General features: G+C 39.7%; 2 protein-coding genes and 1 non-coding gene across 3 annotated transcripts; 1 reads left to right on the top strand and 2 right to left on the bottom strand.

Moving 5' to 3' along the window:
* Nucleotides 1-8,377: 8,377 nt before the first annotated feature.
* On the bottom strand, nt 8,378-24,428 carry LOC139721323 (glutamate receptor 3-like). The gene is made up of 10 exons (XM_071632641.1): nt 24,353-24,428; nt 17,112-17,300; nt 15,931-16,179; nt 15,074-15,249; nt 14,259-14,312; nt 13,385-13,678; nt 12,309-12,428; nt 11,429-11,575; nt 10,144-10,344; nt 8,378-9,592 (listed from the first exon to the last, which is right to left on the bottom strand). The coding sequence occupies exons 1-10, from the start codon at nt 24,426-24,428 to the stop codon at nt 8,378-8,380; spliced, it is 2,721 nt and encodes a 906-aa protein (XP_071488742.1).
* Nucleotides 24,429-33,707: 9,279 nt separating this feature from the next.
* Trnaa-ugc (transfer RNA alanine (anticodon UGC)) lies at nt 33,708-33,780 on the top strand. Its single transcript has one exon. It is a non-coding gene; the product is annotated as a tRNA-Ala (tRNA).
* A 6,463-nt stretch (nt 33,781-40,243) lies between these two features.
* Nucleotides 40,244-67,823, bottom strand: LOC139721256 (uncharacterized). The gene is made up of 20 exons (XM_071632578.1): nt 66,969-67,823; nt 65,924-66,064; nt 65,194-65,416; nt 64,227-64,284; nt 63,195-63,633; nt 62,132-62,420; nt 59,847-60,006; nt 58,537-58,700; nt 57,683-57,877; nt 55,170-55,234; nt 53,195-53,290; nt 52,301-52,591; nt 51,591-51,673; nt 50,616-50,798; nt 47,833-47,944; nt 46,181-46,308; nt 45,656-45,775; nt 42,304-44,039; nt 41,309-42,234; nt 40,244-40,501 (listed from the first exon to the last, which is right to left on the bottom strand). Exons 1-20 carry the CDS (start codon nt 67,821-67,823, stop codon nt 40,244-40,246), a joined length of 6,522 nt encoding a protein of 2,173 aa, XP_071488679.1.
* Between the last annotated feature and the right edge of the window lie 4,266 nt (nt 67,824-72,089).

Genomic DNA, 72,089 nt, shown 5'->3' with positions numbered 1-72,089 from the left:
AGATCCCATTCATACCATATGTGAATTTCAAAATCTTTGGTTTAACTTCGAGGTCGATACATATTTTTTCTTCTCTCTCTCTGTACCTCACCATCATGACGCTCATAAATATGAGAGGAGATCTATTCATCAGATCGCCTTAATCCTTACCCCCTCGTCCATCGATGGACTATCCCTGACATCTATCATTTTGTGATAAGTAAGTGTACTCTGTTTCAATCCTCTTTCCAGAAAAGAAAAGAAACAACAGTTGGATCTCCTGTTGGCGCCACACAAAATTCCACATCCCTTGGTCCCTTTGATTACTGGCTATCCTATTTGTCCAATAATGTAGATTCTTTCATATCTCTCTTTGTGATCATAACTGTATTTGGGGGTTATATTTCCTCATAAACACCAAATATTCATTGTTCTATCCCCCCCCCCCCCCCGACATAACCTCACCAGCTGACTCTTTTGATATGCCACTTTGAAAAAGGGTAGAGGAGAATTGCACTTAGTGTTTACGAGACGCAGGATTTGATTGATAACGATGCATGGAGAGATATGGTCAATACTGTGGTATGCCCCCTGGATATGCCGGAACTACTTTCAGTAAAGTCTAAATACAGATATTGGTTCAGAATTTCAAAACGTTGCATTCATGTACCAATGATCTTCCAAATGAAGTAGGCCAATATGTTGTGAAGACTCTATATACAAACTGTAAAATTTCGTCATTTGAGTCGAGATTTTGCACAAACCTGTTTCTATCAAAGTTACAGTTCTTCGAGGGAACTTTTGGGAGGAGATGATTGTGTTCTGCATGGAACTACAAGATTAGACAGATTAGTTGATCGAAAATCTGCTTCACGTCAGTGGTTGAATCCTAAGTAAAACCATTGTTTGAATGTACTCTTCCTTCTCAAGCGACACAGTTCCTTGGAGAAAACAGAATTAGGTCTAAGAAGATATTCAAGAGATTAAGCTAAAGACACAAAATCTGATCAATTATCTTGATTCTAAAGGTGCTATTTGACATTTCGGTGTTTCAGTTTGTATCATTATGTTCAAATATAAGAAGAAAATCAAGCACACATAATATGCTTCAAATCATACTTTCACTACCTTTATGTGTGTGGCATAATGTCATATCATAACTTCCATTTATCACCGACAGTTCATATTTCGTCGTTACTTGGTGTTTTTGTTTCTTTTCTTCTTCTTTTTTAATCTTCTCTACGCCACGTCGCTTGCAACGTCACATCCAGGCCCTTGCAGCTCAGGTGTTTTTGGGTTTTTTTCCGAACTCGCGACAGTGATCACCAGTATCTTGGGATATTTTCAGCTCTCAATCAAATCAACCATTCATTTTAGATCTTTCGATTATTCTTCTCACTTTGGGTGGCGAAATCGGTGAACAATCATAAGGTCACGTCTTGTCTCTTTCACACAACAAAACGGGCTGAAAAAAAAAAAAAGTCGTGAAAGAAAGAAACAGGACTCATATAAGTCCACACCGACTGGGAAGGATGAAAAAAAAAGGGGGTGCGCTCGAAAAGAATATCACAGACAGGGGATGAATATAACCTCGCTCAGTAGCCAAGAAATGAATTACCGAGACCGTCGTGTCAATGTATAAGCAGCGCTTGGTTAGCTCTTTTTACAGAGTGCTCGGCAGCAAATTGTGTCCTTTCAACACCTGATTAGACGAAGGTATTCTGTATTATTGCTGTGATATACAGTTGCAAACTTCGTCTTTCCTGTAGGTCAATATATATACATATAGTTCTTTTCGGTTCACTGGTTTATATATATTTGACAACTATGAGCGCACTGGAAGTAGGCAACTATATGATACTCATTCCTAAGTATAACTCGTAATCATCAAGTTGTATCCGTGCTGCTGACATGTTTCAAATGTTGTTTAGTGTAATTTTCTGTTGATAAAGAAATGTTTTTCTCATTTCATTGAATTTATCATAGGGCATGATATAAAGTTCGTCGCAGACAACAAATGCCATTTGAAAATCCGGGGATCAGAAAAACCAACGGCCTGCACACACACACACACACATCGCACACACGCACACACAACCAACCGACAAACCAACCAACCAAACAAACAAAACAAGAATACATACTCAAACTAATTTTCGTACCTTGTCTTTTGTCGATGAGCTTAAATGTTTCTTCCGTCATCATATCTATATTCTATTGTAGGCCTACTCTGCGTATCGTTTTTTTTTTTTTGTAATCTGATGAAGATATAAAGTGAAATGAAATGAAATTTCAACATGAATTTGTGCATTCAGAAGTTTGCTTTGAATGAAGGGCAAGACACCTCAGATGACATCAATGCAATTCTGAGCTTCAATTGTCATCAGTTTGCTACTAGGCTAGAAAAATAAGATTTTGATTTATCTAGATTTTGTCCCCATTTTTCACTATAAAATAGAATTGTAAAATCAGATATTGATAACATTGAAAAGATTTATAAAGAAATTGAAGTTTGATGAAATCAATTATAATGAATGCTGAGTGAAGACGAAAGGACAATTTCCACAAGATATGATGTAAGTGATAAAAGATTGAATTTACTGAACTTACACGCTAATGGTAGCAAAGTGGAACATTAAACCATATTCCCAATGACGGGAGTGAAAACAAACAAGTTGTATGACGTTGGAAAATATCGAGCATATTAAATCCCTTGTAACGAAAGTTTATAACACAGTTAAAAAGGGCAGGCATATAGCCCAGATATGAGTCTGACACATAATCAAATTGACATAGAATATGTATGAAATTCCATTTAAATGTAAAGAAATGTAATCGGTTGCCAAAATCGAGGTAAAGTGAAGTCAGACAGGTATTCAATAAATGACAGGCAAGTTTTGGAGAGAAAGGAGGAAAATTGTTCACCCAAATCTTAGAGATGCTAAATTGTTGAAAGAGAATAGAGAGACGAGGGTGGGGAAGTGGCAAATCTGTGTGCGGTTCTCCACGAGCGAGGTCATGCGCGCACGATATACTTTGGGACTTGGGCTGAGTGTGTTTGTTGAAAGCAGACTGGAACTATTGAACCCGTGTTCATTGAGCTGTTTGTCGCCGTGCGAGAGTTATCAAAGTCTGGTTTCAACGATCTTTTAAAAAAGATTTAGGGCCTCTTTGTAGAAACAATTTTGAGCTACTGTATTTCTTTAGAAGCAGTCGTTTTGCCTCTACTGTATCATTCACGGACAGAATGTTTAAAGCGATTTAATTACAATTAGTGTTAGAGAGAACACTAATCTTTACAGATCGCAATTGCTTCTAACAAAACTTCTCTCATAGATCTTAATGACACATTGGCATTCGAGCACACGTCATTAAAAGTCCGCGACCATCTAAATTATTCATTCTGTTATTCTCATCTCAGGATAAGGTGAGAATTCTTATACTCCGTCATCATTTGCTGTTACACCTTGCTTCGACTCCCATTTTGACAGCGATCTTCCGTCTATCTAGATGACTTCTGGTCTCCAGTGGTGGTTCTCCTGGAGGAGTGACCGTAAAGATGAGATGTGAATGACAGATTTGGAGTTGCGTCCACGTTAGGTAAGTTTGAAAAGAATATTTCAATTCGGGATTTTAACATTATCTCAATAGTTCAGTACAGGAAGATCATTGTCCTTGATTTGATTGATGATTGATTGATTGATTGATTGACTGATTGATTAATTGATTAATTGATTGATTGATTGATGATTGATGATTGATTGATTGATTTTATTTCTGCACTTCTTTTTAATGCATAAATGCAACACACAGTCAATTTGAAATCATATCTAAACTGCTGTAGATTATATCACATAATTCAGTAGTCTCAGTTTGCGTGGTTTTTATGGTTTGGTAATCAAGGTTCTCTGTAATGCATGTTTATGCATTTCTCTCTGCATCATTCACATTACTGCTGCTACAGAAAATCCTCATCCATACTTGAAAGCCTGTTATGTGTGTAGAAATGCCGAAGTCGAGTAATCTCAATCACAGTGGCATTGCTTGTTTCTCCCTTGCCACTTCAGTAAAAGTATATTTCTGAATTAAATTCTATTCAAGTCTAAAACGACTTAATAATCCATCTTGTATTTATCTGGTAAGTGATGACGATGTTTTCGAATACTCGCTGAAGTGAATTAGGAATTGATGGTCAGTGGTCGTCATGTTTCGACATAAGTTCAAGAGGGGTTATGAACTTTGTGTTGTGTTAGATATTGCTATTCGTTGTGTTCTGACGTAGACCTAAATGTGCAAGAACAAACCGCGATATAGTAGTGGGGCAGATATGTGAAAAAGATGCTCACATCCGGCGGAAAATATGAAATTTTGCATGTAGGGGTATTTTGGGGCGCTGATTTCAAAAATTGCCGGATCCAAGAGATCTGACCACGGGGTCGGCCGCCATTTTGAATTCCAATATGGCCGCCGTCAAAGATCCCTATCTTCAGTTCTGAATGACATAAGCCATTGAAATTTGATACATAAAAGCGTGGTGATATGATGACTTCAATAACAGACTTATTCGATTCGTCTGACAAGCTGCACGGCAGTCAATTTGAATTTTCCTACGTAGTTTCCATGTTGGAGTGTTGAAAATCTCTTTCTCGGGTTTGTGAATTAGGCTACCCGATTGAGCGCGCTTCTGTAACTGATTGAGTGCGCGCTGCTGTATTTAAATTGTGACGTCAGTGAAAGGTGCGTTATGCTTCATTTTTGCTGCACTTTTTGGCATGCCCGTGAATGTTATGGCCACCGCACACTATACGATCAGACTGGTCTTAAAGTCTTAAGCCAAGCTGGGTCTTAAGACCAGTCGTACGACCGGACACCGCACACTATACGACCCGACTGTAAAGCGCGCGCAGTGCGCACTGCGTGCGCTTGCATTTTACTGCATTGTGAATGGCTGAAAGCCTACGACCAGTCGTAGAAATTCAACATGTCAAATCTCTACGACTGGCGCTAAGACCCAGTCGTACGACTAGAAAAGGGCAAGACTGTGACGTCACACTTCTAGTCTTAAGGTCTTAAGACCGGTGAATCGGGGCAAAATCGTGTAGTGTGCGGCGGGCTTTAGTCGTGATGTTTGTCTTCGCAGCCATATTGGAATTCAAAATAGCGGGCATTACATTTGTCAGACACATCGCATTAGTCCATTTTGTGACTAAGTATGTTAAAATACTTCTTTGCACGTAATTTCAGCGTCACTCACCACTTAGAACTCGAGATAGGGATTTTGAAAATTTCGTCGAGGCGGCCATATTGGAATTCAAAATGGCGGCCATTCGATGCTTGCCAGACACCTCAAATGAATATTTTTTTCACATTCAATATGTCAAAACGCTCTTGTGAGCAAAATTTGGTGCCACAAGTCATTCAAAACTCAAGATAGGGATCTTTATATTTGTTTTGTGATGGCGGCCATATTGGAATACAAAATGGCGGCCGACCCCGTGGTCAGATCTCTTGGATCCGGCAATTTTTGAAATCAGCGCCCCAAAATACCCCTATCTGCAAAATTTCATACTTTCCCGCCGGATGTGAGCATTTCGACCAATTTTGCTACATATCTGCCCTATGGGCAGTATACACTGTCCAGTTTTCTCATGTTTCTAGCTTCTATTGTGAATGGTAATATAAGGTAAATGATCTGCTTCGAGAGTATCAAAGAGTGCCGAAAAGACTCCAAACTTCAATTAACACCGAATACTCTTTTAGAAGGCAGCAGAACCATTTGTCTTTGCGTGAAAATCGCTAATGAGTTATTATATACATGCATTCACTTTTGGCACTTATTCATGTCACTATGTAGCATTCGGGTGATATGAAAGGCTTTTTGCACAAAAGCATAGAGAGACGATGTGTGTGTGTGTGTGTGTGTGTGTGTGTGTGTGTGTGTGTGTTGTTTGTGTTGGCAGATAGCCATCTCCATCACAGTTTGTGCAAGAAATCTCAAAAACGCTTTGAAAAGCTAGAAAAAGTTAGTTGTCACAGGAAAGAAAGAAAATTTTATGCACCATAAAAAACCAAAACAACAAAGAACTGTAAATGCTGGAGTATTAAAGCAAGACATACACTTACACTATTTGGTCCGTGTTCGTATATATCTCTGCTACTGAATGTGTGATGGAATAATTTTATTCGACGCTGTTACATCTGCTGTTACCTCTAAGGATAACAGACTGCACTTGCGGTCATTTTGGGTGACGTTTTTTTTTTTCATTCGGGCCTCAATATAAGCCTATTTCTTTTTCATCAGCGTGAGAAGGCTAAACAATTTTGGTGGCATTCGGGACTGAAATGCATGTTGTATTGGGTTTAGAAAAAAACAAAAGAGAAAATACCACTTGAGGGATTCACTTTAAGGGGAACGCGGTACAATGTATCATAACCTTTCCTAGAAGAACTGCCTAATACCTGTATAAGAGGAAAGATTAGTACGAGGTGGTGGCTTGTTTCATGGTTTAAGATGTTACCTTCCGAGATGGTTTCTATTCAGGCTAACCTCACTGGGTTATTCACCCTCTCTAATCTGATCAGTTGCTGTAGGACGCTATCAAGCGTGGCAATGACTATGCTTCTTTAATTAACGATCCGTGGTCCGTGGCGGTAAGAGAAACCTGACCGCCAAGTAAACCCAGAAGCCACTCAGTCGATAATTTTTAACCTTGCACATAAAGTGCAGGTTCTCCGGTTGGTTGGAGTCAAAAGAATTACCCCCAAGTGACTCCTCATTGCGTGCTGTGCTCAACCACTCATGTCTTGGAAAAACAAATATGCGTATATATCGATATATATATATATATATATATACACTTTATTGTTGTTGTTGTTCTATATTCTTATATATTATATATATATTGTTGTTGTTGTTCTATATTCTTATATTTCCATAGATATACAGACCCGAACATTATAAACATCTGTTTTTATCTCACGCTACATATCATGTGAAATTTTAGACATCTTGAAATTTTCCACGAGCTTGTCTTCGGGTCGTTTTATTAGAAGAAGGAGTATCGAGACCACAATACATAACATAGGCCCTTGTGTGTGTGTTTATGAACGTGTATGTATACGTGTTGTATGCACTGACATGATTGAGGTGTAAATTTTCTTCAATTTGTCTCCCTCTAACAAATGGAAATTTGTAAGATCGCATAATATACCAATGTCGGAATTTCAGAGTTTGGATATTGGTTCCAAGTTCTTCATGTCACTGCCGGCAACCAGGGATAGCCTTGTGGTAGTGTCGCTGCCCGGCAAGCAGTACCACAGGTTCGAGTCCCGTGGTTCATTTTCCCCGACATGTTTTTTAAATTACAGATCAGCAGTTGCGATCTTACAAATTTCATTTGTTATAGGGGAGACAAATTGTAAAAAATTCAAACCTCAACCTTCATCCCTCTACTTGATATTCTCTTGCTTTCACAAACATGATTACAGTGAATTTTGGTTCACAAAATCTTTGTTGAAAGTCGCTGAAACTAACACGCAACCATCCTTCTATTCTTCGCTTGCTCTATTTTCTCGCACACAACTTTTTTTTTTTTATACAGGAGCTCTAATACGTGGGTACTTTCATAGTCACGGTCATTATAACTTCTTTCACAAAGAAAATCTCTGAAAATCTACATTTCTCTCTCCCTCCCTCTCTTCATAGTTTTATGTCTTAAGGTATATCATCCACTCCAAGTTTGCACCCGTCATCAGTAGTCATAGCTCCTTCATACTTTCTTCTCTTTTCATAGATAAGTATACGTGTCAATAAACACATTAAGAAAACACTGTGCGCTCAAAGTTTACAGATAAAATGACTGACACATTTAATGACTTTTTCACAAAGTAGAAAACAGGAAGGATACACCAATAAGACATTTTTAGAGCAATGATATTATCAGGACAGATAATACATCAGAAATGCAAATAGATAATGTTTCTCACAATGTTATTTTTCTTTTACAAAAAATGCTCGTAAACATTTTAATAAAATATGAATGCAAGAATTCACAAACTCAACAAGTGACTTTCTTGATTACAAAAATTGTAGAAAGTGGAATCTTCAAGAGAAACAGAAGACCCATGACATATCGTTTGCATTGAATGGAATACCCTGCATCTCATATCATTGACACTGCAATGCAAACTCATATGTTATCGATCAACGAAGTACATGTATGTGTACATATTAACGTGCTAAATTACTCAGTACTGAAAAGATTTCCTTCCATTCACACGTATTCATGGTGAAAATGTGAAAGATGTGCAGCGACAGAACACTTGGTGTCTAGAAGTGGAAAAGAAAATAGAATGACAGGAAGAGAGAAATAAACTATGGGGAACTTTAAGAGGGGGGCTAGATCCACATTTTCTGGTCGTTACCACCTCCCCCTCCACCACCAGAGGAAACGCCACCACCACCTGTGCCGGTTAATGGTTGAGCTCGACGCATCTCGTGCTGGTCGTTTCGGTTGACCCTTGGTGCATTGGTGCCGATGCCGAGCTGGAAGGCGAGCACTTCGAGCGCGAAGATGATGACGGCTGACCCCATGCCAATGATCATCAGGTAGTACATACCTTGGAGATCCACAGCCGTCAGTGAGTAAAGTGCTTGTCTCTCCCAGTAACTCATCTTGTGGTTCCTACAAGGCCCTCGTCGCTGCGGGTCAACCCAGGTATCGTTATCCCACATCTCCTCCAGAATGCCGCGCTCTTCCAGACGCTCGATGGCCCAGGAGAGCTGGTCTCGTAGAGGAGAACCTGAAGCCACGCCCAAGCCGTACTCGACCGTGGCAAAGCTACCGCCGGTGATCACCAGGTTGCAAGGCCATTGACGTGAGCCGTGCTCCAGGACACGCCTGTCGTGGATAAAGGCGTATTTCCCGTTAGAGTGCCTTGCTCGCAGAACGCCGTCCTCCACCTCCAGAACGATACCACTGTCATCGCGGTACATGGACACAGCAGACTGTACAGTCTCCCACAGGCGACGGTACTCAGGGATGCGGTTGTCACGGAAAAAGTCGTAGGCAGAGCTATCCTTAACAAAGCCGACATCGACAGTGGTCTGGTCGAAGAGATCCCCGACGTCACGAACCAGAATGATGCCCTTGGACGCTTTGAGGAAGGGTGTGAGGTTAACGAGGTACAGGAACACCATGACCAGCATAAAGAGGTACCAGAAGGCACTGAGGATGCGGCCCGCAACGGAACGGGGCGACACGTCATAACTCTGGAGGTACATAGTGGTAATCATATACCACGCCGTGTTGGTGAAATTGAAACTCTCCCCTTGCTCAGGAGTAATCTCGCCTCGCTGGGCCTTGGCGCGGTATTCGTAGGGACTGAAGTAGCATACCAAGAAGAGGAAGATGCCGGTGACGAAGAGAGCGGCGAAGTTGCAGATCCAGACATTCCAGTCGTAGGGGAAGACGGGCACGAAGGGATACTCCCACACAAAGCTTGGATGCTCGATGAGGATGCCGAGATCGCTCCTCATGAAGGGAACGGTGTAGTCGATGAACTTGTCGCGTTCGCTGGTGATTGCCATCGGTGCGGCTGCGATATCAGCATACTGCAAGAAAGAGATCAGAAAAGAAGAAGATTGTAAGCTTTTGAAACTTAGCAGATTAACTCCTGTCCACATTGATCACTAATAACATATTTGCAACTGGAACCCAAAACTCTCTGTCTTTACCTCCATAATATGTCTACATAAACATTACATCTCCCTGTAAAGATGTTGTTTGTGAATTTTTTCTCTTGAAAATTACCTTAGAACAACAAATTTGTTGTGGTTATTCACTCTCAGGTGGTTACATTGTGAGTTCGATTTTGAATAAATTTCAATAACGATGAATTTCTTAAAGATATGTATTCATAAGAATACTAGTAATTTTCGGAGTTATATTACAAATTTGATATCAAATATATACTCTGTAGATTTCGAAATATTAACATTTTCGTCATTATTCTCAAGTGGCAAAGTCTTACAAAAGAGACATTCAATGCCAAAATGTCAGGAAACATAAATCGTTGTATGTCACAAACTTTTGGTTTTAAGCTATCTTTTGAACATTATATCATTTTATATATCTAAAAACGAAAGGTATTTGAGCGTCCTACCCCTTCGACAAGTTTCTCCATGAGACCGCTCCATCGTCCAGTCGTGTAGTCGAGTCGTCCATACTCGCCCTCTCCAACCAGTTCGATAGTGTACTCAAAGTCGAGTCCAAGTTCGTTCTCCATCACCATCTTGATGTTGCGCAGGAGCTCGGGAATGTAGCCAATGAAACCTTGTCCACTGTCGATCAGATATGGTGCTTCCTGAAATTGTGATTTATACAAAAAGTAATAATGTTAGTATTGTCCATTACCATCCATTACTTAATAATCATAGCAGTTAAGGAAAGAACAGAAAAACATGCCCACACGAATGATATTATGACCCTAACTATTCTTCCTTATAAACTCACTGAACAGTTTATTCACGTATATGTAATGACTTTTCACTCAGTTACAAAGGCAGTCTCCTGTTTCTCAAATTTTGAAAACATCCACATAATCATACATTTACGGAAACAGAAGATGCCAACATTATGAATAGCATTGCATTATATATATATATTGAGTGGAAAACATTTTTTTTTTGCCAAGAATGTACAGAATAATGCAATAGAGTAACAGTGGACACCTTTATAACAGCGATTTTCACTTCACAGAAAGAAAGCGGAGCTCGTAGTTTTAAATTACTATGAAGATGTATATCATAAGAGCTTTTAATGCAGTAATAGCATCGCAGAGCTGTTTGACAACAGTTCTCTTTTTCTACTGAAAACTTTTCTGGTATAAAATCTTAGTGTGGGATATTTCTTTACAGCTCAATTCTTCGTTCAACTGAGCATAAACTTACAAAGTGTTCTTATTCTGAAACAATGTCCTACATTGGCGTTTGCAACATGAAATATGTATGAAATGGGTTATGAAATAGGTATATCACTTCTTGGTCATTGCCAACACTGGGGTCTTTTTGTGAGTAGAGACAACGCAACCCACTGCTGATTATGCATTTTCATGTTATTCTGAATCCTAATGTTGAGCTAGAGGTTTTCGTTTTCCATTTAGGATCATCAGTTTGATTGCACATGTGAATTAAGGTAATATTCACAGTGAAACTTCGATCTGTGCATAAGTTGACATTTTCAAAGGAAATATCTTAGTTCTGGAATATTACCATTTCAGGGTTTGTAAGGCAGTGACCACATCTCTCCGTACAACTTACGAATGTGGGCGTGAACGCCGTCACTGCCTAGTAAAAATTGAGGAACTTTAGATTCCATGATTTCATTGTTTTCCTACATCCCCAATGCAAAGACGCCCTGACAGAATAAAATAGCGAACCCCCGCTTACCTCCAGCGAGGTGACGATAATGCTCTTGAGTTCGGCATTCCTGAAGGGGAACATGTTAAGACGTGAGCCAGGTTTGGGCCAATTCAGGCCTCGGTTGTCTCGCCGCCATTGGTTGACGTTCTGTATCCATTCCCCAGACTCGTACACCTGAGGGATAGACAGATATGTGAATAGACACAGTTACTAATTAAAACCTACAGGTGCTTCTATCACAAGATGATAAAACAGGCATCCTTATTAGCCCTGCCTGGGGTATATGACATACTTTCAACTCATCTTTCCATATTTTCTTTCTTTTAGTTGATTACTGTCTTGCATTGCATACATCACAAAGTCTCATTGAATGACATGTGCTGACATGAAGAATGTGTGTGTATGTGGATGTGTGTTCAGATTAACCATGATATGCAAGAAGAACCACGACTGTCACGTGAAACTTGAAATAGCAGCAGCTATCACATCCACGACTACAACAATAGTGTCCATATACTGACAGGTGGTTGCCATATTATTTGCAATTATAGAACATTTCTGTCATAGCAAGTCTTTCACGCAAGCTCCACATAACCCAAATTTCTTCCGTCTTACGAGTTACAGTATAACTTTCCGTTCTGTATGGGTAGGGGCCTATCAATCCATTTCATTCATTGATTTTCATGCAACTGTATACACATCCAGAAAAAAAATGCTATATAGGCCTATCTCACATATCAAATGAAGTTCTATGGGCGTAATAATGTCGAAAGTTGTACGTATATTACTGCAATATTTTAGTTATACATCCTGCCTAACACGCCTAACAACTTCGGCTCGTTCATATCCATATTTCCGATCATAAAGTTTTCTACGGGCCTAGCCAAAGCTTTATCTTCCCACGTACCTGGTTATCAGTGTAGAAGAAGACTGTTTGTCCTTTTCCTTGATGGACGGTGATGGAGTAGTTCGACCTCTGGTAATTATTGTCAAAGGCCACGTGTCCACTCAGTCCTTCAAAACTGACCTTGAATCAAGATAAAGTAAACTCACTCGTTTAATTAATTCTTATTCTCTTGAATCATTCCTATTTGTTTCGTCTCACAGACTAGAACTGATTAACGTGTACTGGGCTTCACGTAGATGAACCTTACCTTGAATCAAGATAAAAGTAAACTCACTTGTTTAATTAATTTTGATTCTCTTGAATCATTCCTATTTGTTTCATCTCACACAGACTAGAACTGAATAACGTGTACTGGGCTTCACGTAGATGAACCTTACCTTGAATCAAGATAAAAGTAAACTCACTTGTTTAATCAATTTTGATTCTCTTGAATCATTCCTATTTGCTTGTCTCACACAGACTAGAACTGAATAACGTGAACTGGGCTTCACGTAGAGAAGTCTTCAACAAGATGCAGAGCAGGTTGGAAGGTAAAAGGTCTAAATTGTTGCTAAAACTGTTTGAATATTGGACAGCTCGTCTTATTTCGTCTTAGTTCGACCTAACGATGAACCTGACAATCAATGTGCATTAGTAATCATTAAAGACTAGTGGGAATCTGTCATATACTAATCCTGAACGATTGTACAGTCATTGCTAACATTGTAAATAAATGGTCCATGCCATGACCAAGGTTAAAATTCAAGATGTGTGATAAATCGTCAACAACGTTAAAAAATAGCATTTATGCTTTTCCCATCAATGTAAAGTGAACATTCACCATCAAGACTTTTAATTAATTTTAGTCACCATACAAACCCAAGACCTTGAACAACTATCGATTCAAATAATGCACAAAAATGGTAAATTAAAAACAATGTATGAGTGATACCATGTTTAGATTCAATATCTGGTATTCTCAGTCATTAATAGAACAATCAGTAGCATGATCTGTGTACTACAAAGCTAGACTTGATTACGCAATATATTAATCTTGAAGTGAGTCAGGTGGTTAATCACGTGACATATCCTCTCACCTCCTTGATATCCTGCATAACGGGGGAGAGCGTGAAGTCTTCAGACGTGGCCTTGCACTGCGCCACGGCTGACGGGAAGGAGCCGGTGCGGCGCAGGTGGTTGTCGAAGGCCTCACCCATCAGCACCACGGCATCGTAGGCCACCTTGAGGCGGTAAGGCCATTCCTCCTGGTTCTCGGCTCTGGTGGTCGTGTATCGCACGTTGACGTTGGCCTGCTTGTTCATTATCAGCCGAGTGATGTAAGCCCCGTCCTGCCGGATCTGCTGGACTTCTTCCCAGGTCAGGGGTAAGTCCTGCAAATGTACACAAAAGCATCGCAAACTAATCAAGACGACCGCAATGAGAGTTACGATGTTACAAAGTGGTGGCAATAGTGGTGATGTTAATGTGATGGTATTGATGATGGTACTGATGATGGTACTGCTGGTGGTGGTGATGATGATGATGAGAAGATAAAGCTGATGTTGATGATCAGTCCTGACTGAAATAATGACTTTAATGAAAACCTCACATCCATTATTTGGACTATATTGGTTATACAAGTAACATACTAGTATCCTATCTTTGCACTCTTTGTTTTCCAAATAAGGCCGTCTGATATTGTAGAGCATAAACGACGTCAAAATATTTACATGTCATTGAATGTACTTTATGATTGGCAGCACTGGTGGTGTTTTAAACTAAGAATATGAATCTCTCCTGTATTATTTGATAACCGAGACTTTCATAAAAGTATATAGTCTGAGGATTTTAGACCTAAATATTTAGACCTAATGCATCCTTTTCTGAATTGTGCGACACAGATTTGCTACGAAAGAGAAATAAAATGGTAAGAAACACAATACAATCTGAAATTTTGAAACAAAGACTTACAATGTTACCAAGCAACCAATGGTACCCGTCGCTCATGAGGCCTTCTTCGATTCCCTGAGACAGAAAGAAAACAAATTTTTAAAAAAATGAATGAAAGATAAGAAAGCTACTTTATTTTGCACATATACTTTAAAAAAATCAGTTCAATCATACACGTTATGCATAACGATTTCATATATTGCTGTGTCCGCATAATATAAAAGCATCTGAACATATTTAAGTTGCACCAAAGTGTAACACTGGTTTGGGACAATCACAAAATAAATACACCCACCCTCACTTTAATCAAAAAGTTTGATTGCAAGTGGTGTGGAACGTTTAACAGCTTAAATAGATGATTTCATTTCTTGCTTTGTTTCAAGATCTAAACTCACAGGTACATTGTGATTAACGGGTCGTAAGAGTCGATATCATGTAGGTAGGTTAGGAGAAGGTAGACGAGCTTAAGCTATGTCACTCACAACAGACTGTTAATCAACGTTTTAGTATATGTTCGATATTCAGTTTGTGAAGGAGATTTCAATTTCGATGGGTATACGTGCCTACTATATCTCTCTGATTTTATATAAGAACATCAGCATTTAATGCAGCGCGCGCTTTACAAGAACGTTATCACTGTCACCATTTTAACAACAATTATTTCCACAGAGCTAAAATTGTTCTGCTTGTGCAAATGACTTTATTTTTCATGAGAAATTTGATTGGACTTATTCAGAATATGAGAAGTGATTATAAAGTGCACATAGTTGCACAATTTGGTGCATCAGTATGAACGGCGCGTGATACGTTTTCATGGAAACACTCTACGCTCGTACCATTTTCACTAGTTTGAGGCAGATTTCCTCGTACTGGCAAAAGAGTAGAATATTCTTGACAGTGCTCTCTGCGATGGTGCGCCGTACTTCCGTCATCTCCTCGTCGATGGGTAGAAGCTGGACCGTCTGGTTGTTCTCGATGGCGAGAGAAGACATGGATTCTACGATACTTTGGGCTAAACAAAAAGAAATAGAACATTGTATGACTTCTGGTGTGACTGGTGAAAGTGAAGTCTGTAGTTTTCTTGTTTGTAAGTGTGTGCGGTTATCATAATAGTGTGTGTTGCATATTTTGTATGTCCTCAGTTTTTATGAACTGAAGAGAATACCTTGTAAATAAAACATAACAAAATATCAAATAGATATTATACCTTTTAAATAATTCGCATTCATTATCCTGTGGTGCCGGAGGTCACATAACTGTCTTTCAATCGAATCTACACGCTGAAATAGAATCCCATGCTGCACTGCGCTCAAAGCAATGATTAGAGAGAAACAAGTACGGCCTATCCTTAGTGCATAATATCAGAGAGGTGGAATGAATTTCCACCTCCCTGATCATATCAAGATGTATAACAGAGGTATCAGGACTGTGTGTACAGAACACTTTTCTGATCGACAGTCAGTCCAGTCAGTTGGTTTTGCATTAACAATCTACCTACAATAATGATATTTGCCCTGTAGAGGAAGTGTGTCTCTTTAAATTCTCCTAGCATCATCTCTATTTTGTTTTCAAACAATATCAACTGCATATTGAGCTGGTGCTGAGAGGGTTAATCTTGTAAGCAATATCAAGTCTGCGTGAAAATCAGTCACAAGGGAAAGACTCGTCTTGAGATTTTGAAAAAAAAAAATACCGTTGTCGCCGTCGTAGACGAGGAGGTAGTCGCGCCACTTGGTGTAGTTAATGATCTCGGCGTAGAGATCGACAAGGTCATCGACGGCTGGGTACAGCTTGATGGAGTACTGGCCTCCACAGAGGTCGAGCGTTGCCGTCGGGTTGATGGCGTCGCCGATCACGCCGCTGATGTCATTGCAATCCGGACAGATGTCATTGGGCAGGATGATGCCACGGAGACTGCTACTCCTTGCGTGGGCGCACACCTCTGTGAAGATAGAAAACCGATGTTTTGTGATTGTCAGTTCTATCATTATCCCCTTTAATTATATGACAGAGATAATGGAACTAGTACATGTAATGATCATTATTATGTTGATATTGTTATATGTTTTTAATGACAGCGAACACAATTACGATTATTTTTCTCTCTTTCTTTTTTGTTGGCTGGACTATCTATTTTATAATGCAATTATATAAAGTCATACCGCGAAGATGTAGGAAAAACATAGGTTCAAGGTCTAAAGCTATCTAAGAGTACAGGAAGAAGGCTGAACACTAAGACTTTGCTTATATCTTAAAAGCATTGCCTTCGATTTGGGAGTTCTGTGCTTATCTTCAAAAGTTGCGAGTTATATCAGCTTATATGTTAACATTTCAAGGCCATGAGATCCCGGATGACATGCCTTGATGACATGACAATATTTTAAAGCTAGAATTAGACCTCCACTACTGTTTCTGAATTTCCGTATTGAGATTCATCAATAGCTATTTTGTAAGATCTACTACCATCATGCTCGGTTTGTATAAAAACAGAAATGCAGTTTAGTTGCAAAATGTCATGTTCAATTTTATGAACATTTCGTGACATCCTCGTTTTGTGTTGGCTTTGACTTGGAGGGGGAAGGTTAGAGGTTACAATGTGTTTCACTAAGTCATCTTCGTTTTGACTTGGAAGGGAACAGTTAAAGGTGAAAATGTGTTGTATTTAGTCATCTTCGTTTTGACTTGGAGGGGAAAGGTTGAAGGTTACAATGTGTTGTATTTGGTCATCTTCGTTTTGTGTTGGCTTGACTTGGAGGGGAAAGGTTAAAGGTTACAATGTGTAGTATTTGGTCATCTTCGTTTTGTGTTGGCTTGACTTGGAGGGGAAAGGTTGAAGGTTACAATGTATTGTATTTAGTCATTTAGTCGGTTTACCGATTTGGAGGGCCTGAAAGATGTTGCTGCTGATCTGTTGCTGTCCATTGGGCAGAGTGTCAGGCTGGAAGTGGGTCACTCGGAGTGTGTTTCCATTGTTCCATCCGTATGACGTCACCCAGAAGGTAGCGTCGTCGATGATCCGTTTGTAGTCATCATTCTTGTCCGTCTCGGCGCCGTAGAAGGAACCTAGGAAGATTTTCAATATGGCAGATAAGTTTCAGCTGCTTTACAAACTCATCTCCGTGCTACGATGCTCAGCAAAAGACAAAGGGAATCCAAAGATGTTGGGCAAATGAAAATATCATAATCGACAGTTTATCATATCTTCCTTGATAATAAGTCAAAGAAAGAAATCTTTAAGCACACCACAAAGTGTATTACATAACTAGTCACATTAAATAAGTTTTTGAGCATCATATACGTTTTGATGTTGCAAGTTTTAAATTAGGCAAAACGAGCCTAAATCCTTCGTTTCAATCATCAGGTAAAACAAAATATCATTTATATACTGTTGCATTTGCTGTAAAGTCGAATGTAATTTTCATGTATCACAAAATCAAATCGAGACAGGAAATTGGAGAAGGTCTGTTAATTTTCTTAATCAATGTTTAAAAAAAAAAGATGCTGTACATCTATGCCCAAACATGTCACTTTAAAAGTAGAACATACAGATATACATATTCGATGATATTTCAGTTGGGAGAAAGAGGGCGGGATCAGCTTGGACCCTTCGCAAGCGTATATAGTTAAAGCTTAAGGGAGCATTTGAGGATCGTCATTTCGTACTCAAAAACATGACACCATGACACCAACATTGGCAGAATATTCATGCATCGCGAAGGGGTACACACACTGCATTTTAACGTAGACTGTCCTATGCCCCGTAACTGCGTTCTCTGTGTGTTCTGATTAGCGCCACAGCTGACTGAGTGCGTCAGTTGGAAATGGCGGCCATCATGATCGATACAATGGCCGCGTCATTTTAACCACTGTATGGATTCAATAATGTATCTAAACCTATGTCTAATAAATGCTCTGAACGCTCGAAACAAAAATGAGAATAGGTGATAGACATGCAATACATGCATATTGTAGTATGATTAATTTTTTTTTTTTTTTTTAATACGGCATCAGCTTATTATTGATGTTTTGTGTGGCAAACGTTGGCAGCAATAAATTGTGTACAGAACAACTCGGAAAACGTGGATATCATACATCTACTCATGTCAGCCGCTTGTACATGCCTCATGAGTTCTGCATACTGAATTATAGGCCACTGGTAAGCCGATCAATAGATAATTGGGAACCGCAAAAGCGAGAACCTAGCTCTCAGTCCATTCAACAAATTCTTGGTAATAAATCCTCTGGGTGTTATTTTCAAGGCACCGAGTGATTGGGACACATTAGTGTATTATATCGCAAAGAGCTGTTGGTTCGTTTGAATATTCGACGGTTGGTATTTTCGTCGAATGGGCCGTTAATGTCTCCAAAACCTACAAAAGTGTTTTCTTTCCCGCCAAACCCAGGGGCGTTGTCTATTTCAAACGTGTTCTTTTTTTCCTCGTGATAAAAGTCATAGTCCGCGTCCTCTAGAATCAGCTTTTCCTTCGCGAGCAGCTGATGGTACGATAATCCAAAATGGCGGCTTAGTTTTGTAAGGACATAATGCATTCTTTGTGTCGTTTATTGTGTCTCATGGGGGACGAACCGAGTGGCCTGCTTTGAAATAACCTTTGCGATTACCCGCTGTAAATATCTTTTCGCTCCTGGAAAGTCTTTGTCTACTCGACACGAAGGGGAAAAAACCGATTTCAATGGGTCTTTTCATGATTGTTCGTTAGTTTTCAAATTGTCAAAGGACGAACGTTGAAAGCACGTCTTGGTTGGGTGACTGCAGACAACAGCTTGTTTTCGAAATTCCGCGTTCCTGTGCGGGTTAGTCATTTCTATAGAAATCGACATGAATAGAGTCGAGGGCGTGGGCTGACTACGAATGGCTTCCAATGAACGACAGATGGCGTCGTCCGTATTTTCACCATGGCTCTGCTCTCGTCAACGAGCTGATTACGGGTGAGAACCCATGATCTATTCGAATTGCATGATCTCACGCCTTTTATCTTTGCTGAAGTAACATCTCGTGATGTACAATTATATAGAATCTATATACACGTATTATATTGCTAGATCCAACTGTTGCTGTCGCTGCTGATGGATATACAGTAGACCATGGCAATGTCAAATTATCCTCCAGCCCAGGCCGTCCCCTTCGATTTGGTCACAATGTTTCTCGCAGTAGAACATCTAGCGTATTTTGAACGCGAATGATATCTCCCATAGAAAATAATTGTCGTTTTGGGAACTACGTAGTCGGAATAATCATAATCTGGATATCGATTTTCCTTTTCCGCATTCCTGAGTGTGATTTATGTTGCCTGACGCATCGTTATATGAATCTATGGCCTGTATGAGTCATGTGAGACCCCCAGCGAGAACCGTACCACACAGTACCTGTATGGCGTAACGATCAAAAAATGTATCATTTTATTTCATCCGGGTAGAGCTGCAATGATGCATCGTTTTTCATGATACAAAAATCTTTCCGTTCCACCCTGCGCTGGCGCCTTGCGCTTCATTGTAATACTCCCTTTGTAATTCAAAAACGTGTGGTTTTGCTTCACCGATGTCGTTGGGGACACAGCCAACTGTTAAGAGTTGTCCCAAAGTGGACGTCAGATGGCGGCATTTCTACTTAGTGTGCTGGTCGAGAATTGAAAAGAAACTACGACTCACAGGGGCGCATACATGTCCTGTTATGAACGATGCAATATACTGATAATAATACACTGCATATGTAGAAAAGCGTCAATTGGACTACAACCTTCACTGGAATGACCAGTGACTTGCTTTCTCAATGTCTTTTTGTACGCGATTATGGAAGAGATAGGCCCTATGTCTTCATAGAATATACACACAGCTGACGTAGGGATTAATTTGTGGTCTGATCGAATTTCCAACTCTGGCAATCATGAATTACCAATTTGCATCACATGAGAAATTTCAAGAAAATGCGAAACGCTAAGCAATGGGAATTATTTTCCTGGAGTATAATACGAAATAGAAACACGACCGTTAACTGTGAAGCCCGACACCAGAAATTAGCGCAGCTACGTCGAGAGATGGCGACATTCCGTTTTCTACCTGGTCGCTGATGTTCGCCTGCTGCGCCGTCAATAATTATTCCTAAGGCTGCCCCCTTTCATAATTCCAGTTATGCCGTCATAATTTGTCTACTGTCATTATACATGTTCATTAGCCTGTACATCCTAGTCATGCAATATACGTGTGATTAGATTCTATATCAGTCGAGGCTATTTTCAAAGAATCATTTCCTCCTAGTCACTTGCTCTTTGCTCATTCTAAAAGCCCAGCTTTGAGCATTACTCTGTGTGCGAAATTTCTAGTATGTTCACTGTGTGCGATTACCGTACAGGCAACCATCCCACGGGCCTTTGTTATGCTGAAGGCTGTCCTTGGTTGAATAGCTACCATTGAAGTCAGCATAATACGTAGCTTTATTCTTCACACAACTGTGTTCGGTTTGTGTTGATTTAAAAGACGACGAAATAGTTTACAGGCGGGAAATGCAGCAAAAGGTAGTACATGAAATGAGCAATACCCTAGTGAATGTGAAGGTATGGTAGCTACGCTTACAACCGGGATAGAGTGGTTGTTGAATTTTGTGTTATCATTAATGACCCTTTTTTTAACTGACAAAATTTCCCCCTATTCAATAGAAAACATCTTGAAAATCACTCGCATCTTGTACATCAACTTAAAAATGTAACACTTTGATTAAGTCGTCTCCTACCTACAAGCTTTCTCGGTTTCATGCTCTTATAACTATTTGTTCACAAAGTGTCAATTCATTTATCTGTCCCTCTGTATATTATCACTCACTTTTTCTGCTCATCGTCCCTGTATCCTTTTAAGTTACAAATCATGAGCTGAACATTCGGAACGTAGTTTAGTGTTCCACAAAGGGACCCCACCTCCTTCTAAACCAGACAAAATACTAGTAGATTGGGATTTAGCTACCGAAGTATGACCCCACCCCAAACAAAGTTTCCCCCAAGATAAGGCACGATCTCTGATTTCGTCAGGCCTTTTAGGAAGAAATAAATTTCCTTCGGGAGCCCCTGAGTAGCGCCCTGCTATACACTCCTGACAGATTTATTTCTTTCGATATATCAGTCAGCCATTCCTCTCTCTTATTCTGTTTTCCTCTAGTATCAAACCAGAGAAGAGTCCTCTTTTAATCTCAAGGCTATGGAAACAGATTTCATGATGACGTGCTCAGTTTTACGACATGGCGGTCTGTGCCAAAGGTAAATCTTCTTCGATGATATGAGGGGAAGCATAACATGCCTTGAGTAAACTCTCTTGTAATGAGGTCAAGTATACAGGGACCCAGTAACCCCGTCCAACTTCAGTCGCGTAGTTTTTCGCGTAGTTTTTACTATGATGAGTATCTTTGATTCCCCCCCCCCCTCCCCCTCCTTTTTGTCCATTCAGGTTGAATGAATTTGTCAGTATTCATTCATTCAACCAATCGACCACCACTGAGTAAGACAAAGCATTACCCATCTCCTTCACACGCATGTGTCGAGTATTACAACTGAAACATCATCAACATGATGTATCCGTCTGCCATGTGTGAGAATGACTGGCTGCCCCAATGTGCATCTCACAAATGTATAATTATGTGTGATGGCGTGAGATGGCGTGTAGTGAATTGTAAAGGCTAAACTTTTATCACATTAATGTGTAATTTATTCCATCCATACACAATTTCATAATGGCTACCTGGAAATGATTACTGTTGTCTTTTTCATGTCCATGTTATCATGTAAAATTGCTATTATTCATGATCGTATGATTACTAGGTGAAACTAGAGCTGGTTTAAGGTCATAGAACCAATTCATCAGCGACAAGGCGGTACCATCTGAGGTAAAACTTTGGATTATTTTCATTTTTCAGATACAATTTATAGTCAGCGTAAGTTTGAATAAACCCCAGGGCAAGGCGCAAAGGAGTCTCAAGTTCTTCGATGGTACATGTAGTTAATTTCTGCACCCCGAGTCTCTAGGCTGGTGGACAAGATATGTTCCTAACAAAATCCCCTCCGTTCCTTCTTGATCTGCTTAGTTGATCAAGTGTGAACTTGGCATTTCTAAGAATCAATTCAAAGTCATTGTGGATTATAACAAAAGCACTAGCTCCCCGCTGAAGAGACTAGAGAGCGTGTGGCAAAACGAGGTTTGAGCTGTCTGGAGGTGATTTACGTAGTAATTAGCGCTGTTTAACACGACTCTAGAAGCAAGCAAAGTTGAGGCTGTGATTTACGCTTGACTTGAGTCCAAAGATTCAGTGCAAAGAATATGACATGGGTTCCTAACTGAACAATGAATGCGATTTGTTGTGTTCATGGTAGAGAGGGGATTTTAAATGTGTCTGAACTAGCAATACGGTAATTTTGATTAGAAAATGCTGCGGCGGGTATAGCACTCAGTGTCCATATGGCCACGACCACTTGCTAGAATGAAACATGATCAGATTGAAGTAAATGAATGGACCCAGAAATCAGAGATTTTAGACTTGGTCACATCCCAGATTGCTACCTGGCTGCCATCGTGTCCAAGCTCATGACTGTATCTCAAATCAACTCCTTGCTCAAACTTGGAATGACAACCGAGTGAAACTGATCTATATAGTGATAAGCAGAAGCTCCTGATATCTGAAAATAGGAAAGTACACAAGCATAATCTGCTTGAGCTCATGCCTACAACTTTCATCTTATTATGATACATCTTATTATGATAATAGGTCAGATATTGCCAGTCCGTCTTTCATTCGGTTTTGGATTTCGAGTGACGTGTTGAAATACTTAGTTAGATAATGCTTTGGTTATCGTCTCTCCCTGATTCGGTAAATAACATTTAAAAAGGCTGTTACATAATGTCATCGAAGGAAAAGCAGGTACCGCAGAGCATCTATGAGCTGTACATTAGCCTTTGCAGGATTTTGCTTCTTTATCCCCGAGTTCCCTTTATTTGTGATGGTGAATATGTTTTCGTTACTGGGTGCATGGTGATCCATTCAGAGTTATTTATCCCGTGATTACATAATTTCTGTCACAAAATACAACGTGGGCGCTATGTGCTAAACCATGGCACTACATTGTACATTATTCAAGTGGAATTTTGCCAAAAGAACAACTCTCATTGTACTGTATCAACCAGAACCTTGCTTGTGACAAATAATACACAGCTTGTAAGTGCAATATTTCACTGGCTAGTAAGGGGCTGGATTGTTCTGTAGGGATTTTTTCTTTTCTCGTGTGAGAGCAGCTTGGTGTTTGGTTTCTGGCTTGTTATTTCCACCCATCACCCCTTTTTTCTATTCATTGTAATCGTTGGCTCTGAGTCGTACCGTGAATTTTAAAGCCGAGTTCGTGGTTATACCCAGCGGGTTTCCCGCTGGTTTTCAACGGAGGAGTTCTGGCCACAAATTTAGTCGGTATTTCGCTACAGACTAACGAGGGCATACTGCCTCACTGTTGTGTTTTTACCGTGCTCTCCTATATCCCACACACTCGCTGCAGCATTCAGTATGCAAATAAACAACACCCTAGCACGATATTATCTGCCGACTACTGAATGTAGAGCCTAATGCATTACACGTACACAAGATGCAGATGTAAGGGCCTCAGAATGGCAGTACAAAAAGCCATCGATATATATGGCGGAGTGTTTTCATACCCGCTAGTAAAATCATTGCGGCGTGATAACCACGATATCACTGGCTTTTCTGCTTGTGCAGCTAGGTCACAAATATTTCTTGTAGGCAAATGTTCAATGCTCACAACAAAGCTTTTTGTAAAATTCCAATGATTCAATGATCATTACATTGTAATCTTATTTTTCCTCTTCGAATCAGATTCTGTTTGTTTGTTTTTTTCAAGATCAGACGGCTATATGGATGGAGCCCTAATGACGAAAACAAAAAGAGGTCGTGACTTCCTCCCAGACGACTGTCTCAAGATGAAAGATTTGGCAACCGTCTCCATGGAAATGGAGGATGAGGGATTGATATCAATACCCCATATGATTTTGTTGTTGTGAAATAAGTTGTCTTTTTGACAATGTTTAGATAAATTCGAGATTTCTCTTCAACTTACCGATTGAAATTTCGGCGGCAAATGTCTGCTGCTGTACCATCAGCATGCAGAAGGCTAGAAGCACCGTCCTCGCCATCATGATGTTGAGGTGGCACCCTCGCTTTCACCTCCAATTCTCGATTGTCTTCCTGGAAGAGAAATTCTGCAGGTGATGTTGGGAAATTCGAGATCTAGCATCAGTTCTAAGAGCCACTAACTCCGGCCAGTGGAGGGGTATGTTCGTCGGAAAAGCCTGTAGCTACGCTATACGTTTTTAGCGAAAGCGATTAGATCGCAGCGGAGAACAAAACTACCTCATTACGCATTCATGTCCATGCTAATGAGCAATGATTGACAGAGTGTCAATCAAATTCATCGACCCCGCCCAGGGACTGGTCAGTTCCATTTGCACAGATGGGTGCATATTGCATCAAGTAGTGAGGGACCGGTGAGTGAGGGCGTTCCGCTCAGGTGACCTCATCTCTACAGTACGCCGAATGACTCGTATCCCATATTGAAGTCTTTGTAGTGGGCATGGTAGTGAGTGGGGGTACCGAAAATACAAAATTCGTAGACATAGCCTAACACGGGATTCAGTATGTCCACCCTTGTTACATCCATTACAGTTTTTATTTAGACCTACTTGAAGAACAGGCAAGATGTCGACTGTAGTGAATGATCAAAAAGAGTCATCGTTGTATCGTCACCCGTTTTGCTGTGTCTTCATCTTCTTCTTCTTCTTCTCTTTCTTCTTCCTCCTCCTCTTTTTCTTCCTTTTCCAGCTAGGTTACTTGAGCTCTTTATTTTCTCCCCGAGGCCGATGATTCATTTCGGTTGAACCACAGTTTTGTGAAAATGCTGATTTTGGTATTTTTACCGGTCTAATATCATGGCAAATACATCAAGTGATGACGAAAGAATATTTCTTTTCCAAGCACAAGGATGTAATAATATGCAGTTATTATCGTGGAAATCACGCAATTACCCGTGATGTGCCGGGTGTTGGACTGAGTCGAGAAAGAATACTTAGTACATGAATTCAATACGCGTATAAGTGCAAATTCATTTGATGTTGCCTGTCAAAACAATGATACACGAGTGAGCTGCTATATGCCATTGACATTCACAGATGGAATGACCATTTTCTGCTTTAAATACTGTCTGAACCCTAAACTGCAGAGGACGCATATTGAATCCGTTCCGCCATGACTGCACCATCTTTAATCAATATTTGAATTTTATCATTGTTCAAACTAACATTACAACTGACAAATCACTGAAAATATGAAACATAGCAATTTTGAATAGGCTCTCAACCCACAGGAGGAAACTGTAAAATCATTTAGTCATTCCATTATTTCCCGTGCAATCCCCTCCAGACAGAATCATACACATCTTGAGGTTGTACGAGATCGATGGAAAGAAGGAAGGTGAAGGTTTAACATTCATTTACAACAACAACAACAACACCACCACCACCAACAACAACAACAACAACAGCAGCAGCAGCAGCAGCAGCAGCAACAACAACAACAACAACAACAACAATGCTCACAGATGATAAGAGCAGGATTGGGCCTGCTTGAGTTGTCGAGATTAGGTCGTCACCTCCCTGCATGGATTGAATGTAACGTCTTGAGATATCAGCTCAGTGACCCTGCTCTTTCTTTCCTTTCTTTTCTTTTACAACCAAAATCTATTACTTTCAAGAGGTAGCTTGTTGCAAAGCAGTCAGACCATGTCATTCATCGATACCAGTCAGAATGATGGATGGAGGAATGACCAATGACAGATTACCATTAATTCCATGACTATGATGCTCAGTTACATACTTGAATTGTATTGATGAATCATACTGAACTCGAACACTTATTTGTATTTAGAGAGCTGACGAGGGAATGCTGATTATTGAGGCAGCTAAGGAGTATTTACATTCAGTCTTCTTTCGTGGAAATGCCCTTATATTATGCTGTAATTGAGCATTGCATTCGATACAATCAAGTGTTTCATCAAGCAGCTTATTCGCAAATTTGTTTTGATTTTCTTCTTGTTTGAGTTATTTTCAGTCTTGTGCCAATCCCCAAATCCCCAGAGTCTCTGAATGTTATCCAGTATCTCACTGTCTGTCAAACTAAATGTTAGGGGTCAATTTGAATCGCCTTGTTGCCTCGTAACTTCGCCACCTGTAGATCTATCCTGTCAGTCTCTATAAAGATTTGATGTTACCGATCCGACTCCTCTTTCCTGGCTGCTTGTTTCGGATTCCCCTCCAGAGGTTTGCATGAGCTTTGATTCATTTCTAGTTCTTTCAAATATCTAAACAAGAGATAAGAATTCAAAACAATATAATACTATCCTCAGAATTGGGTCAGTTTGACTTAAAGCAATATATTTTGTTCAGCAAACAATAGTCATGTGACGGAGGTAACGTATTTTTTCACATAGGTGAACCAACAAGTAAAGGACCTCTATCTGTCAAATAGAGAAAAAAGTCCGATATTCCGATGATACAAATGACGAGTATACGATGATGATGGTTATGACAACGGCAATGATAACGACTATGACGACGACGACGACGACGATGATGGTGATTACTTGGCTATGATGCCATTTCTGTACGGTCATCACTATCATCTGGATGTATTGACAGAAAATAATCACGCAGTATTTAAATAGCTCTTATTAAAAAATGTTATTGAAAAAAAATGACAAGATCAGTCAAGTGACAAAATAACCGCTTCTTTCAACCGATAATCCTGCTGAGATCAGATGATCTTATGATATTTGAGAGTGAAGATATTATTATTATCCGATATCTGAGTTTATCAAACTCCAATTCGCTCCGATTTCTTGCTTTTATTTTCATTCATATTATCATAACATCTTTCTTATAATCATACGAGATGATTCGCCATAAAACTTCCCGTCCATCTTTGTGCAGCATGCTTCTTCTTGTTGGCTCATTTCGGGATACTAGTAAGCCTTTTTTGTCCTACTATTAGATTGACATTGTTTATTGACGTATTGTTTGTTGTTGATGATATCTCTATTCTCTGATTGCCCAGTTAATACAATGATAGGTCGATCGTGATGACGTCACTATTTACTATCCTTAATAGCTCGTGTGTAATGAACAAATAGTACTTTAGTTTAAGTCTCAACTTTTTGCCTCCCCCCCCCTCTCTCTCTCTCTCTTTGGTTGTTTACAGCTAGTTTAAGTTTTCATTCACGTTACGTTGTTTGTCTCTCTCTCTCTCCCATAGTTAAATTATGTATATCTTTTCGCATTGAACGCACTGATCGGGGACAACATCATGATCATGCATTGAAGGAGAACATTACATGTATTTAAATTTAGAATATGTAAAAAGAAACCAGGTCGTGTATAGGAAATGTACTAACCAATAACTGAAAAGAAGTGCCGTTGGAGACGATTTAATTCGATTTGTCATTTCCATTCCACATTCAAATGCTGTTGCAACAACAATGGAAAAACATCAGAACAGGTGACCAACCAAGTCTCATAATATATCCAGAGTATCACGTGACATAATTATTTGGGCTGTTTAGTGGAGTCATGTCTTAGGTCCTTGTTTCCCACTATAGCATCAGCAGATCGAGAGCATGAGATGAAACTTTTCGAATTTCTCCCCCATCCTTCCTTCTCAAGTGTAACGGTGCAAATTAGTGCTACTCGAGATCCCATATGAACATGTTGTTGAATGTTGAGTGTTTCTCGTTTGTTACATTCATGATTGTAAATCGATACGGTACAATGGCATGGTAGCATGACGTATACGTGAAATCCACACTACAGGCTACATTCTCACCTGTCATTTTCAATATTCCATGACATGACTTTTGAGACACGTTATCAAAGAACGCTCGATCTTGTTCTTGGTCTTTTCATTAATTCAGTTTACTTCTTTGGAAAGGATTTCTGTAGAGAAACTACATGTAACTCCCAAGTATAGTTTCAAGATGACGTTGTTTTATATTGTGACAAAAATAAATCTGTGTTATTTGATACGTTTGATGAAGGTGCTACTTGATTAATTCATTAGACTTAAAAACGCACGGGTAATGATAAAATGTATGTTATCACCTCATAAAAACCCCGCTAATGAGGACATTTTATATGTAATATATCAATGCAGATTCCTTTGTGTCTCAAAAGGTTCCATGACATTTGCTCCTGCGACAATTGCTCCCATGATATATCTGCATGCTAAGCCAAACGTAAATTCAACCCATAAACATAACCCTAACCCTAATCCTAATTCTCACATCAAACTAAACCTAAAACCCTATCACAACCCTAACCCTAACCCTAAGTCCTTTTATATAGAGAAAATAAGACCGGAGCAATTGTCGCAGGAGCAAATGTCGTGTCACCGTCTCAAAATCACCTCCCCTAACGCATTCTACTGACAGTCGGCTACATGTTTAAAGAACGCCTCCTTTCATAGAATATAAACATTATCTAAGCCCTAATCTCTTTATGTCTATAAAAGTCACCTCCAAACAATATTGGTTTTATCGCAATTTATGTTAGATTCCTATGAGGTGTTGTGTAGGCCTATTCTGTGCCTGTTCCCCTGTAACCAGTAACTGTGCCTGGTCCCCCTGTATACACAGTGTCATACCATTACTACACAGAATAGATCTCGGTGCGAGAGAACGTAATTAGGCATGTACCTGGTGTAGTATGATTCATGGTAATTGTGATTTAAAGGTCCTTACGATGAAATCATATTGATCGAATCATTTTGATTGTAATTCATCCAGCCACATGCCAACACAGACCATGAAGTCCAACAAGAGAGAGAAAGAAAAAATCTCCCTGTGCTCGCTTTGTTGCATTCGAGTGTGTTGAATAGAGCCAGTAGTCGTAAAGGCAGGAACAGGAATGAATACGGACAAAGCTTTTTGAAGGCCCCCGACAAAAATACACTGTATTGTCCTGAAACTGCACCATATACAGCAGCCCAAGGACCTGAGTAATGGTATAATAGGCGTTCAAACCGCTCAAAACGCCACGAGAATCTGCTTTTAGCTTTATGTAAAATTAGATGAATGTGTGACAAATGCTGATTGATGAATAAGGAATGATTGTCGGCTTTCTTCTTTCCATTATTCAATAATCGTGAAGGGAATTGATAACGATTGTCACACAAACTGCCAATTTTGCATGGAGCTATGGCTTTGTTACGTATGTAAGCACCGGTGTTTTCACTTCAGTTACTGTAAGGTAGAACGTATGCTTAGTTTAGTAAGTGTTTGATACATACATGACCAGTATGATAAGTGATAATCGATGAAATTAATGTTTGCTGTTCGGCAAGAGTTGAATAGATAAGAGTGTACATATCATTGCGTGGTACAGACATGTAGGGGGCTACGGTGATGTAGATTATTTACAGTTGGTTTACTTCTTGCTCTTAATGTAAGGACAAGACTTTCACATTGGGGACGTGAAAAAAAAATCTTCATCAGGTATCTTGTGCAATACACTTTTATTGTCTACTATACCATGCAGTAGTCAATGGTGCTGCGTGCTGTTTTTTTTTTTCTTGTTTTAAAGCGCCAAGTCACTATTTTTCGTTTCTGTTTTTTTTTTCTCTAGCAAAATTTGTTTCGTGTATTAAGATTAAGAGTTTTATGAGTACATATATAATTGGTGTTGTATTATATTGGTATCACATATTCAGATAGGGCCTCATCCACGTCAAGCTCTGCTTATGATGACGGTCCCCTGTATCAATTTCTCCTTTGCTCATAGATACAGTATGCCTTAATATGTTATTTTGATTCATATGTCACTTCAGATTGATGTTGTTACGCAAATGATATTTTTTTTGTATTGATTTGTATGTATCTGTATCATTTTGTTTTCATTTGCAATTGTATTCGGAGAAAGAAAATGTAGAAATAAACCAACCAAACAAACAAACAAACAATATCGTCTCGTGCGGTACAATGTATAGTATAAGGCCCTTATAGTGTATGATAGTTGTACGTGTAGTATGGTAACGGTAGGCCCATAGTTTGGTACATCATTTGCATTGTGTCGTACATACATTAGACCTTCAGAAGAAAACACTATATACTGTATTTCAGAGGTAAACCGTCAACAACAAAAAAAAAAAATATTTTGCGTCCTTGAAAGTTACAGCTATACAGTTTAAGTAGGCCCTTAAATATATGTAACATAAAGCGATAAGTATACATGATGTATGTTTTGCCCATTTTCTTTTTTTTTTCTTCTCTTTCAAGGCTGTCGTATCTTCATATGCTTATTTGACGTCAGTCTTCTGCATTCACACTCCCAATACATGCACCACAATCCAGTCAGATCATTTGATTCGCTTTATACCGAGTGGCTTCCAATTGACGTATTCTCCTATTCTTTTCTTTAATCTGTATACGTATGTCTCAGTTATGTTCGGATATACAGACTGTATGTTTTATTGTCTTGAAAACAAAAAGAAATGACTGTATTTCATTTGTGATATAATATTCAATGCAGAAAATTCCCATTAAATTCAAAAATTCAAATTCACTTAAAGGGAACAATTGATGATGCCCTATATGCTTCGAACAGCACTCTTAGAGAAAGGCAAATGGCGCGAAGGGTTGACTACAGTTAGCAACATTTTCATGATTTTGTACTTCGTAGCCTACAGGACGCTATACTTGTATGGTGCACATTGTGAATTAGTTATTGTCATCAACGATCTGACGATACGACTTACTACGGTTTCAAGTTGCTCCGTCAACTGTAAAAATAGGTCTGAGACCACAAAAGCGATAACCTCAACACACACGGTATGCGTGTATGTTTGTTTGTTGTGTTTCATTTGTCACTACAAGGCAAAAGGCCTACTATTCACCACTTCCCAAGAATAAAACCAACAAACAGTCAATGCATTTGGATATGCAGAGTATCCGAGTCTGATTTGTATTACAAACAGGCCTACATACAAAATTGCCGTTCAACACACTACGCGAAAATTCGATGGGATTGGTGTCGGGTTGTACAATGATATTGTATGTCTTAATAGGCCCCTACATGGGGTATCAAAATTTGGGTAAAAAACCTGACTTCGATGCGTGGGAAAGATGTGTATCCTGTGACATTATGACAATAATGTTGAAGGAAGTTTGAGAGAAAGAGCTGCAAAATCTCTGCCAATGTTACAATGTAACCTAGCTATGTCAGCAGTGTTTGTGTATTTAAAACACGGTGCTGCGTCTCTTGACACTGCAGCCAACCTCTCACTTAAAGGCATAATCTACCATTTGCAGATGAAACAAAAACCCAGCATTAGTGCTTTAAAGTAGTTTTAAAATGTGAGTTAGGGATAGAAACAACCACTGTAAAAATTGAATCCCTATAATCGATGTCAAGTATTGTTAGATACACAAATTGTGAAGAATAATTATGATAAAGATGTTTCCAGACTAAACCTTCTACAGTTATTATGGTTTATTGAGAAAAATATTGATATCTCCATATATTTAAGGCTTTATTGCGAAAATGTTCTATGGTAGGATGTTTTGTGATACAACAGACCTGCACATATGCATTAAATTTGATATCTTGATTTTTTTTTAAAGCACTGCTCCCAAAGGTAACCTGGACCTTTAAATCGTTGAAGAATTTCAGGAAGTTTTCAGGCATAATCCAAGTAAACTATATCCCATAGAAATACAAACTGAGGAAGCTTTTTGAACATCAAGTACAATGTACCACAATTGGAATTGTATGACTCATATCTAGACAAACGTTATTTTAAAGGGATCGAATACTTTCGGTTGAGACCTAACTTGATGTTTTTAGCATTTTTGGTGAGATAATGAGAAAACTCTTATGAAATGTAAAAGAACATGCCATTCCGAGAGGGATTCAACGTTTATTTGATGAAAGTTGGCTTTGAAATGGCCGAAATTTCGAAAAAAGAGCAATCCTAATAAAATGTGGGACCCACCTGTTATTACGATCGCTTTGTTTTACTTTGTTTTTTGATGTCTCAGCTATTCCAAAACTGATTTTTCAGTCAATAAAACGTTACTTTGAATTCCTCTTAGAATGGTATGCCGTGTATTACTTCATTAGTGGTTTCTTGGAATCTCGCACAAAGTTAAAAGCCCAATCCTCATCAGATTCTCCACCAATACGATACCATCCCTTTAACGACTCCTTATCTTCACCTTATTTATAGACGGTAACCGTTTTCTATCAGTAACAACTTTTCCACATGAATACATTACGTGACTTTTATGATGCACTTCGACATTTAATTGAAATTAAGTACAATTACATGCGAGGTTGAGAAACTTGTGATTCATCTGTTCTTAAAAGAGACCGTGATAGGTAGGCCTAATCTCGGCGTTGTTTTTTTAATCTATATTCGTTTATCCTCCAACTATACACTCTTTGTATAATGTATGATGAAAATATGTGACATAAATATAATTCATATTAAATTATCATGTTTTCCGTCCAAACGTCTGCCCTATAAACAGCAGAAAGAAAGTTTGTTCTCTGCAAATTGAGAGAACTCGTAATTGGGATCCACCAATTAGACTATAGTAATTTGCTATAGTTCCATTAACGTTTCGCACTTGCAACCTATAAAGCAACAGGACCCCTCTCATCTCCTAAAAAGAATAATAAAACAACAACAACCAACCAATTAAAGAAACAAACAAATCTATGGCAGCATTGTTGACACAGCGTATACTATCATTTTCATGTGAGCAATTGAACTGAGAGTTTGGACACAACATGGTGCACTGCATCATAATTTCTAAACTCTTGGTCAGGCTTTGATCTTACATGTTGGTGTGCATGCACTAGAAGTTGGCGTGGGCTATAATTATAACCCTACTTTGCAAATAAATGGATCAAGAGTATTTCTTCTGTGAATACAGTTTGTCGGAATCTCTAACGAGAATTTGCTGACCCATTCACACCAGTCATATGACGTTCTCACCCTACTGTCAATTGATCGTGACTAACAAGCTGGAATGCGTACTGACCAATGTGTATTACGGTCCAATAATTTGCATACAAACTGTAGACCTGTTTGACGTCTCGGCTCATTTATTTATTTTCTTTTTATTACATATCAAAACCATCGCGACTGAAAATTAGTTCATGCAGTTATTCATTGTATGCTTAAAGGGCACTGTGCAGAACCCATGTGCATATTGATACTGTTCTTTTAATTGTTTCTGAACATTTCCCCTTATTACTTGTGCTGCAGTGAAGTATTTCAGTAGCGTCAAGCTGTATTACCAATCGGTTTGTTTCGTGTACACTTTATATGAAAAATAATTTCCTCCGAGTTAATCAATGTCGAAGCCAGTCCCTGTGGTCAAATGGTCAAGACGCTTGATTTGCACATCAAGAAATCTGGGTTCGAATCCCAGTGGGGACAGACCATGACAACGACAAGACTCGTTGAAACAATAAGGGCATGAAAATAGCTTCTTGGTATTTTATGGTATTTTTTTTTTATTGCTTCTTAGGTCTAATGATTAAACCACAATAATTGCCTACAGTTTCTTTTCCTGTTGTCACGGCAGAGCAATTCAACGTCGTTTCTACTTCCGTTTTGCATTCTACTGCTCACTGGGACCTAATTTTCTGGTGTGCCCAATACCTTACTCTATTGACTTTGTTACTGGGCCTACTGTCACCTGGTGCTGTACGCGACTCGCAATCATCAAAGTCCGTATGCCCGTTCTGGGCATAGGCCCACTCTTTCAGTGTCACAGTTTGTACTCCTTGAAATGCATGCAATAGGCCTATAAGCCTTACAGTTCATTTTCTTTGGCATTTCAATTGTATTTTAGGTTTTTGTTGTTGTTCGTTAATTGTTCTATCAACGATGAGCATGTTCATGATGGCTTGTTTACGTTTATTTGCTTAAATGTTTGTTTTCATAACGCCTACCAGATTCTTGCTGTCAAATTCTGCAGTACATTTTGTGAAGCTGTTATTCTGCTTCAAAAAAAGAAAAAAGAAATCACCATACTTTGATACGGATATCGTCAACATAACTGGAATTCTTAATACCTTTGTCATCGCACTGATTACAAAGCGCTGCCATGAACACAAATGGTACAAAATCAGGCTGGGGATGATTCTTGCAGAAGTTTATTTACTTTTCATTTCTTCATATGACTGCGCACTGAAGTCAACATATTACTGCAAACAGTATAGAAGCTCGAGGCGGCACGTTTTCACGTTGGCGTGCATGCCTGTGACAGCCTTTTGCTTTAGATCGAATTGTTTGGTTGTGCTAAACAAAGTTTGACACGCCATACGGCATAAGATGTCTCAAATTTGTTCAGTTTTCTATTCTGTTTACGCTTACTAAACACAGCCGTGCTTCTTACTGCACCCATCGATGTATTCATGGACGATGTATCAATTCAATGTATGTAATATCAACATCTGATTAACAAGGCAAATACATGTCGTCATACTAATATGAAGTTACTGCCCATATCTAGGTCTAAGCCAATAAGTATACATCAGATCGAACTTGGATTGCACTTTTTTTTTCCTGAAGTTTCCCCTACGGTCGCATTGGAGCTATTGGAGACTGAATTAATGACAAAAGCCAATTTTTTAATACTATTCTTTAATCTACCCACTCCATTCTCGCTCTTCCTCTGTCTGCCTGTGCCTAATTCATACATTGTATTTCCACATTTGTCGTGTGCGTGCATGTGTGTGTGTGTGTTCGTCCGAGATCCAGACTAGGAAGAATTTAAAATTGTGTGAATTTTATGATTAAAGTTCGTAGGAAAAACACATGATGCCATGTAAATAGAAAATCTGATAAAAATTGAATTTTTAAGGTACTGTATGTAATATGACTAGTCACCACTGATCTCTCCAAGACGTCACTCACAAGATTCGTGTGACGAATAAACAGCGCTTGAGGGCGCTATACCATATCCACAGACGGTACAGCCATAAAAATGACTTTACCCCCTTCTCAAGCGCACAAAGGGTTACCAAATTGTACATGTATTATACATGTACTGTACTGTACACTCTGGGTCGTGCAAATTCATGACATTCTTTTAATGATACCTCGGGTAACCATTAAAATAAACTTAAAAATGCCACCCTGTCTGCTAAAATCGTGACGGAACAGACCTTTGTGATCACCATCTAGTGGTAATTTTTGGCTTGTTTTCAATTGTTTAGTTTGTAACTTACTATCATATTCAATGCAAGCCCACCGCTTTTTGCAGTCACTGACGATATGACAATAAAAGTGGGCCTGTAGATCACAGTAGGCCCTACACATGACATGTTAGGCTCCATACTCAATGGATAGTTTATCATTGTCATCAGATTTTTGTTGCTCATACAAGGGGTGAGAATCTAAAGAGAGAAGAGATAGACAGATGGATAAATACAGTGCATAAATATCGATGGAAAGATGAGATATATAAAGTAGATAGATAGATAGATAGATAGATATACAGTAGGTAGATAGATAGATGGAATTGACAGATAGATAAATACACGTGTAGGTACAGTAGACACACAAATAGGTAGGTAGATAGATAACACACAATGTACCGTGCTTTCCCAATGGACAGACATGGGGGAGGTGTTGATGGATTGCTACCTACTGCAAGAACCATGATTACAATGTATTTCCAATGTTTTGAACATGTGTGTAGTGACAGGCTGAATTTGCACTGCGTCAGTCATCATAATATGACATAGTAAATGTGCAAGTACGTACATGGTAACTACATGTAGTGCACTACTGCAATGTTAGTATGATATTCTCGCACTGGGGAGATGTTTCACACAAGAACGATGCACTTTCTGTCCTGCATTATGCTACACTACACACACTTCAAATCCGAATTACATGTACTGTGAAAAGTGGAAATTTCCACATGTGCAATTTTTCAAGCTCAGTCGGGTGGGATGACTTTCATGTCTTTAAGTCCATGGAAAGAAATCATAAAATGATGTTTCATATAAAAAGCAATAAATATTGTGTGTTTTCATTTTCACGCTGGTTGATTGTTGTGCAAAATTTCTACACTGCAAAAATCTCCACATTACTTAGTAAGCCCTCAAGCTATTCTACTTTGCCTTAGCCATCTGCCTTAGTGAGACAAACTTCACTTACAAAAACATATGTATTGTTGTGCATAGTTAAAGGGGAAGGCTAGTAACTGATCAGTGGGAATGACTGGAAATGCCGGGAGATGATTGTTCCAACCCTTATGGGATTCATCCAAGAGTACATTATATATCTATTGTTGTGTGAAAATTATTTGCTTCAGAATGGTCTCATATTCAAGTAATTTGCAGTTTAATGTTTCCAGGTTAGCATGCCTGGTCAGTGATGGGGCATTAAGCTGCACATTACATGAATATGAGACCGTTTTGAAGCAAATAATTTTCACACAATAGATATATAATGTACTCTTAAATGAATCCCACAAGAATTGGAACAATCATCCCCCAGCATTCGCACCGATTCCCACTGATCAGTTACTAGCCTTCCCCTTTAAACAGACATTGTACATTATTCATAAAACATGCAGCACACACCAAAGCATTGTCACAACACCCCCTTCCTTACTTTCCAATATCTCATAAACTCATATCAGGGCACATGTTACAAAATGTATTGACAATTGTATTAAGACATTTCTGAAAAATTCTCACAAAATCAAAGAAAATGACACAATACAAACAAAATTACATGACGCAAATCTCTCGTTTGAAGAGGCTACACCCCAGTAAATAATGCCAGTGCATATCTTGGCAATCAATGACTTAAAGTCAAAGATATAAAACACCTGTTTCTTGACCCTGGCCTAATCTAAGCATCAGTCATCGCCACAGCGCCACAGGAGGGGGGGGGGGGGGGGCACCGCGAGAGGAGGAGATTGTTTTGGTTTTGGCATGGGCCATGTAGCTCCATGGTGCGTGTGTGTGTGTACGTGTGTGTGTGAGTGTAGACATTCAGCGTATGCAGACAGAGCATGCCTGTACTGTAGTGACCGGAACTATTGTCATTCCATTTTGCTCTCCCCTTCTCCCTCCCTCATCTCTCCCCCCTCTCCCTCCCTCTCTCCCCCTCGCTCTCCCTCTCTCTCTCTCTCTCTCTCTCTCTCTCTCTCTCTCTCCCCCTCTCTCTCTTTCTCAATGATCCAGTCAGCAGGCTGATTGTAACCAGGGAGGTAGTCTCACCTCCCCGTTGTAACTCACTGCCAAATAGCACATTGTCAGCACCGGCAAACTGGCAATGCTCTCCTTCTTATTCCTGTATTTTCGTTATTTACGGGTCAATTTTTTTCGTTCGAAATGTAAAATGGATGACCATAGAATTTCTCAATAGAATATAAAATTGAAAACTTTAGAAAGGATAGAGAAAATTGAGTTCACTTTGAATGGTCTGCCACAGGCAGATATCCTTATCATGCTCTTACGTAATACGACAGCTGCTTTCTCAATGATCCAGTCAGCAGGCTGATTGTAACCAGGGAGGTAGTCTCACCTCCCCGTTGTAACTCACTGCCAAATAGCACATTGTCAGCACCGGCAAACTGGCAATGCTCTCCTTCTTATTCCTGTATTTTCGTTATTTACGGGTCAATTTTTTTCGTTCGAAATGTAAAATGGATGACCATAGAATTTCTCAATAGAATATAAAATTGAAAACTTTAGAAAGGATAGAGAAAATTGAGTTCACTTTGAATGGTCTGCCACAGGCAGATATCCTTATCATGCTCTTACGTAATACGACAGCTGCTTTCTCAATGATCCAGTCAGCAGGCTGATTGTAACCAGGGAGGTAGTCTCACCTCCCCGTTGTAACTCACTGCCAAATAGCACATTGTCAGCACCGGCGAACTGGCAATGCTCTCCTTCTTATTCCTGTATTTTCGTTATTTACGGGTCAATTTTTTTCGTTCGAAATGTAAAATGGATGACCATAGAATTTCTCAATAGAATATAAAATTGAAAACTTTAGAAAGGATAGAGAAAATTGAGTTCACTTTGAATGGTCTGCCACAGGCAGATATCCTTATCATGCTCTTACGTAATACGACAGCTGCTTTCTCAATGATCCAGTCAGCAGGCTGATTGTAACCAGGGAGTAGTCTCACCTCCCCGTTGTAACTCACTGCCAAATAGCACCGGCAAACTGGCAATGCTCTCCTTCTTATTCCTGTATTTTCGTTATTTACGGGTCAATTTTTTTCGTTCGAAATGTAAAATGGATGACCATAGAATTTCTCAATAGAATATAAAATTGAAAACTTTAAAAAGGATAGAGAAAATTGAGTTCACTTTGAATGGTCTGCCACAGGCAGATATCCTTATCATGCTCTTACGTAATACGACAGCTGCTGGAGTCATCAAACCCTGGCTTGGCCTCCAGGTTTGTCACGCCTGAGCAGAAAGCTTATTTGCAATGGACAAGTACTTCGACTCCCAGCTCCCAAACGACAAATATACGCACCCCACTTTGGGTATTCCCCAGTTGGGGACTCGCCTCAAACGAGGGATTGACGGCATGAATACAAAATAGATTGTGTTTGTTTTTTTCAGGGCTTGCTTGGTATCATTCATTTCATTTCTCTTCTTATCACACAGTCAACTTTTACTCACTTTCACTTTACAATTTCTCTGCCACTACATAGCTTTGAAGAATATAATCTGCTTACAGTTATCAGTGAAATTTACATTGGCACGTGGTAAATAGAATGTGAAAAAAAAAAACACACACACACAATGTATGCAAATGTTTCAAACATGAAATTTGTAAATCAATGCACCCCCATCCCGCAAAGAAAACCCAACAATACTGTACTTGTACAATACATGTATAACAAATAATCCTCACAACATCATCCAGAGTGGGTACATGTTTGTTATCACTTCTTGGTATTCTGAATACGCTTAGAAACGTCAGTATGAAGCGCCATATAAATGCAATTATTATTATTATTATTAAGGGAGAGGATTTATTTATAATGAATAGATAAAATGAAATGAAATGATATCATTTTGGCATGGCAGACCAAGAGACCAAGGAACTACCACAGAATATCAACATATTATTGAAATGGTCGGTACATTGTACATTAGCTGCCCGGTGTCAAAAGTAAGAAGTGGTACATGTACAAGTTTACAGATTGCAGTCATGATTCAAAGTCCTCCCATTGCCTACAGAATGAAAATGGTCAATATAAAATCCTTAGTACTTCCTATTCGTAAACCATGACAATCAATACTTTGCCTCACATTACCTTGTACTCCTAACACAGATTGAGGTGAATTTTCTCCACAAGCCACTTTTTTTTTTCCTTAGTGAAGAAGACAACCAGACCCCGTACTGCCCCAGCCCTCCCCCAAGAAACAAAGAAAAAAAAGGAGAGAGAGAGAGAAAAGAATCAGCATTCCATAAGAAGTACGTCACGTAATCCAATATCATGTAATCAGCACTAGACTTAAGTACAATTTAAGCCCTAAATATAATTTCGGCTAAATCTCTTAGAGTTGAGAAATTACACAAATGTACATGGCTTCATATCACACATCATACATTGTATTCAGTTCACTCGACATGAGCCGAAAATATACATTGAAGGAAAAGAAAGGTTACAAATCATAATCTGCCATGTACAATTTTAAAGCAAATTCATATATATCTCATAGTTACATCTGGAAGAAGTTTCAATCTTCATCAAACTTGATCAAGATTTAATCTCATGCCACCTAAAATATAAGCTGGATTGACAAGATGAGATATACTGTCTATCAGAGGCTGCAAACTTTACGCGGCTGAGCAAGTAGCCAGAGAGTCTGGGTTAGAGGCAGCATGCAACCAGGGTAATCTACTGCAGCGGAAGGTTTCTCCTTGAAGTCCTGCTGCTCCGGCTCGTCTTCAGTGAGCCAGGCGCCGATTTGCGCCTGGCAGAGTCCACTATTGGTGAGTTCATGAGGCTGTAGAGCCCTGAGGCAGACAGGGGTGTGGTTACAAAGTTGGGCTTTCCGGACTGTGTGGGTGGGGTTGAGGCCACACCCACAGGGGAGGTGTATGATGATGACCCCTCCTCAAAGACGTCATCATCTGCCGAGGATAGACTGGATTCCTAGTAGTAAAGGGATAACACACCACAAATTGTAAGTTTTAATACACATGACTACTACATGTACTTAAACAGCAAATTAACAACATTACATTTATCATTAGGCATATTTATTAGGCTAACAATAACATTAACTTTCGTAAGAATCAGCACACACTAAAATAATATTTCTCTCTTTTTTATTAAGTAAGATTTAATTCACTGTGTATTCTCAGGCTTGAACGACTAGATATTTCATCAATTACATAAAATATTATGATGACTTCATTTCAAGCAGCATTGATCTAGTGCATCAAATTATGTATGCTCTTGCCCATTCAAAACATTCAAGGCAAACATGCTCATAACTTCAGATCATCTCAAAATGGGTAAAACAAAATAAGTAATACATGGGGTACTGATGTATGAAACAAGCTCAACATCTGAACAATGCTAAGCCTTGCATTACCATCTTGGCAGAATGACTGTTTTCGTTGATTCACATCAACCACTGCCGTGTATTTCGAGAGGACATCTTTCCTTTTGAAACAAAGTGCTTATACAGACTCCGCATAAAACTTTGAATTACGGAAGAATAATTGCCACTTGAAACACCTATTAAATGCATTAATCTACTGATTGCCAATGGCCAATTGACACCAAATGTACACAAAATGAAAAAGAAAAAGAATACACTGTATTCCATGAAACTAGGGATGAAAACTACACTTCAAGCTCCAATTCCATATACTGTGCTACCTGCATTTAAATCTGATTAGGGCCTAAACTGATGATATCTTAAAAGAAAAAATAACAAAATGGCACATTTACCAGTGATGAGAAATCTCTAGAAACAGTGCCATGTAGTGTTGCAGGCTCAGGTGAATCAGTTACTGTCCAGTCCTTGCCAGTGCTGGACCGTTTCAGGCTCACTGAGAGTCTGGAAGGAGTAGACTTGCGTTCAAGAGACTGTGGCAATCGGCTAGAGATTGTAACCTTCTTCTTCTGCTTGGAGATGTTCTTGGGTCTCTTGTTCTCTTCATCTCCAATGTTATCAGCCTTTGCATCTTTGGCAGATGGCTGAACCACCACAGACATAAATTGTGCCTCAGCAGCTTCTTTATTTTCATTCACATTGTCTCCACCATCACCTTTCAAATCCTCTTGACGATATTTCTCTGAAGACCTCTTTTTCCTCAACACCCTTCTTGGACTGACAGCATCACCATCTCCCTTGTTTTCCCTCTGGCTCTGTTTCTGTTGCACATCTTTGCTCTCTGTTGACTCCCTGGACATGGTTTGGTTATCATGGTCCTTTGGTTGAATGGATGAAGCTTTGACTGAATTAGATCTCTGTAAGCTCCTAGAGCCTGATGAAACATCCTTTGACATGTCCCTGGATCTCTGGGATGGTTTTCTCTCCTCCCTTGTCATGTCAGCAACCATTTGGCCATCACTGCTGAACATCATGACAGCATCCCAGTCTGAGAGCTGACCATCAGAACCTGTACTGGAGTGTGACTTCAACTTGGGAAAGTCCACCTCAGGATCTGATTCTGTATCACAGTCCAGTCCCTGGTCAGTTATTGTCATGGCAACCCTCCCGGCAAGTTCTCCAGCAACACTGGATTCACTAGAGTTGCTTTGAGAAGATTCACCCAGGTATGAAATGCTATGTTTGCCAAATACTGGGGAGAAGCTTCTATCCAATTCGTCTAGCGATCCCTCACTGTTCATGCTGCTGCTGTTTCCTTTTGCTTGGGGGGATTTTCCTCTGGCAGTTGGTAACTGCTTCTTCATAAAATGAGTGAGCTCCATCTTGCTACTTTCTGTTGGATGCAGTAACTCTGTAACATTTGATATATTTGACGATGGTTTTCCAAAAATGGGTGATATGCATCTTTCCTCCAGACTGGCTTTGGCAGTCAGTATGCTTAGTAGACTGCCCCTTGCTCTAGGTGATCTCTTAGGGGTTGTGCCCCCTCCACGTCGTTTCTTTTCACTCGATGTAACCCCTGGGGATTGTCTCTTTCGTTTTCTACCAGACCCTGTTGCTGGACACTTTTTGGTAGAGGACTGCAGTGTCTGTCGCTTTGTTCTGGGTGATGTCCATCTAGCCATGACCTGGTCAGTCTGTTCTATAGGGGATATGTTTTGAGGATGCTGCATCTTGCTGGAGCATGGAGATGGCGAATTGTATCGAGGCTTTTTCCGGGGCCAGCTGTTAATGGATTCTGGTGTTGTGCACTTTGATGCAGGCACAGAAATGGGAAATGAAGCATCCTTTGTAAAACATGATGACTTGCTTCTTGGCGTGCTAATGTCTACCTTCTCAGGGGTCACCCTCTTACGCTTTCTTCCAAACACATCTTCTTTGTCATCACTTTGTACATCATCTGGAGTCTCCATGTCAATCTTGTCTATCCATGCCAGGGACTCCTCGGGATGCATGGGTTCCCCTGAAGGAATTGATGCAGTGCTTGTTTGCCCTTGCAGTTGTTGCCCTGTACTGTCATCACATGGTACATCTTCTTGCTTAATTGTAGTTCTTGGTGAGCTCATTGCTACTTCCTCTACTTTGCATAGTGTGCCAGTGTCCTGACCGCCAGATTTTCCAATGGATTCATACGCCTCATTTCCTTCTTCAGCAATTGATTTATTGTGGCTGCACTCCTCTGGAAAATGCTCACTGACTGAGGTGATATTCACTGCATTTTCCTCTGATTCTATTTCATTTCTCACAACATCCAGGTTGCTTGGCTCTTCTTTTCCACAGCTCTTACTTTGTTCAACAATGACAACACTAGTTCTACACACTTTTCCAGGGCTCTGCCTCTGAGGTCTTTTTACTCCTTGAGTGTCTGGATCAGATTCATTCCTGTGCTCAGACATTGATGATCCAATAACTCTGAGATTTTCTGTGACTTGTGGGGAGTGTTCACTTTTCTTTTTCAGCCGTGGTGAGTGTCTACAGACAATATTTCTGGACATGCCTGGTGACTTAGCAGGGGATTTGAAAGGGGACTGGCTGGTAGTCATGCCACTGTTCACTGCAGGAGGTTTCAGGATTGCATCTTCCATCAACACATCAGTTAGGCGTCTCCTAGCCTTGGCACGTGGGGTAGTCTTTGATTCCCTCGCAGGCACTACTGAACTCTCAGCTTTAAGTCCCTCTGGAGTTCCTGTCACCTTTGATCTTGTGTTCCTACTAGGGGAATCTTCTAAAAGGCTACCTTCTTTGACAACTGGACTCATTATCTTGCTGAGGAGGAAAGAGGCAGGTGAGATCTCCTTATTGTTCTCAGAATCTTTGCCTACAGGCAGTCGAGGTTGCTCTTTGGGTTGCGCTACCTGACTATATGTGCCTGCAATTCTTGCTGCCAGCAGTTTGGCATGGTGAATCTCTTGCTTCTTGGAGTAGAAGGATGGCCTACGCTGCAGTGTGCGGATGCGGGGACTTCTCCTGGGGTCTGGATGAAGAGCTCTGACAGGCTTTTCAGGGGATTCCTCAATAACAAGCAAGTCTCCTCCAGGTGGCACCTTGTCCTTGTTGGTGTGTTTCCTGGAAAAGTACAGTCAAGGCAAACACACTGTAGATATATGAATTCTGATGATGGCACATGTGGGAAGTACATTCACACAATCCAAGCATTGAGACAACCCCCCCCCCCCCCCAAAAAAAAAAAAAAAAAAAGAAGAAGAAAAGAAATAAATTTGAAATTTGTACTAGTGTCTTGGTCGGAGGGGACCAACAAGTGATATTTGTTGCTCAAAGCTAGCATGTGAACTGGTTTGATGGGATCCACAAAAAGGAGTGCAATGTAAGCATTTATAAAATGGGTTCAAGAATGTAGCCAATAGGAAGCGCTGAAATGAGACACACCTCCTTCCTTTACTTCAGTACAATTGCACTGCCTGTAATCCTATGGTAGATTACCGATCGTCTGTGCGCGCGGCGGCTCCTTTGATGAATTGCATGCATACGCGCTGTCAATCCTGTAAACAACTTCTAGTTCGGGCTGCCGGCCGGCCGCCTGTCTTCCCTTAGGCCTTGTGCATAACATGTGTGGCGTACGTACGTATACTCTACTATACGTACACTTTGTACAGTACAGTAGACCAAGCGTTATGGGACCGGACGCGTACATGGAGTCACTTTGAAGAGCAAATCAACGATTTAGCAGGTTAATTCTCACGCCGTTTTCAGAGTATGTTGTCTAGTAGGCCTATATGAGGAGTCTATATCAAGTCTTTAAGGTAAAGGGTGCATATTCTATGTAAAATAAGTAAGTTTTCGTATACTCTACTATACGTACACTTTGTACAGTACAGTAGACCAAGCGTTATGGGACCGGACGCGTACATGGAGTCACTTTGAAGAGCAAATCCAACGATTTAGCAGGTTAATTCTCACGCCGTTTTCAGAGTATGTTGTCTAGTAGGCCTATATGAGGAGTCTATATCAAGTCTTTAAGGTAAAGGGTGCATATTCTATGTAAAATAAGTAAGTTTTCATGCGGGAACTTAAGTGTCCGGAAACCCAACCCCCCATTATACTTATACTGTATGTGCGGGACTTCCGCGAGTGCGACGTGCGTAAATGTTTGGGACGAACATCTTCGGACGTCTTGACCCACAAAGGTACATGAAAAACGCTGAAAAATGATGTTAGTTTTCGAATTTTCGACCCATTTTATAAAACAAATGATGCACAGGATTATTTCATGGCGTTAGTGGAGGCGTAGCTCACTCTCGGGTATTTACAATCTAGTGCAACATGCACTCGGCTTCGCCTCGTGCATGTTTCACAATGTAAATACCCTCGAGTGCACCACGCCTACACTAACACACTCTATCCTGTGCATCATTTGTATAATAATGCAACTTAGCATCTCACTGTAGAAACAAGATTTTCACATTAAGAAGTCAATTTTCTTAATTTAAGGGGGAGCTTAATTTGTCAAAATTGTAAATATTAATTCTTTCTGGTCCCCATCATAATGCACAGTTACATGTAGTCCGATTAGTTCCTATCAGTATAAGCATCCGGCTAGTTCGCTAAATCAGAATCTTCATTACAGTTAGAAAACTTCACTGTTTCCACAATACTGTTCGACAGCAATTCAATTTTAAGAGCAGAAATATTTCTACAGTAGTAAGAATAACCCTTCATCTCACCTTGCTCTCTCTAACTTGTTGAGCATTGCTTTCAGCACTTGTTTCTTGCCTGGAGTCTCCTTGACAACACGAGTCTTCAGAACAGGCTTAGTGGACCGCATGGCCTTCCTTGGGCTCCTTCTGTCACGCAAAGAAACATTAATATTATAAGTGAAACAGACACTTGGTACATTGCAGGGCTTGACACTAGCTTTTTTTCTCCAGCGACCTGCTGGGGCCACTAAAATCTTTGAATTTTAAATTTTGGTGATTTGAAAAAGAGATGCAGTGTCCCCGAAATAAAAGGAAACATGAAAATTAATTTTGAATTTCAGCTGCCTGATCGAGCCATCAGAAGATAGCCTTTCTGAAAATTTGGTGACCCGACATAAATTGCTGTGGCCCCAGGCCACCACCAAGGTTGAATCCCTGCATCAATGTTATTTCCGCCCTCACAATAGGGGAATACATGTAGCTTTATTTCAGTGTTTGCTCAATATGTATGAAATAATCACTAACTTAAGTTGAACTGATGAGCCCACTTACCGGAGAGCTTGACTTTCCATGACAGCAACAGATTTCCTCCTGCTGAGTTTGGTATTTTCCGTACTCTCCTCTGTGAAGAGGTTGCGACGTACCATTTTGGCCTCATTGTCCTGATCCTTCTTCGGCTTCTGCTTCTCCACGACACCCGTCTGCTATATAAATCAAAGGTTATGATGTCTGTGATTCAGAATCAGATATAGACTTCTATCATAGTTAGTACAGTAATCGTAATATTTTGTCTTGGGGGGACTTTCAGAGACTCCAACTCTCCCGCTTTCAGCGGGAGATCTCCCACTTCTAGATCACTTTCTCAAAATCTCCCGCTCTCCCACTAGAGATTAAATTGGTTCCACTCTAGCTGTGTGTTTTCTCACGTACAATGTACAATGTATTGTCTCTCACTCAAAATTTAGCTTCCTCCCTACCAACTTTACTTTCCTCATGAATGTTCAGGGCCCCATTTTATCGAAAGATAAAATCGATTTTGAATTTCTTTACCACACAGGCTGCTATAGACTTACAGTTGAAATCAACTATATAATCAATTTTAACTCTTAATAAAACAGGGCCCAGAAATAAGTCTTAGATAGCACTATAGAGCGTCTACAACCCTAAAGCTCGCAGGACACTTGGGCGGGCCCTGGACCCTGGCCACAAGGAACATCACGCTTTGCTTTGCACAAAGGATTTATTGTTGGGACTGTGGATGATGTAAAACTGTGTATACAACCTACTCCTTCGTAGTCACTATACACATGTTACATAGTACATGTGTATGGCCTGGTCTTCATATGTGGCAAATACAATAATTGCTGCCTGATGGCACTTCAAGCCAGAAGTTCAAGCAGAGCATATACATTTCATGTAATAAGCAATTGTACCACCATGACATAGAAAGCAGAGGACTTTATGAGTTAGGACGGTTCAATCTCATCAAGAACATGGAGTACTATAAACGTCAATATTTCTGCGCGATTAAATTTTGCACTGAGCAGCCAAAAAACATATTTGTGGGTTGATTTCCTGCTACGCAATTGTCAGCCCTTTCAAGATGTGCACAGAAAACTGTGAAGATATCTTCACGGATTTAAAATTTGCGCTTGCCAGAAAGTAGCGCTAAATATGTGCAAATTAATGTACCATGAAAAATGTTCTGCATTTACAGTATCATGACTTTTTGCACTCCACATGAATTACCTGCACTCAAGGTAAAATCTAGAAGCCCACTGATGTAAAGCAATGCTGTCTCATAAGGCAAATAGAGAGCAAGTGAGAATATGCTTGTGTTGTTCACGGTTCAGATAACGACCAGTATGAGTGTAAACTGGTGTCAATATAAGCCACAGTATGAATACAAGCCACCATGTCAATACAAGCCATAGTGTGAATGCAAACTGACATCACTATCAGCCATAGTGTGAATGTAAAGTGGTGTTGATACCAGCCAGTGTGAAACTACTGAATGCAAGCCACAAAGTTATTACAAGCTACAGTGTAGATACTAGCCACAGTGTGAATATAAGCCATAGTGCAAATAAAAGCCACAGTGTATATACTAGCCACAGTGTGATTGCAAACCGCTGTGTGCATGCAAGCCACAGTGTGAATACAATCATAAGAGCCACACACAGTCTCATGTCATACCACCCTACACTTGCACCACTTACTTTCTTCTTTTCATTCTGCAGATGCCTGGTAGGAACTCCGATGATTCTCTTGGGCCCTGCATCAGCCAGACTCGGATGACGAACAAGAGCTCTGGATCTACATGAACATATTCAGGCAAAATTAGAATATCAACCTCATGACTGTGGACTTATATCACATCTCTACTTGATTTAGTAAAGAACAGAACAGATTTACTCATCGTATTTTTTGTACCTATTCAAATTCCATACCTCAAAAAATAAAAAATAAAAAAAGAGAGAAAAACAAGGATAAATGACTAAATAAATAACAAGAGACCCGCGGGTCTAGCGCTCACCTGAGTATCGCAAGTTCACCTTTCACGCAGTCACTAATCTAAATTATTCACAGCTCTACCAAAATTTGACGAGGCATTCTCAAGTGGAAGATGAAAATGTACAATAAGGGCCCAATTTTTTCAAGATTCCTTAATTTGGGGGAATTGGGGCCCCCTGGGGCCCTCTGGGTGGGGCATGGTGCCCAGTTTGATAAATTGAGATCCTGACCACCTAGGGATGCTACCTGCCAAGTTTGACAAAAATCCATCATGAGGTTTTCAGGAAGAAGATGAAAATGTACAATTCAGGCCTCCATTTGGACCCTTCCAACCACCCCCCCCCCCCACCCCCAAGAGGGGCACCCCTGGATCTCCTATGAACAAACTTGAAACTACAGTCATTACTGTACTCACTCATAGTATTATCTCAGCTCTATAACTTCTGATTCTAGAGAAGATTTTTAAAGATTCCTTCATTTGGGGGGTTTGGGCCCCCTGGGGGCCCCCTGGGTGGGGCATGGTGCCCATTTTAACAAATTGAGATCCTAACCCCCTAGGGATGCTACCTGCCAAGTTTGGTGAAAATGGGTCATGGGGTTCTCAAGAAGAAGATAAAAATGTACAATTTAGGCCCCATTAGGACCCCTCCTCACCCCCACCCCCCCCCCCCCCCCCCCCTGGGTCCAAAGGGGGGCACCCCTGATTCTGCCATGAACAAACTTGAAACTACAGTCATCAATGTGCTAACTCATAGTATTAACCTAGCTCTATCACTTCTGGTTCTAGAGAAGAAGATTTTTGCGGATTCCTTAATTTTGGGGGGTTTGGGCCCCCTGGGGGCCCCCTGGGTGGGTCATGGTGCCCATTTTAACAAATGGAGTTCCTAACCCCCTAGGGATGCTACCTGCCAAGTTTGGTGAAAATGGGTCATGGAGTTCTCAAGAAGAAGATGAAAATGTACAATTTAGGCCCCATTAGAACCCTTCCCCACCCCCCTCCCCTGGGTCCCAAGGGGGGCACCCCTGATTCTGCCATGAACAAACTTGAAACTACAGTCATCAATGTACTAACTCATATTATTAACTTAGCTCTATCACTTCTGGTTCTAGAGAAGAAGATTTTTACAGATTCCTTAATTTTTGGGGGTTTGGGCCCCCCTGGGGGCCCCCTGGGTGGGGCATGGTGCCCATTTTAACAAATTGAGTTCCTAACCCCCTAGGGATGCTACCTGCCAAGTTTGATGAAAATCGGTCTTGGGGTTCTCAAGAAGAAGATAAAAATGTACAATTTAGGCCCCATTAGGACCCCTCCTCACCCCCCCCCCCCCCCCCCCCTGGGTCCAAAGGGGGGCACCCCTGATTCTGCCATGAACAAACTTGAAACTACAGTCATCAATGTGCTAACTCATAGTATTAACCTAGCTCTATCACTTCTGGTTCTAGAGAAGAAGATTTTTGCGGATTCCTTAATTTTGGGGGGTTTGGGCCCCCTGGGGGCCCCCTGGGTGGGTCATGGTGCCCATTTTAACAAATGGAGTTCCTAACCCCCTAGGGATGCTACTTGCCAAGTTTGGTGAAAATGGGTCATGGAGTTCTCAAGAAGAAGATGAAAATGTACAATTTAGGCCCCATTAGAACCCTTCCCCACCCCCCTCCCCTGGGTCCCAAGGGGGGCACCCCTGACTCTGCCATGAACAAACTTGAAACTACAGTCATCAATGTACTAACTCATATTATTAACTTAGCTCTATCACTTCTGGTTCTAGAGAAGAAGATTTTTACAGATTCCTTAATTTGGGGGGGTTTGGGCCCCCCTGGGGGCCCCCTGGGTGGGGCATGGTGCCCATTTTAACAAATTGAGTTCCTAACCCCCTAGGGATGCTACCTGCCAAGTTTGATGAAAATCGGTCTTGGGGTTTTCAAGAAGAAGATGAAAATGTAAAAAGTTTACGCACGACGCACGACGGACGACGCACGACGGACGACGCACGACGGACGACGGACGACGGACGACGGACGACGCACGACGCACGACGCACGACGGACGCCGGACGAAGGGCGATCGCAATAGCTCACTTGAGCCTTTGGCTCAGGTGAGCTAAAAATGGAAAAATGTTGTCCTCATTTCCCCCTTTTTTTTGGGGGGGGGGGGGAGGGGAGGGGAAGGGTTTTTTAATGTATATGGATAAATGACTAAACAATGGATAAATGACTAAATAAATAAATATGGAAAAATGTTGTCCTCATTTCCCTTTTTTTGGGGGGGGGGGAGGGGAAGGGTTTTCAATGTATATCTGCTGGGAACATGCACATCCCTTTGATAATCATGACAGGTGTTCTCGTTATCCTTGTCGAACAAAAAAAGTAAAAATAAAATGGATTACATACTCTGCAAGGTACCTCAAGAACCAATTCAAGATGACATTCTGAACTAAACAGAGATAACTCAGCATCATATCAAGCTCTATCTCGCCTGTTTGAATTGGAGCCCACAGCGTTGAGAGAACCTCCAGAGCTGACAGACCTGTAGGAGAGTGGCTGGAGGATAGACTGAAGGTTGGTGGTATCACTGCCTGGAGACATCAGAAGGGCAGGAATCGGCTTCATCAACCCATCATAGATGGCTCGTAGAACATGAGGGATTGTTTCCATGTAACTGTCACAAAAGAAACAGTCATCATTGAGACTTTAAAGGGGAAGTCCACACAACTTCCTTAATTTCACATCAAGTAGAAAACAAATTGACAGCTCAATGTACAGATTTGTGGAACTTATTGTGATCCTTGACCAGAGAAACCAATACTCTGAAGAACCCCAAAACAAATTACATTGAAATAAGATGATGATATAGGAGGCTCACATGCATGTATTACAGATGTGTAGCAATGTAATTCCATTACAATATTGCTGGCTTAACAAGTTCACCTGTGTAGAATTTATGCATGCTTTCTTCTTTTGTTCTGCTTCCTTGAGCCCCAATCATGCATTTTTGTGTGAAGCTTCATGTTATAAGCCTTGTTCATTTTGGTTTCTTATAAACTTTGTAAACACTCTTATTCCTCATTCCAATCACTATAAATTTTGAAACTCTGTATCCAGTATAACCAATTTACAGTTGTTTAAATGTAAAAGTATGAAAATCATCTGGAGGTCCCCTTTAAGGTACATGTAATTCTCATTACTGCATGCAAAGAATGAAACCTTCACCCATTTGGTACAGCCGCCTTCTACAAAAGCCAACTTGCATTTTAAGAGTCAGCGAGCCAGATGCTCTGTCTGCGTTTGTAACTTGCATGATATCTTTTGAAGAGATCCACAAAATGTTTAAAGTGTAATAATCATTAGTCGAGAACTCAGCTGTGCTTCCCATTAGGCAACTGATGTAACTGACTATTCAATAACAGGGTCAATGAAATAGAAACATCGTTTTATACACTCTTTTACTCACTTTGCTAGTAGAATGTCACTCAAAAAGGTGGATAACTTGTCTCCTGATGCAAGGAGTGGTACTGTGCTCAACATTAAAACAATCTGTACATGGATGATTAAAAAAAGACAAACAGATAGGCATGACTAACTCTCATGAATAAGGCAAAATAATACCAAAAACAAATATATTTGTAATATTCATTAAAGGGATGGCATAGCATTGGTGAAGATGATGATTGGGCTTTTAACTTTTAATGAGATACCAAGGATCAACTTATGAAATGATACAGAGCACACTATTCTAAGAGGAATTCAATGTTTATTCGATGAAAATCTGTTTTGAAATGACTGAGACATCAAAAAAAAAAAGAAGGAAAACAAAGCAATCGTAATAAAAGGTGGGTCCCACCTTTTATTAGGATTGCACTGTTTTGAGCTTCTCAGACCTGATCAAATAAACGTTGAATTCCTCTTGGAATTACATGCTCTTTCACATTTCATAAGAGGTTTCTCATCATCTCACCCAAAAATGTTAGAAATCTGAAGATAGGTCTCAACCAAAAATATACAATCCCTTTAACAATTGTATACATATTCAGAACATGGATGCTAACATTTTTCTGTGGAGAGCAATGCACATTAATTGGAGTCAGAAGATGCTTGGACAAGAAACAGGTTGACCCCATGACATGACAGACTGGTCACTCAGGGAGCAAAAAATTGACCCACCTCATCAACTGTGCCCATTAGAGGCTCTGGAAGATCACTCTCACTGTCCTCCTCCTCCTCCTCCTCATCTCCTCCACCGGTCTCTTCTCTCCTCCTCCTGGACTCCACCCTGGCTGCAGCCACATCAACAGGTGACATGGATTCCGCTTCCAATCGGAGCAGTGTCTGCATTTCGACCTCTCGAACTCTGACCTGTCTAACCTCAGGGTCATCACCCTTTTGGACATAGCGCTCACGAAGCTGCTTGTTGCTGATGAGGATGTTATCTGAGATGAGTTCTTTCATCTTAGCCTGCCAAATTACAACATTGAGCATTAAAAAAGCAGAACACATCCAGCACCTAGGAAGTGGACTGAACTCTTGATTCTGCTGAAAATATTCATCATCACGGTCCAATTTTATACAAGATGTTAGGATAGCAACTCTTGCTAGAATAGCAACTTCTTGTAGCAACAGCCACTTTAATAGGAAGCTGGATTCATGTCACTACCATGACACTTGCCATTCCAGCAAGAGTTGCCATCATAGCAACTTTTTTAATGAAATGGGACCCATAAGGGAACAAAAGGCTATAACAGAAGTTGAGCAGTTTGGAGTGCAATAGGGTCTAATAATCCACGTTTATATAAAACCAGTTGATCTTTTCAGTACATACAAATCATTACTACACAAGAAGTGTCACTTGTACTACATTTGATTTACTGAGACATGCATTTTTTTAAGTACACACAAACTAACTATAATTTTCAGTCTCATGATATTGAATTGTAAAGAAAATGCAGCTGCTGATATAACGACGAATCTTTTTACAAGCCAACCAGTTAAAAAAGAAAATGGATAAGGATAAAGAACATGCATTCTTAGGATTAAGGTGGCGACATGAAACCAACTCACCATACTGTCATCATGACTGCAACTCTCCTTCGATGATTTGAAGAAATGCAAAACTAGTGCAACAGTGGATTGAGTGAAGGCTAGAGAACATGAGTTCTACGAACATCAAGATGAAGAAAGCAGAAAGGCTCATTCACAATCAGTTTTTAATCCAAACAATTGAATCTAGATAGGTGTTAAAAATATTAAGCTGGAAAAGTCTACAAAAACTTGGCCTTATATACATTACCTCACTATAATTCAGCACTGATGCTAAACTGCACTTACAGATAATTCTGCAAAACAAGCTCATAAACTACATATGAACTGCCTTTGTTATAGATATCAGCTTTTCGAGAAATTAACTTCAAGTTAGCTCAAAAAGTTATTTTGTTTGTGCGTGTGTGTGTGTGTGTGTGATAACCTGAATTAACTTTGATGACACCCAGTAGGTCAAAGACCTGTACAGGACCATTTGAAAGGCCTAATTCTCAGCCTAGAAAGTTTATATGTGACCCGCTACAACAAAATGATCCTAAAGTCGGGCGAGGTCGATTATTTGAAAATTGCATGATATTATCCCCTAATCTTTCTGCTTTAAATTGATATACAACACATTTTATAAAAATAATCGGCTGCGGAGATATCGATGTTTAAAAGAGAGCATGTCGAGACGTCTGGAAAATCACTGTTTCGAGAAAAGCGCCCTAAAAGTCTTCCTTTCGACGCAATCGCGATCAAGGGACACGCTAGTCAGTTTTCACCTCTGGACAATAGAAGGTAAGCCCTAGCAACCCCCGAAGAGTTCATTCAAGCACATCAGCGTCGGCGGTCTCCTCACCAACCAATCAGTGACCAGGATGTGAGAAGCGGCTGAGCATAGCGCACCCCGCCCGCACGCACCAGTCGACTGGGCAGTGTGCGAGCTTCACACTTCGGTTAGCAGCAAGCAGCAAACTGACCAATGAGATCACTCTGGTCGTTGTTAGGGGCGGAGTCTATCTGTGGCGCTCAATCCAAATTTTCGAACCAGTTTCTGCTTCGTTGAAACGCCAAAAAACATGGCTCAGAAAAACGCTATTTTTTTATCTTTCCTTTGGTCATTTTGCTTCAAAATTTCGACAGATGATAGAAGACATGTTAGACTCCAATAATATATCAAAATCAGAAAATCGTAAGTTTTGACCAATTTTAATGCTCTGACTTCAAACTTGATTTTCACGGCTTCGACCGTGCGTGACTTTAGGACCTTTTTGTTGTAGCGGGTCACATATGATGTATCTATAGGGTGGTAAGTTTAGGCTGCCTGGATTAAATTGATTTTTCTACTGTTTCCAACAGTCATTGAGATTAGATTTGAAGGCATCAAGTGATGATTCCTCAACAGTACCACTTCTACTGGACCAGTAGAAAGACTGTTCACGGAATTCATCAATCTCTGGCTGAGTGTAACCTCTTACTAGTACAACATATTCCCTTTACATAGCTTCAACTTATGATCGCATGTAACTTGATTACTAACAAAGAGAACAGCTGGATCAAAATCTTCTACATCCTGTAATATCTTGAAGACTTGAATCATATCTGCACTCCAGGGATGATGTGCAAGCATGTGTAGTAGAGACGGCTTCAAAGGAATCAACACGTCTCTTACACTCAATATCATTCAATACATACATACCAACTCCTCCTCTATGCTTAGTTTTCTATGATTTTCCTCAAATTTATAATCATTTTAAAACCCTGTCTTCCATGACTGGCAACTACATTCTCTCCTCCTATGAGTTTGACATAGGATATTGCTGTGTAAAACAGAGATACTGTAAAACAAAATATTTTCGCGGCATGAAATTTTCGCAAGTTGCCTCTAACATTCAATGCGTATTTAGTGTAGACAAGAACTTTCACATGCAGATTAATTTTGCGAATCTTGGCTCTCGCGAAATTCGCGCAATTAAAATGCACGCGAATATTCCTCGTTTTACAGTAACCATACCTTGGAGAGAGTGTCCTCATAGCTCTGTCTCAAGTGTGTGGTCAGATCCTCCAAGACAGTAAAATCTGTACCAAGATTTAATTTACAAGTGCTGACTGGACATTTGATACGTACAATAATATGTTTAACATTAGATGTTAAGAGGATAGGTATTACTATGATCTCTTAGAGTATCTTAGCATATGAGACATGCATATTACATAGCAAGTAAGGCAAAGGGCACAAATAAGGACAAAAAACATCACATAAATTAATCTGACTAAGCAAAGAAAAATTAGTACGAACAATCCAAATATTCATTCTTTTCAACCCACTACAAAGGCTTTGGAGGCTATATGCACAAATACACTCAACAAAAAGAAAGAAAGAAAAAACACTTTTTCAAGATTGTATTTCTCATAGAACATTAGGCTAAAAGTTAATGAATTATATACCATATGTGACCCTGCACCTCAAAACAAACAAAAAGTCGCCAGACATGAATTTTTAGTTAATACCATATTCTGAAAGACCAGACTTCAAGCTTTAAAATGATGTATAACTCAAATCAAATGGACTCTCCTAACCTATCTAAATATTGGAAAGAAAGCACAAACTCAGGAAAAGTGTGAATAGAGAAAAGAGGCTCTGAAGTTTAGTGTCTATTCAAGCACTTAATCTTTACCAAACCGTGCTGGTTGTGCGATGAATGGGACAAAAAACAGGAAGTAAACCACCAGAGTAACAACAATGAAGGGATTATCAAATTAAACTGAAATTAGGCATGCCTCATTAACACATTCTGTCCATAATTAATGCCAACTTTTAAAGCAGTAGCACTATCCTTTCAAAAGTTATTAAAGCTGAAAGTGAAGAGTGTGGACAAGGTTTTTCAGAAATGAAAAAGGGATTCTAAAGACCCCACCTGATCACACTATTCTACCAAAAATGTATGAGATAAACTGCTAAATTACACACTTTCCTGCCCATTTTATGATACCAAATTTTAGCATAATGTAAAAGAAGACCCACTCTCTCAGAAAATGTGAAAAAGTCAAGTTCGGCTAGGTTGACCCATTTCACTTATTTTCAGTCCTCACGCAAAATCAGTATGTGCGACTTTATGTTCGTTTTGAGGTGCACGGTCACATATTGAAGGTAATTTAATTGGCTATCAGCCTAGTAGGTCAATAAAAAGGGAAACTTTACGCATGAGTGAACATCTTTGTTTTTCTCTTCCAAGGCACAAAAGCAAAAATTGCAAAATTGAACAAGTTGTTATTCATGCGCAAGTGCTCTTCCATATTACAATAAGAACAAAATACAAATTTAACACAATTAGATACATGAATTAAGTTGCAAAATTAAACCTTTGATCTCTACAATATCTTTGAAGCCCAAAATATCAATAAAACCAAAAATAAGGGAGAAAATTGAAGAATCTTAGGTCAAACCCATATTCTAATGAAATAAGAGAAGAATCAATATTAACAAAAATTGAAGAAATTTCAATTTGTTTTCAAATTTCAAATTAGGAAAATTGTAAATAATATTTGGTTCCTAAATTTATCTCATGAATCCTTAAATCACTAAATAAGAAGAGTAAAATCAAGAAATTATGTTTATTTAATCATCTTCATGCCATTACTTCCTATGTCGTTTGAAGTTTAAGCTGGCAGAAAATTCTTATTTCCCCCTTTAGTTTCCAATTTTCTTTTTGTTTGAAGTTATAAAGAGACAAAGAGAAGCTTGTTTTTGCTATTTCATTCATGCCTCTCATTGTGTTAAACTGGCTTTTTGTTGTCATTGTTATCTTGAAGGGCATTGCCAAATGAAAGACAACTTATCAAATTTTGCAATTTTTACTTCTGTGCCTTGGCGGGCAAAAATGAATGTGTTCACTCATGCGTAAAGTTTCATTCTGTATTACCCTATTAACCTGATAGCCAATTAAATTACCTTCAATATGCTATATAATACACTGATTTTCACCAAAATCTTCTATGAAAAATATGATCTCGAAAAAGTGTTTACTTTCTTTTTTTGCTGAGTGTATATATACAATCATACAGAATAAAAAAAAAATCAATGTAAACAATCTTATCCTTCAATCAATATCTTCACGGGCTTCCATCTGAGACGCAAAAAGTGGTAGACACTATCAGTAATGCATGACTTAGTAACAAATCAAGGTTCTTCTATGAGAACACTATGAGCAGATCAAGGAGTGATGAATATAAAATATTTTTCACATTTTTAGATTTGGAATGCCAAAGCTGTCTGGCAGTTGTCTATATACAACAATTACATGTCTCCTTCAGATAAAACTTTGTATTAGGACTGATCAATTCACAAGATGAATTGTTGTTTAAAGAAACATCAAGTCTTTCCACATCAGACCTCTCCACAATTCTTTGAAAATGAGAGCTACACATTAAAAAACCATGACAATAACCATCAAACCTTAAACAGCGTTTCCGCTAAATGTTTTTAGAAGAATATAAAACAAGACAGCAAGTGAGTTTTTTCCTCACCTGGAAGATCAGCTGTAATGGAATCATTCTTTCTCTTTGTAGCACCGGTCACTTTCTGTTCCTTAACTGGACTCTTTGGCTTGGTGGCCTGCAGAGTACGACTGTTGGCCAAGATACGCGCTGTCCGAGCTCCAACAAAAGAGGGCAGGCTCTTTATCCGTTTTAGGCGACCACTCCGCCTCACGGAACTTGCTTCTGTAACAAGTTTAGCATGAACAGTTACACATAAGCAACTTTCTAAACCACATTCAGAATAAACATCTAGACGGGAAAATTTTTGAAAAAATTGAGTACGACAGTTTGAACAATCAGGTCATGATTCTTGAAGACTGAAGGTTGCATTACATTAGCCCTTTGAGGATGGACTGATTTTGCTACAACATGCATTTCCCATAGACACCTGCCCCATTATACTCGGGATTCGTCTTAATGGGGTAAAGATTAAAACTGCTGAATCTTGTTAGCACTACACATGTAGACATGTCATAATATGGAGCTGGTGGCGTAGTGTACAAAATTTTTGTGTCATCCTTTACCATATCTGGAGATACAGCTGTAGTGAAATATTATGAAATATGATTGATAAAGGGAGATATATGAATGAATGCATAAATTATGCATACATGCTGAGATTAATAAATGCACACATATTGAATCAAGGCATTAGGGAAATTACCCAAAAGTAGAGTCCAAACCAAGATGAATAATGTAATGATAATAAATATGATTGGAATCTAATCAGTCTGCATGTTACCAGGATTTTCTGGTAATTATATAATTTGTGCAGTAAACATAAACAATGTGAGAGAGAATTCTCATGATCTACAATTTGTATACTCCCAGTGACAGCGTACCTTCGACAGCCATCTCTGCCCCTTGCCCATCAGGCTGGGCCCTAGGAGGGGGATCCTTGCCGGCCTCTGCTCCACTCTTGCCTGCTATAAAACCCTTGACACGCTCCATGAACTCCTCGTGATGGGAGGCTTGCAGGCTTGGTGAAGGTCTGTCATCTGGAATACTGGATGACAAGAAGGCATATTAAAGGCATTATTTACTATTTGCAGATGAAACAAAAACCCAGCTTAAGTGCTTCAAAATAGTTCTAAAATGTGTGTTACAGTTAGAAACAACAAGTGTAAAAGTTCATCAGTATAATCAATGTTGATATTGCTAAATATGCAAAATGTGAACAATAGTTATAATAAAATTGTTTCTAGACTAAACTGTCTACAGTTATGGTTTAATGAGAAACACAGTGATATCTCTCTATATTTCAGGTTTTATTGCAAAATTTTTATATGGTAGGATGTTTTGTGATACAACTGACCTACACATATCTATTAAATGTGATAACTCGGAAATTTTCAAACTAACTGAACTCCCAAAGGTGAACTGTACCTGTCATGTTATTCAAGTCATGTAGATAAAATGAGAAGCAAAGTATCACAGACAAAAACGTCATCCTTATGACAGATATAGCTCATTAACTCTAGGTCAGGGTGTATTTTTTTGTGGGTAAAACAAAGTATAAGAGTTTTCTTCCTTTGGGGTACAATTTTTGTGAAAGAAAAGTGTTATCATAACAACTTTCTTACTTTAAATAAAAAAAGCAATATTCATCCATTGAGGACACTCTGATTTTGCTACAACACGCATTTTCCATAGACACATGCCCGAGTATACTCGGGACTCATCCTCAATGGGTTAAAGGGGCATAGTCCCGGTAGTATAGAGGGCGCTGTTGATGATACTGCCGATCACCGTTAGCATTGATACGAAGATTACCGAAGTTGAGCTGTCATCAAGAATAAAGTGCGTAGGTGTTGCTAAGTAGCGTTGCCTTTGTTGTCTTCTCTGTGCATTGCACAGTCTGTAGTAATGCCAGGGTGCGTGCATATGTGCTTCATATTATGACATCACAAAAGAAGTTTGCTAAAGCTGTCATCCCCCTCAGCCGAATCATGAGCCGAACTGACTACAGTGGATCGGACTTCTTCGGACTCGGGGAAGTGGCCAAAACACCGGGACCATGCACCTTTAATATGTATACACATGCAAATACACCATCCATTTTTAGTAGTACACCAAATATTTTTTTTTTTTTTAAATCTCATAATCATTCATTTCTCAGAAAGAGACTGGCACTGCAACGTTGACACACTACCTGAGCAGCTGCTCCACAAAGCGATCACAAGAGTTTCTAGATGGAGCTGAGATGTGCCATGGTTCCAGCCAGTCGGGGTGAAATGGGTTAACGGGACCCGCTTTTACCACAGCTAACTCTTCTGTTGCGTCTGGGTCACTTGTTGGAAGCACTGGTGACTCTAGACAACACAGACAGGCAAATTAACAATCAACCAAAAATACTGATGATACTGCAGACAACACAAAAAGTAATAGACACACATTAAAATATGCAAACATGTGATATTGGCAGTGAACATATAATACACATAATACAAGGTGAATAGATTACAGAATAGTACACCAACATTACCAATACTCAGGGATACTAATAACTATCAGCAAATGAGGAAAATAATTCCAAGTGAAGTTTGGCTTTCCAGACATTTAAAAAAAATAATAATGATAAGAACTTATCCACACACAGCATGTAAAACTTATCAACCTCTGACAAAAACATGAAATTAATATGGTTTGAATGCACAATGTAGCCACAGATTGCAGACATCTGCCTGAAGGCCTAAATACACAGGGTTGATTATGGCATAACAGAGTCTATTTGATATCACTATGTGCTTGACAGATATCATGGACACTGCAGGAACATTGACATAGATGATGACAGAAATGGCAAAAACCTGCAGATTGACTGACCCATCAGACTGGTTTGAAAAGCTATTGAGGGATGGTGTTTAAAACTCCATGATGTAATATGTCAAACTGTGAGGGTAGAATAGAGTATCAAACTGTGATGCATTAGCATAGCCATTCATCGCCATGGAAACTGGTTCTATAATGTTAACAACCTCATATAGCCCAAATATCAGTAAACAAGAAAGCTGGTGATCATGCTCATACCCCAATTCCAACCTACTGCTTGAAGTCATGTGCAAGGATATCTTGTTTGGAACCAGCACTAAGCTGAAACTAGAAATGTCGCTACAGCGACTGGTTATACCCCCGCCAAACAACATTTCATAAGCTTCGGTCAAAACAACATTTCATAAGCTTTGGTCAAAAAACTGAGGAAGTAGTTAAATCCGCAAGATCTTTCCTTGATCTTCTGCCATTAATATGCCGTTACCATGGCAACGTACTTTGGGGTACTGTCGAAAAATGCGTCTTGCACATCTACAACCAAAGGCACACATCTGTACCAAGTTTCATGGAAATTGGGCAAAAACTGAGGAAGTAGTTTGCAACACAAAATTTTCCATCATTTTGGCTCATAATATGTGAGCTGTTACCATGGCAACATACTTTTTGTCACTGTCAAGAAATGTGTCATGCTGACCTATATCCTAAGACAAACATTCAATATGAATTCCATGAGAATTGGAAGAACACTGATGAAGCAGTTTTGCCATGAAGCATTTTGCCCTATATTTTACCAATAACATGCCGTTACCATGGCAACGCACTTTTTGCCACTGCGGAAATATGTGTCTTGCACATTAACATATTCAGATGAACATCTGTACCTAATTTCATAAAAATTGATCAAAAACTGTGGGAGGAGTTCGCGACGCAAGATTTGTACCCATTTTTGCCCATCTGTATGCCGTTACCATGGCAATGTACTTTTGGGTACTGTCAAAAAATACGTCTTGCACATCTACAACCCAAGGCACACATCTGTGCCAAGTTTTATGGGAATTGGTTGAAAACTGAGGAAGTAGTTCGCGACGCAAGATTTGCAACGGACCGACCGCCCGACCGCCCGACCGACCGCCCGACCGACCGCCCGACCGACCGCCCGACCGCCCGCTGATTCCTATATACCCCCTTCAAACTTCGTTTGGCGGGGGTATAACAAAAGACGGACATCCTCATTTCAGAATTCTATAATCTTTACACTTTCAACACAAGTCATCCTCTGTTACATAACATATGATTGTCAATGTACTCTGAGAACACATTTCAACTTGTCATAAAACACTCTCATGAGAACGACACAGCTATTGTTTCACACACTCCAGAGGCTTGTTCTTTTATCAACCTTAACTCACATCGATGTATGCATTGCAAACTATCAGTCAGTCTTGGTATTTTACAGCTCTGCATGGAATGCAAAAAAGTATATATATCTTACTTATTCTACTAAAAATAAAATTGTTCAAATGTTCTGTATCAAGTGCCATTTGTTTACAGAAAAGATATTCTCCTACGAGTCAACATGACAAAATGTTTAACTATCATGCGATTATGTTTACCCGATCCCTGGGTAGCAAATAATAAACCCATGGAATATATCACGTCAGATACCTCCAGTGTCTGTGGTACATCCTTCCTTGTGCCTAGTTCCTCGTCCCTTCAAGATTTTCCGTGCCGAAGATTCTACAAAATGGCGCAGGCAGTCAGTAGATTTCTTCTTCTGTTTTATATGCTCATTTGCTCGAGTTCCACTGCTGGATAGTGGCTGGAAGGCTAGAACTGTCACCAGAGAGAGAACCGACTTGGAGTGAAGGAGACGAATAGAGGCCAGTGAAGGTGTCAATGGCTCCATGATCGCCATGGAAATAAGGCTTGAGATTGGAGATGCTACCTCAACAATCTAGGGAAGACAGAATAAAAATCAATCCATCAGTCTAGATGATCTACTCCCATTCACAATTCATGTTCACATTAGTATTCATAGATAATTACAAAAACTTTACAAATATTCAAATAAGCTTGAAACATTTACCTTTCTGGAACTTTCACAGCATGTACAACAGAGGAAAGGCACAAATGTCAAGGCTACTTGTGATAAGAAGTGATACATCTTTGGGCATGACTAGGGACACTTGAGGGTATGGAAGAAATCAAAGTTAGTTATGTTCTCTCGATGTTCCTCGACTTAAAGTAGAGCATGTTTTAAACTTTGATGATTCATGCATAGTTCAGTGCCGTGTAGACGCGTGAAAAAGTTAGCTATCTTAAAAATTATACGATTTGAACGACAAACTTTCTTAGAGTACATGGTTTATCCACAGATCGCAGGGGGTCCCGACTTGTGTGGACATCATGTGGATACGATAATCAACAAACATTGAAGTTAGCGCAACATCTCTGTGAACTCTATTCCCCCGTCAACTTTTGGAGTCAATTTCCAGAGTGTGTTGTACGCATCATATCACTGCACCATGATCCAGTTTATCGCTAGTGCTGTGTGTACAGTGTATGTTATTCTGGTTCTGTGGTCCTAATCATCAAGCGGGACTCTTGCTCAAAAGTTCAGCTAAGATTAGGTGTTGTGTGAACGCGCGTCACAGTTTCGGGGGCAAGATCCTATCATTAATGATTAGCTTCTTGTGTGAATGTAACTATTATTATCACTACAACCTACCAGTGCTGATTTCTGCTTGCTGAGTATCACCATGGCATCCATAAACCACCTAGACAGCCGGACATCGTTGCTACACTGACCACTGGCTGCAGCACACTCAAAGCCAATACAGGAGAATATCCTGGATGTCTCAAAGGCATCCAGGGTCACTTGATCCCTGCCTATCTTTGCTCTGATTGTCACAGTGCTTTCATCCGATGATTGAGTTGATGATGGTGGAGTTGGTTCTAACTGGCTACGCGTCTCCAGGGTAAAGAGTGGTGGTTGGTGTGAGGAGACTTCAGGGTTGGATCGCTGCGAGCGTCTCCTCGGTCCTGTCCAGTGCTCCTCAATGCCATGGATGGCAAACGTCCGGGAAGTCTTAGTTGACTGGTCACTAGGTGTGTCTGATTCTACTGCTGCTTTAACACTGCTGAGTGAACGTGGCAGAGCAAAATCCCTGAGTCAAGAAGTAATCAAAACAAATCAATGCAATGAAACTGCATACCAATTCCTATAACAATTTTCGTCTGAAGCTCGCTTTCAGAAATGTAAGCACTGCCTTATGCACATTACACCTATCCATATAGCTGCTGCTCAGTTTCTTTCATGTCCACATACTAAAATATGCACCATCTTTACTCCCTTTGGAATTTCTTGTCTGAAAAGCTACTCATGTCCGTATACACTGACACCATTAGGAGTCAGTAGATGCTCTTGGTTACAGTATATATGGCAATGTGGCTTATACCACAAGATAAAAGTGATTGCTTGCAGATGCTTGAAACCACAATCTTATTCTTTCATTGAAGCCACCAAATGATATCTTAATGCGTCTCACGTAATCCCTGTAAACAAATCAAAGCTTGTAGATATTATGTGTATTCTTGGACATTATAATCTTTCACTACTATATGTACTGGTACCACTACATTACAGATTTCATAAACAAATAATAGAAAGCTCATTGAAATATATGAGTACATAATCAGTGACCACCTACACTGGCAATGGTATAGAATAAAAAACAAACAAACAAACATACATACTTACATTTCACCAGAGAACATTGACATCACTTTCAGCATGCAGTGAATGGTACATACTGAACCTGCACCCAAGGCAAACAGAGAACAAGTCATTGTAAATTGGTTGATAAACATTTTATATATGGTCAAGCACTTTTTGTTTGTGTATGTGCTATGATCACAATTTTAATCACTGAGCAATGTAAGCTAATTTGTGTTGTGCAATATGGACCAACATGAACATTGTAGAAATAGCACAATACAAAAGTTGCACCATGTCAGACACATTTTCACAATGAACAGCCTACATAATTAATGACATTGCTTGTCAGGTTAAGGAGTTGGTGAGTTCTCTTCAAGGAAAAATCACTTCATTAATTCTATTGTAAATAGCATTCTGGAACTTATGACAAGAATGACATTTGCTCAATATCTATTTGAACAAAAAGTCCTTTGGAATCTTGGATGGAACTCACAGCCACAAGTCACATGGACGCTTGCTTACAAGTACCCACTGTACTCAGTGTCTTTTATTTGTTGAAATGTTTGAATATGTATATGCATGTAAATATATGATATCTTTTCATTTTGAAGCGCCATGAGCACTGAAAAGTGGACCTGTGCGCTATACAAGTAGCCACTATAATTATTATTATTACCCACTGATCCCATGGCAGCTACACATAGGCTAAACAAGTCATGATTCCATTCAATATGATTCAATTTGATGTAATTCAGGTAAATAAAAAAGGGTCAAATGTATAAAGGGTATTCCCACTAGAGAACTCTGTACAAAAAAAAAAATATTGATGATTTATTTGTAACAAAATCCTTTCAAATTTTGAGGACATACGTACTATCAGTGACAAACAAAGATTTTTTTTATTTTTTTTTTTTACTAGGGATGACTGGCATTGTTATGCAAGAAAGAGGGATATGTGATCACTAAGAATGAATGACTAACAGAGGAATAGAGAGAGAGATCAACAAACCTCTCCTAGTGCACAATCCTGCTTGAAATGAGGCAAAGGGGAATGAAGATGAGCTGTTCATGTCATCCTGGCAAGCATCAAAGTGGTATTGCATGATAGCTGACAGTGGGAAAAAACTCCTTGGCACTGGAATCTTCTCAGCAGGCAAACCATCTTCTTCATTTTCATCCTCCTCACATTTCCTTTGATTCTGGTCCTTCTTCAGTCTTTCTTTCTCTTGGGCCTGCAGTTTAAAGCATGAATATAGAAACCATTTCCTAGCCATTACTAACTGTCACGTTTGGTTTGATAGAATTCGAACATGATCCAATCAATTTCAACAAGTGATAAAGGCAAAAAATGACTGTATTGTTTACATTGAAAGCAGATATTGGCTGCTACTAGAGGTTTTCTTAAAGGCACATTCAAGATTTAATTTCTTTTTCATTCTAATACAAATTTAAGTTGTACAAGAATAGACAACTTCATCAAACAAATAGACCAGTCTAACAAAATGAAAAAAGAATTATGTATGATATATTAGTGTAAATTTGTATAAAAGAAATGCAGTTTTGCAACAACCTAAAAGTTTTTATACCCTGGTGTAAACGAAAATGAGAAAGAAGAAAATCCCTTTCAGTTTCACATTATGAGTAGATCCGAAAGTTGTTTCTTTTAATACCCTGTATTACAGAATAACATACATTATTATGTACAGTACATACTGAGTACCAACTATTTATCTACTCACCTGATGAGTGGCTTCCAGAGAATGTAAGCAGGAAGTCACATGGTAATCACTGCTCAAGAGCCCTCTGACAGAGATCAGGTGACCATTCACCTGACTCAGCACATGGTCCAGAAGCTCCCTATTTGCATTGCCTTGAAAGTCCTGATTAAAAAACAAAAAACAAAAAACACACAGTAGGTCAGATCAAAGTACATTATCATTAGAAAACTTACATCTCTCACCCATTACGTTACATACAACAGTCGTCATAGTGGCACAGACAAAGAGAAAATCCACCCCAAAATAAGATAAACTTCAAAAGAAAGAGAGAATATTTCCCACAGAATGATACAATGGCAAAATCTGACAAGAAATAAGGAAGATATGACATTTTGATATTCTCACATTTTATCAGAAAACATTTCTTGATCAGTCCCTATGAATATTAAAATCAGCAAGTTGACGATGTCATGCTTTACAATGTATTAATTCATTTCATACAGAGAAATGACAAAAATCTCATATTTCAAACATGTAGGCCCTATGAATATAAAACTTGTCTTAAAACCACCAAATATAAAAAAGAAGAAATGTTAACTCTGATATACAGTGTGTCCTGATATGGGAACATGCATTTACTTGTATTAATTAGCTAAAAATAACAATTTTCCTGAATTTCATATATAACATAGTAATTTAATAGTAGAATCTAGGGCCTACATGAAAAATGACAAATTGTGAGGGTATTACTTCATCGATTCAACCAGGGGGGGGGGGGGGGGGGGACTGAAGCATTTCACCCTTGGAGAGGGGGTTCTTGACCTTCACATCCCCGTCCCACAGCCCCAACGCTTGCTGAAAAACATTCCACAGCCCCTGCGGCCCTGGAGATCTACATCTAGAACTATGTTGGAGAAACATTGTGTTCTTCAAGTTGATACATCAAGATGGGACCCATCAATCATGGGATCCTATAACATAATTATGATAATGCCAACAGTAGAGCACAGACAATGACATCACAAAGAATCTTCTTCTAAGTTCTAGCTACACAATATCATCTTACCAGGCTTGAATCCAGCCAAAAGAGTGAAGTGCTCTTTTGGGCACAAAAGTCCATCAAGAAATCCTTTGCGATCAGAGTATCTCGTAAAACTTGAACTGACTGTAACTTTGTCACATCTCCGACAAAGTCCTCCATCTTGGATACAGTCGCTGGACATTCCATTACGAGAAATATCATCCTCTCTTTCCTCCTCTCCTTCTGCCTTCCATCTGTCACACTAATCTTGGATATTGCACCAGAATTATGGGAGGACTGTTTGTTGGAGTTGGTCAATCTGAAGTTATCTGTTCTTTTCCTTGGTCGTGCAGACTTTAGGGATGATGACTTTTTCGTTGGAGAACACATGTCAGGTTCTTCCCATTGAAAGTCGTTCATAACATCTTGCAACGCATAACGCAGAGCATACGCTGAACTCGAATCATCAGCTTCATCCTCGTTGATCGCTTTGTCCGAGACGCCAATTTGATCATACCCGGAGCTCCGGCGGACGTGTGAACTGCCGCTCGCTTGATTCGCACTTCTCCGAGCAACCGGAAATTTTCGGCGTATTTTCTCACAACGGCAAGATATTTCATCCCGAAGATGGTTCTCAAACTCCACAAAATTCTTGTGAGTGTGCTGGAGCCAACCAGCTCTTTTCCGGTACATTTGGCACTCCTTAGCTGAATCAAATATCTTGAATCCCCATTTTAATTTCTCACGCACAACTGTGTTACCGTAGCCTGACGACAGATGGGTCAACGTTTTCAACACAGCCAACCTTATCGCGGTCAATGTTTTTTCACAAATTTCTCCGTCCTTGCACGCCGATTTACTATCTATCAGAAACACGAGTTTACCTGTAACTTGATTCATTGTTTGTTAGATGAAGTTTACCAAAAGTACAAGAAAAATAGTCAATCCATTAAAGCGTCACGATCGGTTGCAGTGTTTTCCTCCGTTGGCGGCCATTTTTAAATTTACTCCGGACGTAAACGCAATGGCCTTAATCAAGCAGTAAATATATATTTTACAAATACAATCGATTTATCAATCATCAATCAATCTACTTATAACCACTGAGGTCACTTGAGAGGACATAACGAAGATACCGGAGGTAGTCCTAGAGATAATAGAATTTAAAAAAAAATATCATTGGAGTGTATTTGTAAACCTCCGATAAAGCCTACTGTCCCGATGAATAAATAGGCTTGCGGTACTATTTCCTCGCGATAAGACTAGAAGTTTCCCGCGCTTTGTGAACGTTAGTAACAATAATGAAGTTACTTCCCGTAGGATGCTGTTCACAAGAGCAATACTTTACTAGCAACTAGTAGTAGGACTTCGTTACTTAATGTAGGCCTATGTTGTGCTCTGTATCTATCAGCCTTAAACTTTATGAATATTCTAGGAAAAGGGATCAGGTAGAACATGTTAGCTACTTTGTTTTGGGGCTTCAGCCGCAGGGCACAAAGCACACGTCATTTTCGAGGGTGTCGGTAAATTGGGTGGGGGCTTCCAAAATAAGAGGAAATTATGAAAACTACACTCTAGTTTTCTCCTTTCACACACAAAGATACAGTGTAGGACCTTCCAAAAGCGACATTTTAGACAACCACACACAAGCATACACATAGACTTTATTAATGGAGTTCATGAAAAAGAAGAACCGAAAGACACGCATTATTGTAATCCGAGGCCTATGTAAATACTCCTAATCAGCAGATGAATGAATGTGATTGGATTTGAAGGGGGTGGGGGGGGGGATAGAGGCGAGAAGACGAAAAAAATCCAGAGATGATGAACACGATGCGATGATGATCATGATGATGGTGACAATGATGATCGATTGTGCCGTTGTAGGCGTGAAGATGATAATTGGTACATGATATGTGCTTATTGTGATCGGTATGAATAGGTCTATAATAAAGCTTGTATAAATATTGTGTATTGAAACTGTTTATTCATATAGAGTTCTCCAGGGTGTCCCATTCCAGATTCTTCAGCATTTGTGAGGACACTGCTCTGTTGTTTGTAGTCATTCATACAGAATCTTGATAGCAGTGCCTTACGTTGAACGGATTCTATGAGGTGAATATCTCCTTTGTCATACGGATCCCAGGTAGGCTCCTACTCTAAGATGGGTCTACCATAATGCTGTGTAGGCAGTGCTAGTAGCTTTGATGGACTTGGTACGGAACCATATAGGTTCCTCCTCATGAAATCAAGAACCTTGTTGGCTTTGGCGGTGATCTTTTTGTAGTGGGTGTCCCATCTCAGTTTGTTGTCAATTTCTACCCCAAGGTATAGATGCGCGCGCTAACTTCTTGGAGATGTTGCCCACAGAAGGTGTAGGCCCTAATTCCTGTCTGGTGGATTCTGCTTGTTTGAGATTTTCATCACCGAGCATTTAGACGCAGGGGCGGATCTAGCTTTTATAAAGGGGGGGGGGGGGGTTGGGGCGGTATGCGAGGGGGGGGGAGGGTGTGGGAGGGGGGTGTCCCCCCTCCCACAGTAGGGAGAATTTTTGAAAATCTGTGTGTGAAAATGGCGTTTTCTTGCATCTAAAACACCACTATTTTTGGTATAGAGGTCATTGCCAAAAAAAAAGATAAGATTTTCTAAAAAATGGTCCCGGATTTTTTTTATTTTTTTATTTTTTTATTTTTATTTATTTATTTTATTTTATTTTATTTTATTTTATTTTTTTTTGGGGGGGGTTGCAACCCCCCCCCCCCCCCCCTCTAGATCCGCTTCTGAGACGGGTTGAATGACATGGCCCATTTGCTCTGCCAGTCTTCTAGCTGGTGAAGATCTCTTGGAGAGAATCTTTTTTATTTGGTTTTTTTTTTTTCGTTGTTTTTTTTTTTTTTTTCGTTGTTTTTTGCTTCCTCACCGGATTTTCGGAGAGGGGGGCTAAGTAAATTAAAATAGCAAAAAAAAAAATAAAAAAATGTGAAGACCCTTTGTGTGTTTGTTTGTTTGTTTGTTTGTTTTTGTTTTGTTTTGTTTTGTTATTGCTTTTTGTCATGACTCATCCCATCCCATTGGCATTGGGTCACCAACCCTTCCCCCCCCCCCCCTTCGCCCCATGCCCCCCCCCCCCCCCCCCCCCCCCGACCCCTGCCCCCTTACCGGCTAGCGGCTACCATCATCGAGTACTAGTAAACAGTTAGTTACGTACCAAAATGGGTAGGCCTACTTTTACTGCTAGCTGTATCTGGTGCTGAGCTCGTGAAGTCATCTGCTGATCTTTGATCTCTCATTACTTAGATCTATACTTTATCTGCATAATAAACATTTTCAATGTGCCTTTGAAAATGATTCTTGACCCACGGCGGCCCGGGGTTTTCTGGTGGTAGTCGTAGCATTGAAGTGCCGTCTTATTCACCCCAGTAGCCTACAGTCCGAAGTATTGCGGTTTATGTAAGTACAGTTCATGGTTGTTACCTGCTGCGTATAACAGAGTACCGTGGCGTCTTTGACACCTTTGTAAATTGTATGTGTGTTTCTCGTTTCACCAGCTTTTGGTTAGTTGTAGAATCTACGTGCCATAGAGTTCTATTTCTGTGAAAAAAAAGTTTTGTGCAGAATGCATGTCATGATATGATAACCATCAAAATTATCAAAATAATAAAATTAGATATGAGGCAAAAAACGACTGACCAAGCATTTATTTGCATGCTGTGGGCATTGCCATGCCCATGGCTTATACTGCATATGGATCATGGGCATCAAGACAGGACAGAGACCAAGTGTCGAGTGATTGCCAATCATTCCAAAGATTTCCCTGCCTTTAATGATACCCAGCAGAACTCTCTATCACCAAAACTCCTTACCAAGAACCATTAGAGGATGGAACAAACAGAATAATAATACAGTACCCAAGGAGGTAGCCGTTGCCATGCAAACTCATTGATTACAATTTGTGTCACAAGCCTTGGCCCAGCAGTAGTTACTTTAGATCTTATAGCATACATTTTTAAAAATTATCTTATTGTATTTTCATTTTTCATTTTTATGGACTTGCTGGTGTATTGATTATTTACTTATTTTTATGATTGTTATTTCTGCAACTACTTAGCACTTGAACCCTCCAAGACTTGTGATTTTGCAACTTAGACCTCCCCAAAGGTGACAGAATAATTAAATCGGCAAGTAAATTGTGGTCACTTTCACTGAAGAAGAAGAAGGGAATTGTTTTGAAAAATAGATTCTAGTCAGTGTCTTCATAGCAGTGACATATACATATAACATTGGCACCATATATATTTTGTATTATATTTCTATAATCGAAGTGTTACTGAGGTTTTCTTCTTCCATTTATTCTGCCGCCTTTAGTCTTTTCTTCTTCTTTGCTTGGATTACCTCCAGTCAGGAGAACTGCCAAGGTTGCAGGGTCAAATAACACATGCATGTTGTTGTTGTTGTTGTTGTTGTTGTTGTTGTTGTTTTGTTTTTTTTGGGGGGGGGTTTAGAAAAAGAGTACCGGGAGTTGACACTGTCACTGGCTTACAGTGATGATTACACAATAGTAGGCTCTTTTTAGTGTGTGAATATCATGGATGTAAAGAATAAGAAGGATAGAAGAATAATAATGATACTGTATGTAACAATAATAAAAAGGAAATGGCAAAAGTAGTATTTTTTTTTTCTTTTCTTTATCCAGGGTAGTCTCTTCAGCGTTGATACTGTTCTAACAGCGGGCCCTGTCATTATTATCACCCTAGCATCGCCATGGTATTGCTGTGTGGCTATAAAAGGAATATGATCGTGATCTTGTTCAGCTGTAACTTCAACAGTTTCTGTGTGTGTATTTATCCTACTCCATTTATTTCTGTTCATTCTGTCAGTGCATGCAGTCTTCATTCACACTCCAGCACCCCAGACTTAGTACACAGTGGAGGTGACATACTCTTTTAGGGCTACTTTTTCTTTACTATTCAATAAGTCTTTTTTCTAATCCTTCTCAATGCACAATCTTGAATTGATTGCCTTGTGTGTCATTAGGGCCTATGGATAAATCTGACTTCAGAGCACTGTAACGTATGCTGGCCCTAACTTGGGGGGGGGGGGGGGCGGCTTCCAAAGAAAAATAAAAAGTACTACCAAATGGTTATGCAATGAGCCAGGTGCATTGCT

Source organism: Diadema antillarum, unplaced genomic scaffold (genome assembly GCF_040938485.1).
Source record: "Diadema antillarum isolate AM-2024a unplaced genomic scaffold, OU_Dant_1.0 scf00000141, whole genome shotgun sequence".
Classification (NCBI taxonomy): domain Eukaryota; kingdom Metazoa; phylum Echinodermata; class Echinoidea; order Diadematoida; family Diadematidae; genus Diadema; species Diadema antillarum.
The sequence above is the reverse complement of the archived record's forward strand: the minus strand, read 5'-3'. Positions and strand labels throughout refer to the sequence as shown.

Coding starts and splice junctions, on each gene's coding strand:
- LOC139721323 (XM_071632641.1), bottom strand. CDS start 24,428: ATGGCGAGGACGGTGCTTCTAGCCTTCTGCATGCTGATGGTACAGCAG. Junction 17,301..24,352: donor TGCCGCCGAAATTTCAATCG/GTAAGTTGAAGA, acceptor AAATCTTCCTAG/GTTCCTTCTACGGCGCCGAG. Junction 15,250..15,930: donor CGTCTACGACGGCGACAACG/GTATTTTTTTTT, acceptor CTTTTTGTTTAG/CCCAAAGTATCGTAGAATCC.
- LOC139721256 (XM_071632578.1), bottom strand. CDS start 67,823: ATGAATCAAGTTACAGGTAAACTCGTGTTTCTGATAGATAGTAAATCG. Junction 55,235..57,682: donor CATTACAGCTGATCTTCCAG/GTGAGGAAAAAA, acceptor ATCTTGGTACAG/ATTTTACTGTCTTGGAGGAT. Junction 52,592..53,194: donor GCAGTCATGATGACAGTATG/GTGAGTTGGTTT, acceptor GTAATTTGGCAG/GCTAAGATGAAAGAACTCAT.